Source organism: Elaeis guineensis, chromosome 7 (genome assembly GCF_000442705.2).
Source record: "Elaeis guineensis isolate ETL-2024a chromosome 7, EG11, whole genome shotgun sequence".
NCBI classification, from domain to species: domain Eukaryota; kingdom Viridiplantae; phylum Streptophyta; class Magnoliopsida; order Arecales; family Arecaceae; genus Elaeis; species Elaeis guineensis.
Window position 1 is genome coordinate 796369 of NC_025999.2, and position 72089 is coordinate 868457.

Consider the following 72089-nt stretch of genomic DNA (forward strand, 5'->3'; position numbering starts at 1 on the left):
GACAAACTGGCAAAAGTATTAAAGCTCTTCAATCTAATCGAGGAGGAAAATACTTAACTAGTGAGTTTCTCAATCATTTAAAAAAAAATGATATTCTCTCTTAGTGGACATCTCCTTACACTCCATAATTAAATAATATTGTGGAAAGGAGGGATCGTACCTTATTAAATATGGTGCAGTCCATGATGTGCTTTAGGGATCTTTCGATCTTCTTTTAAGAATTTACTCTCGAGACCGCGGTATATATTTTGAATAAAGTACCATCAAAATCTATTTCTAGCACTCTATATGAGATATGAAAAGAGAAGAAGCCCAGTCTTAAACATCTTAAGATTTGGGATTGCCCTGCTTATGTGAAAAATATTGATGGATATAAGCTTAGTGCTAGATTAGAAAAATATAGATTTGTAGATTATCCCAAGAAGAGTATATGGTACTACTTCTACCTATTCAATAAAAGATATTTGTTAGAAGACATGCCATTTTCTTAAAAAAATAGTTCATCCAAGAAAGAACTAGTGGGAGAACAGTTGAACTTGAGAAAATTCTAGACCTACAGTTTATCTAGAATCAGTATGTGGAGAATTCACAAGCTGATGCTCAATCAGAAGTGTTCATTATTGAGGCACAGTCACTATACACACGTCCTCTTTGAAAGTCAAGTAGAGTGTGTAATGTACCATTCAGATATGGGTTTGTAATTGAGAATAACAACACATCACACATCATTGAAAATGATGCTCCAACGACCTATTCGAAAGCTGTCATAAGTAGTGACTCTGACAAATGGCTTGAAGCCATAAAATTCAAAATGGACTCCATGTATACCAACCAAGATTGAACTTTGATTGATGCGCTTGAGGGTATAACCCTAATAGGCTGTAAATAGATCTTCAAGAAGAAGATTGAAGTAGATGGCCAGGTAGAGACCTGTAAGGCCAGGCTGGTGGCAAAAGGTTTCAGATAAAGGTAAGATGTTGATTATGAAGAAATCTTTTTATCTGTAGTCATGCTCAAGTCTATTTGAATCATGCTTGCTATTACTGCATACCATGATTATGAGATCTGGCAGATGGATGTCAAGACTACCTTCCTCAATGAAAATCTTGAGGAGAAAGTCTATATGACTCAGTCAGAGGGATTTATCTCTAGTGAGAGAGCAAATCAAGTATGTAAGCTAAAAAAATTCATTTATGGATTAAAGCAAGCATCGAGAAATTGAAATGACATTCCTATATGGATGAACCTTGTGTATATAAGAAGATTAGTGGGAGTGCTGTTGTCTTCTTGATCTTGTATGTAGATGATATACTGCTCATTAGGAATGACATCCCTATGTTGCAATCGGTCAAAATATGACTATCACAAAAATTTTTTATAAAAGATTTGGATGAAGCATCCTATGTACTTGGTATAAAGATCTATAGGGATAGATCGAAAAGGATGTTTGGCTTGTCCCAATCAAGGTACATAGATCTTATGTTGAAGAGGTTCAACATAAAGAAAAATAAAAGATGTTACTTGCCCATGAGTTATGGCATACAACTCTCTAAGAAGATATCTCCTAAGATACCTGAAGAAAGAAATAGAGTGAGTTCTATTTCTTATGTTTCGACTGTAGGATCGATTATGTATACTATGCTGTATACCAAGCCTGATATGGCTTATACTTTGGGCATTGTAAGTAGATTTCAGACAGATCCAGAAGAGGATCATTGAAAAGCTGTGAAAAATATACTCAAATACTTGAGAAGGACTAGAGATATTTTTCTTATATATAGAGGATCTGATTTGAAACTGAAAAGTTATACTGATTTTAGTTTTCAATCTGATCGATGATAGTAAATTCATATCTAGATATGTGTTCACATTGTATAGTGGGACATTAAGTTGAAAAAATTTCAAATAGCAAATCGTTGCTGACTCAGTCACTGAGGCTGAGTACATTGCTGCTAGGGAGGTTGCTAAGAAGATCGTTTGGATGAAGAAGTTCATCTCAGAATTGGGTGTGGTTCTAAAAATTAAACAACCAGTGCTTCTTTATTGTAACAATATTGGGACAGTTGCTTAAGCCAAAGAACTGAAGTTTCATCATAAATTCAATCACATCCTAAGATTGTTCTACCTCATTCGGGAGATAGTCAAAAGGTGCGATGTGTTCGTGGAGTGAGTTGATACTAAGAATAATATAGTGGATCCGTTCACTAAGGCCTTGTCATTGCAGTAGTTTAACCGCCATCTAGATAGTATGGGCATCAAATATATATAGGGGCGATTGATTTTAGTGCAAGTGGGAGATTGAAAGAATTATGTCCTATAAACCAATCGCATATGAGATATAATGAGATATTTTTCTATATTTTATCTTTCAAACTCATATACTCGATATTGTTAATTAATAAAATAGATATTTCGATTCATTATATGCTGCATCTTATTATTGTTTTAAGATTATAATGAACCCCATAGGTCTGGATAATGATTTTAGGATCGTGATGAGATCACGTCAGTGAGATCTAAATCTTTGATAGCTCTGATCTAAATATTTTTACTCATTGATTTATTGAGTCAAGAATCAATGATACCAGTAAGGCTGGCACATCTTATGTATGCTCAGTGATGAGGATGGTTGATTTCATAACTACTTGCATAGTGACACTAATACAAGGATGTGGGTGCTTATTAGAGAATGAGTTTACTGAATTAACCTATGAGAGAATATCTGATGGAGTCTTATTTATATGTCAGTTGGTTGTTCTCTAGTGGAAGTTGTGCAAGTGATCCTTTGACCTGAGATCACTATGATACCTTGTGTATATAAATCTATATTTTGGTTCACTTCCTAACTTGATTTTCTGATCCTTATGTGGGGTATTTTGGATATGGTGAAGTGTGTATGGAGGTTATGAGTGGTCAATAAAGAATCGGTCACTCCTAATAAAGGGAGTGAACATCATATGTGATCTTATAGGTTGATAATTCTGAAAGTCTTTGACCAAAGTAGGATGATAATTAAATTTTTTTTTTTAATGTATCATCAACTGAATCATCACCTTCTAATTTAGATATATTTAGATAAGTAATTGGGCTTGATATAATTCTATACCCATAGCTCATCTGGGGTGTTGTATGACTGAAAGATTGAATTACACGGTAACTTATCACTGAAGGATATTTTTGGTATTTCTACCAAATTCTATCTCTTTCAGGTAGTCATGACACATTGCTAGATGTCAATCTTGATTTGTGGACTCATAAGAATTAAAAGAGTTTAATTCTAGAATTAACTAGAAAGAGTCCTAGTTAATTGGTGCAATTGAGCTGATCTAGTCTAATTGGATTAAAATTAGGTCAAGAGTCTGAGTCCACTGCTGGTTAGATTTGGATCCCAATGGGTCACACACTTTGAAATTTAATCTTGATCTAATTTAATTAGGGTTTAATACAAAGTCTATGGGTTAAATTGATATGCTAGCGCATTGTATTAACCTAAATTCCCAATTAGGTTAGTTCAAATGAATTTGAGCTAGTCTTAACCTATTGCCTTTGATCTAATGAGATTAGGTCCAATTTATTTGATTTATTTTCTTATCTTAAAAATATTTTAGATAGGAAAGGAGTCCTCCATGCTAGCAGGTATACACCATTTATTTATTGCCACCCCATATTTTTTGGTGCTTAAGAGAAGGAAGAGTCCTTTTGCATTAAGGCACCTAACCACCTCCTATTTATCCACTCATTTTTTAATTGTCACATGCTAAATTAATCCAGAGAATTTATGGAGTATAGAAGAGGAGGAGTCCTTCTATATGAAGGCTCTTGTACATCAATTAATTCATCGAAGATTTAATTCTCCATATAGTAAGGTGGAGTGCCAACCCCTTGGGACTCCCTATCGTTCCTTCATCCCATATTTATATGGGACATCCCACATGGGTTAAAATTTAAAAAAAATTAATTCTTAGGCATGTGATAAGAGAGAAAAAAGTTAAAAAAAATTAAAGCAAAAAGATAAAAAAATTGAGTGGAAAAAATAGAAAGAAGAGAGGTGAGAAAAAAAGGCAAGTGTAGTGTGCTTGTCCTAGGGTTTGATTTTTTCATGTGTTGGAGTACAAAATTAAATCTTATGTTGTGAGATTTCTAGAGAGAACACTCTTGGCGTGGTCTTAGTAGAAGAATTGAAGGCAAACAGGTGTTGGTGCGATTGTTCTTCGAGAAGGAAGCCGGCAGCACACTTGTGAAGAAAAGGCTGTGGCACTGCATCGTTGGAGGGCTTCTACTTTAGAGTCTTGTGGAGATCGTCATTTTACCATATTACTTATTTTTGAAAATATAAGTTTCTAACTCTTTGCATGCTTGATTTTGGTTTGCTCGACATCTATAAGGTGATTTTAGGATTTGAGTTCCGATCGGCTAGTTTTAATTGTTAAAGCTTTCGATATGTACGTTAAATTTTTTTTTTAAAATTTATATTCCATTGCATGATCGAAACCCCACATCTTGGAGTAGCATGAGAGCCTTGTAGCTTTCAAGGAGATCGAGTGGGTCGGTGGAGCCATCATACGGCTCAATTTGCAGCATCTTGAACCGTATAGGAATCAACTCGTCCAGAATTCATTGGGAGAGCGGAGGATGAGTATTGATACCAAGAATGTCGGTAGAATCTCGATTATTAAGCTGAAGTCGATTGAGTCATTAGTCAAGCTTCCATAATTTACGGTCATAGTCATCCAACCGTCATTAGGATTTGTTGGGTATAAAATATACCCCCAGCTGAAGTTCATGACAGGAGTGACCCTCCAGAGATTCTACCGACTTCTGATCTTTGGCGACATCTTTCCGAACCTCTCCGACGGTCGAGCCTCCGCAACATTCTCAAGTTCTGCCAACGGATAAACCCCCACCAGCATCGACCGGATTCTTCACGACGGACGGACTCCACCCAAGTTTCCACGATGACCGACCACCTTCTAGACTTCATCCGGACTCCTACGGGAGCCGGACCTCGTCCCCGACTCCAACTGCAGGAAGACTTCATCCGGACTCCTACGGGAGCCGGACTTCGTCCCCGACTCCGACTGCAGGAAGACTTCATCCGGACTCCTACGGGAGCCGGACTTCGTCCCCGACTCCGACTGCAGGAAAACTTCATCCGGACTCCTACGGGAGCCGGACTTCGTCTCCGACTCCGGCCGCAGGAAGACTTCATCCAGACTCCTACGGGAGTCGGACTTCGTCCCCGACTCCGACTGCAGGAAGACTTCATCCGAACTCCTACGGGAGCCGGACTTCGTCCCCGACTCCGACTGTAGGAAGACTTCATCCGGACTCCTACGGGAGCCGGATTTCATCCCCGACTCCGACTGCAGGAAGACTTCATCCAGACTCCTACGGGAGTCGGACTTCGTCCCCGACTCCAACTGCAGGAAGACTTCATCCGGACTCCTACGGAAGCCGGACTTCGTCCCCGACTCCAACTGCAAGAAGACTTCATCCGGACTCCTACGGGAGCCGGACTTCATCTCCGACTCCAACTATAAGAAGACTTCATCCGGACTCCTACGGGAGCCGGACTTCGTCCCTGACTCCAACTGCAGGAAGATTTCATCCGGACTCCTATGGGAGCCGGACTTCGTTTCCGACTCTGGCCGCAGGATGACTTCATCCGGACTCCTACGGGAGCCGGACTTCATCCCCGACTCCAACTGTAGGAAGACTTCATCCGGACTCCTACGGGAGCCGGACTTCATCCCCGACTCCGGCTGTAGGAAGACTTCATCCGGACTCCTACGGGAGTCGGACTTCATCCCCGACTCCAACTGCAGGAAGACTTCATCCGGACCCCTACGGGAGCCGGACTTCATTTTCGACTCCGACCGCAGGAAGACTTCATTCAGACTCCTACGGGAGCCAGACTTCGTCCCTGACTCCGATTGTAGGAAGACTTCATCTAGACTCCTACGGGAGCCAAACTTCGTCTCCGACTCCAACTGCAGGAAGACTTCATCCGGACTCCTACGGGAGCCGGACTTCATCCCCGACTCCGACCGTAGGAAGACCTCATCCGGACACCTACGGGAGCCGGACTTCGTCCAAAACTCCTATTGCAGGTAGATCTCATCCGAACTCCTACAAAGGCCGAACTCCAAACTTCTACTGCAAGCGGTCTACTTCAAATTTCTACTACGAGTGGTCCGCACTGGATTTTCACTGTAAGCCTTCACCCGAGCTCCCATTGTGGATGCATTCCTTCTGGATCTCCATTGCAGGTAGGCCTCGACCGAGTTTCCTCGACAAATGATCTCCATTCGGGCTTCAACGGAGATCGGACTCCGATCAAACTCCTACAGTGGATAGACTCCGAACGAACTCCTACAGCACACGGATTCCAGCAGCTGGACCCCTCCAGCGGATGAACCTCTCCAGTGCTATCCGACATCCGCTGCCGGTCGACCCTTTACCTCTGACTGAGCTCCTACAGCGGATGGCCCTCGCCTATAGTATTAACACCCAACAGCACCCAACAATAGAAGGCTCGCCCGCAACATCCGAGCTCCTCTCAGATGGATAGCTACCTCTCTCCGTCAGACGCTTCAACCGAGCTTCGGCCGACAGGTCTGGACTCCCTGACAGGCCACAGTAATGGCCACAACTCTGCTCCACTTCCTGCGATGGATACCGCACGGCTCCACCACTCCCTGGCAGGCCACAGTAATGGCCACGACTCTGCTCCACTTCCTACGGCGGATTCCGCGCGGCTCCTCCACTCTCTGGCAAGTCGCGACAACGGATGCCGCTCCACTCCCCTCGACAGGCTCCGCATGGCAGGCCACGATGATGGCCACGATTTCACTCCACTACTCTTCATAACAAACTCCTTCTGACCCCGAGCGGCCCACTGCCAGGCGGTTACAAACGTCGCTATCAGTCTGTTGCACCCTCCGCCTATAAAAGGGAGACCCCAGATACGTTATTCTTTAAGCTCTAATTTCTATCTCAAAACTCTGCTAAAATTTTCGTTTGAGCACTCCATTCTTGTTGAGGCAGAGAATTGACTTGAGCATTGGAGGGTCTTGCCGGAGCACCCCCAACTCCGGTTTAGACTTCCTTTGCAGGTCCCGACGGTAACCGCGACTCACTCGACTCCAGCTTCTCCGACGCAGGCGAATTTTTGCACCAACAGGATTGGCGCTAGAGGAAAGAGGGTCCTGTGTCTTCGCAGTACTCTTATTCTTAAAGGAGCGCTCAACGAGACCACCTCCGACCATCTTCTCCGACATCCTCTTCTCCTTCCTCAGCTAGATCTTCGCCCGATGCCCCCCCGCAAAGTGTCCACTCGATGATCCACGCCTCCGCGGCCAGATCTCAGGCTCCGGCCTCACCTTCAGTTTTTCAGGCTCCTCCTCCTCCTCTGGCAACGGTGGTTGGTGTGGAGCAATTCGACCTACTGGTTCAGCAGGTCAGAGGCCTCACTGAAGTGGTGCAGGCCATACAGCAGCAGCAGCAGCCGCAGGCATCGGTGCGACTGAAGAGAGCATCGCCAGAACTCTAAAATCTAGCAGTAGGACGGGCCACTTGGGCCAGTCGCCCCATCTTTTCCAGAAAGATGAATCTGAGGGTGGAGAGCCCTCAGTTGGATCACGATTCTACTCCTGGAAGATCTCTACCTCCATTCTGCCAGAAGACCCTCGAGACCCGCAGTCGAGAGGATTTCCTGGATCAAAGGCTCTGGGAGATGAACCCGCGGATCGAGGAACTCCGCCACGCACCCCCACTTATGGTGAAGACATTTGTACTGACCCTCCCTTCTCTCAAATGATCATGCAGGAACCGATCCCGCCAAACTTCAAGCTCCCTCAATTTGAAAGCTACGACGGGACTTCGGACCCAGTTGACCACCTAGAGGCCTTCCGGACAATGATGCTGCTCCGTGGCGCACCTGACGCCATCCTTTGCCGAGCTTTTCCATCCACCTTGAAGGGAGCGGCGAGAAACTGGTACTCGATGCTGAAGCCGGGTACCATCTTTTCCTTTGATCAGATGAGCCACCAGTTTGTGGCTCATTTTGTTAGTAGCCGGCGTCCCTGAAAGGGTTCGGAGTCCCTCATCAACATCAAGCAAAGGGAGGGGGAGTCCATTCGGGCTTACGTCAACCATTTCAATATCGCCGCATTGGAGGTCCGGAACTTGGACCAATCGGTCGCGATGGCTGCTCTGAAAGGCGGCCTTCAGAAGAACGACTTTTTATTCTTCTGGAAAAGAAGTACCCCAGGAATTTTGCTGATCTGTTGGCTCAGATCGAAGGGTATGCCCGAGCAGAAGAAGCCTTCAAAATGAAGGATGAGGAGACCATGAGAGAGCGGCAGGCGGGAGACTCGAGTAAGCCCACAGTCGAAAAAGGGTCGAGAGAAGCTCGACCACGTTCTCGAACTTCTCCCGGGCACAAGCGCACCCAGACTCCTCCCCGAGCACGCAGGAAGAGAAGCCCAGAGCGCCGGGTTCGGCGGGGCTCTCCCCCAGGAAGATTCCGCAGCTATGCCTCCCTCAACGCTTCGAAAATCCAGGTGCTGATGGAAGTCAGAGAGCAGCTCCCAAGGCCGGAAAGGATGCGCACGCACCCCGGGAAGCGCAATCCTAATAAGTTCTGCCTCTACCATCGTGACCACGGCCACGCCACGGAGGAATGCATTCAGCTCCGAGATGAGATCGAGGAGCTCATCAGACGAGGTCGGCTCGACAGGTTCATTCGACGTCGGTCTGAGGGTAGAGAGGATCGACCAAGGGCCCTGCCGCAGCCTGAGCCGTCGAGAAGGGAAGAGCAGCCCGGAGATCGGCCTCCAATTGAGATCATCAACTCCATCTCTGGAGGACCTTGACAGGAAGCAGACCTTCTACAGCCATGGGATTTGAAAACTTATAAATGTATTATGAACGACCCCGCTTTAAATCAAGATTCCTTTCAGATCTGCACATCTTTCCCTTTTTAGCATGGACTTGTAACGACAGGGGATGACCCCTTCAGACAACGAAAACAAACTCTAATGCGGGAAAAGTTGAAAGTCCGATTATTTTTAGACCGAATGGGGGGAGAGGCCATACAGCGCCCATATGCGCCCCCACAGTCATGTTAGGGACAGGAGGAGAACCTCGCCCTAACATAAGCAAGATCGAAGGTCCGATTATTTATAGATCGGACAGGAGGAGAGGCCATACAGTGCCCATATGCACCCCCATAACCATGTTAGGGACAGGAGGAGAACCTCGCCCTAACATGAGCAAGGTCAAAGGCCCGATTATTTGTAGACCGGATGGGGGGAGAGGCCATTCAGCGCCCATATGCACCTTCACAGCCATGTTAGGGACAGGAGGAGAACCTCGCCCTAACATGAGCAAGATCGAAGGCCCGATTATTTGTAGACTGGATGGGAGGAGAGGCCACACAGCACCCATATGCGCCCCCACAACCATGTTAGGGATAGGAGGAGAACCTCGTCCTAACATGAGCAAGGTCGAAGGCCCGTTATTTGGAGACCGGATGGGAGGAGAGGCCATGCAGCGCCCATATACGCCCCCACAGCCATGTTAGGAACAGGAGGAGAACCTCACCCTAACATGAGCAAGATCGAAGGCCCGGTTATTTGTAGATCGGATGGGAGGAGAGGCCATACAGTGCCCTTATGTGCCCCCGCAGCCCCGTTAGGAACAGAAGGAGAACCTCATCCTAACCTAAGCTGAAACCGATCACATCAAAAATGGGGAAAGAATCTCGTCTTGACACCAATTAAGGTTCCACCATTCGAGACCTGACAAGAAAGAAGAAAACCTTCTCGACGGCCCTCTGTGCTACCGCGACTCCGTAAAAGGCTAGAGAGAACCCTTGCTTAAAAGGAGGAGGGAGATGTGAGGGAACAGCGGTGGGCTACCCCAGTGAAAAATGGAGGCCGAACTACACCAAAGACACAAAAGACCTCGTCTCCGTGAAGGAGGAAGAGAAAGAGAGATCTACGGGCACGAGCGAAAAGATGAATCGACACGGCAATGGCTAGGAACCCTCAAATGGTGTCGACGTCGAACAAATCAGAAAATAACAAGAAATTCGGTAATGACGACCTAATACGAAGATGAACAAGGAACTCTCGGACAACATCGACATCGCATGGGACAAAAAATAAAAGAAGTCCGACGGACGATAATTCAACACGACGCACGGGCAAGGTAACGAAGATCTTCTTTTCATTTCAAAATGTGCGTTACAGAGCTCAGAAGGAAAAAAAAAAAAAACAACAACAACAACAAACAAACAGACGGCAAAAGAAGACACATAGAAGGACGAAAGGCAAAAAGAGCCCTATGGGGGCCCGACTTCCTCCGACTTCGAACTTTCGGCTTCAATCCTCATCAAGGAGCACCTTAAGCTCTCGACTTCTTCTTCCAATTCTTTCACCCTCATTAGCATCTCCACATACCTCCGATGAAGCCGCTGGCTTTCGTTCTCCGCCTCTCGGCACCTCTTTCTCAGGACCTCGGATTCCGCCTCCGCATCCTTGACTGCCTGCTGCTCGTATACCAGCTGGATCTTCAATTGCTGTAGCTCGGCCTTCCCCTCCCCAAGGGTGACAGATAGCTCTTCTACGGTTCTTCTCAGGAATTGGAGTTCGTCGAGATCCCGAACAGGAGCAAACTGAGCTCCTTCAGCTAGCTGCCTTTGAAGGCGGGCAACCTCGTTGGTCGTCATCCTAGGCTTCCCCCTATAGTCGTCCACCTGCTTGCGCCAGCTAGTCTGGTATGCGTTATAGTTCGCCTCGGTATCCTGGAGCTGTTGCTGAAGGTCGGAGAACTTCCTCGACCATTCTCGATCGCAGTCGGCCCGAGTCGAAAGCCAGGACGAGCTTCCTTCCAACTGGCTGATCCTCTCCTGTGCAGCCGATAGCTCCGCTCTGAGAGAGCTGATCTTGGCAGCTTGAGCCCAAGACCGGTCGCTGGCGCGCTTCTTGTGTCCCTCTAGCTCCTTCTCGAAGTTCACTTTCCTCGACTGTACTCCATGATCCCCTTCACGTGGAGGTTTCGAAAGTAGGTGGCCTCTGCGGTGGCCTCAGAGTGAATCTCCCTCAACCTGCGAAGTTCGCCATCCATCTCCTTCGACCTTTCTGTTAAATGATAAATTTTCTTCTTCAAACATTGGATCGTGGACTTCAGCGAAATTTTCTGTGGCAAGGAAAGTGCTTCGGTAGGACACTGCCATCGGGAGACAAAAGCGTCAAGACGCGTCTCATTGCAGAGAGAAAAAAAAAAGAGGGGGCAAAAAGAGTGGAGAAGCCCTCCATAAGGAGAAACCCAATTTTATTGATTGAATGTTTCTTAAAGACAAAAGGGAAAAGAAAAATTACAATAAAAGAAAAATACAAAGTCAGAGGTCTCAGACCTTTGAAATAAGAGTTGGGGAGCTCGGTATTCTCGGAAGGGGGGTTGCGGTGGCAGTGGCAGTGGGAGAGGGCCCGCTTCGTCTTCAGACGCCTCGTCCAAGAAGCTGAGGTCGAGCTCGAAAAATTTCTTGACCACCTTCTCTTAACAGAGCTCGAATCCTTTGATGAATGCTTCTTGGCCGAACTTGACATTCAGGTCCCTCATCTCCGCAGAGGCCTTGAATTCCTCCACCGCTAGAACCCTGGCCTCCGAGATCAGAACCAAAATCTGCTCCGTCAGATTTACGACCTCGGCCTCCGCCTTCCTCACCATCTCCTCCGAGGTCTGCTTTTCTTTCTCAAGGGTCTCTTGGAGGTTGGCTACCTCGGCAGCCTTTTCTTTGAGGCGAGCGACTTCGGCCCGGCAACCCTCCTCCGCCTGGATAGCATCCCTTCTCGCCCGGTTCGTCACCTCGATATTGGCAAGGAGCTGGTGCCCGATCTGCAAGGGCGGCCAGGAGGTCAGAATGAAAGTTGAAGAATTAATTAAATGAAGGAGCAAGGAGGAGGAAAGTGAACCTGTTTACCTCGAGAAAGGACCCTAGAGAGTCCCAAACCCGCTGTTCGGGATCGACGTGAACGATCCTCTGGATGACTTCAGGCAGGATGCAGTCGTCGACCAGTCGCTTTATCAGGTCCCTGTCATTAAAGGAATTCTCCCCCGACTCTTCTTCGGAACCGTGGGACTCTTCGATGGTGGCTCGGTGACTACTCACCCTGCGGGCCACCGACTTCCTTCTCCTCCCCCTCTCAACTCCTGGCACCTCCTCGAAGCGGGTCCCCGAAGCGGGAACCTCAGCGGGAGAACTCCTTGAAGAGGCCCGGGGAGCCGGAGGTTCGGCGTCTGAAGGAACGTCGACCGCGAGAGCTGCTTGGGCAGGCATGGTCGAGCTCGTTTCCTCCGTTCTAGCCTTCTTTGCCGACCCGGAGGCCGCAGCGCCTTTCCTTTTGTGAACCTTGAGGCCCCTGGCAAGCATCCGTGCTGCTTCGGCATCCATTCCTGAAAAAAAAAAAGAGGAAAGATCAGCAATGGGATGAAAAAGGAAGAGGCGACGCGCAAAAAAAAAAAAAAGGGGGGGGGAAGAAAGAAGAAAGAAAAAGAAAAAGAGAAAGGAGAGAAGAAAAGAAGAAGAGAAGAAGAAGGAAAAGATGGAACACTCGCAGGATCTAGGGGACTCAAGCCGGTGTTGAACAAAAACTGCTCCTTCAGAAGGTTGGGAAGGGAAGGAGTCGAATAACTAAGAAGCTTTCGGGCGGCCTGAAGGTCGTCCTCCCCCAGGCTGGGGGCCCGACGGACAGAGTCCCTCAGGGAGCCCCAAGGGGGCAGTCCCAGCTTCAAGGTCGGGCACTGGACGTAGAGGTACTTTTCCTTCCAATTATGGATTGAAGCGGGAGCACCCTTCAGTAACCCCTTCTTGCCGAACTGGAGGGAGAAGTATCATCAGTCCTTTGCCGAGGGGTGGCGCTTGAAGGTGTAAAAATACCTAAACAAAGAAAGAGATGGCTGAACTTCGACTACGTGGCAAAGGGAGAGGAACCCTATCAGAAACCTAAAGGAATTCGGTGTGACTGAAGCTAAAGAAATGTCTAAAAAATGAAAAAGAGCGATGACGAAGGGCGGAAGCGGAAGACGGAGCCCGACACGGAAGGCCTCCTGGTACAGGCAGAAACGGCCAGGTGGGGGGGTGCTAGCCCGGTCGGCGGGACCAGGAAGCTCCAGATCATACTCCGGAGAAACTCTATACTGAACTCTTATCAGTAAAAGTTCATCCGGAGTCAGAGAATAAGGAATGACGCCCGACACAAAAATCGGGCGAGACCCAGCCCTAGATGAAGGTTCGTCTACAGTATGAGGGTTCTGGGGGGCTGAGGTGGACGAACTCCTAGAACCACTAGAGGTGGAGGTGCCAGAAGATATTTCAAATAAGGACCCTAAAAATTCCGGAGAAATCAGGCGAAATAAGAGGTAAAAGGTTCGCGGGGGACCAAACCAGGGGAATGCGGCGGAAGAAAAATGGATGAGAAAGGGCACCTAGATGGCAAGAAGAGAAACGAAAGTTTCGAGACTAACCTAAGTCGCTCCGAAAGATTCAGAGGTGCGAGGACAGGGATGACTCAAAGAACGCTTAGGGCCAAGGTGGACGCCAAGGAGGGTCAGAGCTCTCGGAGAGAAGACGGACACCGATAGAACTTTCAGACGGAATGAGACTTCTGAAGGTGGAAAGGCGGGTTTAAATAGACCCTGGGATCCGGCGCTATAATGATCGCGGATCTCTCCAGGCCGACCCACGCTCGCCACGTGTCCCACTCACTATAGCAGGCGGCTAAAAGCGACTGACAACTGACAAAGCCATTACTGCACCGTACCTGGGCCAACGCTCCAGCGGAAATTCTAAAAGGTTCCTTTGGATCACCCCGATTTGAAAAGACTCCAGCATGCGCACATTAAATGCCAGAATATCTGAGGAAGATCGTGCACAAGATTTCAAAGGGACAACTTCGGCTGTGAAAATTTTTCTGTATTTTCTTCATTCGAAACTCGAACTCAGAAGTAGGAAGACTGGTGTTGGGTATAAAATACCCCCCCAGCCGAAATTCGTGATAGGAGTGACCCTTCAGGTATTCTACCGACTTTCGATCTTCGACGACATCTTTCCGAACCTCTACGGCGGCTGAGCCTCTGCAACATTCTCAAGTTCTGCCGACGGATAAACCCCCACCAGCGTCGACCGGATTCTTCACGACGGACGGACTCCACCCAAGTTTTCACGATGATCGACCACCTTTTAGACTTCATCCGGACTCCTACGGGAGCCGGACTTCGCCCCCGACTCCAACTGCAGGAAGACTTCATCCGGACTCCTACGGGAGCCGGACTTCGTCCCCGACTCCGACTGCAGGAAGACTTCATCCGGACTCCTACAGGAGCCGGACTTCGTCCCCGACTCTGACTACAGGAAGACTTCATCCGGACTCCTACGGGAGCCGGACTTCGTCCCCGACTCCGACTGCAGGAAGACTTCATCCGGACTCCTACGGGAGCCGGACTTCGTCCCCGACTCCGACTGCAGGAAGACTTCATCCGGACTCCTACGGGAGCCGGACTTTGTTTCCGACTCCGACCGCAGGAAGACTTCATCCGGACTCCTACGGGAGCCGGACTTCATCCCCGACTCCAACTGTAGGAAGACTTTATTCGGACTCCTATGGGAGCTGGACTTCGTCCCCGACTTCGGCTGTAGGAAGACTTCATCCAGACTCCTACGGGAGTCGGACTTCGTCCCCGACTCCAACTGCAGGAAGACTTCATCCAGACCCCTACGGGAGTCGGACTTCGTTTCCGACTCCGGCCGCAGGAAGACTTCATCCGGACTCCTACGGGAGTCGGACTTCATCCCCGACTCTGACTGCAGGAAGACTTCATCCGGACTCCTATGGGAGCCGGACTTCGTTCTCGACTCCGACCGCAGGAAGACCTCATCCGGACTCCTACGAGAGCCGGACTTCGTCCAGAACTCCTGTTGCAGGTAGATCTCATCCGAACTCCTACAAAGGCCGAACTTCAAACTTCTATCGCAAGCGGTCTACTTCAAATTTCTACTACGAGTGGTCCGCACCGGATTTTCACTGTAAGCCTTCACCCAAGCTCCCATTGTGGACGCATTCCTTCCGGATCTCCAATTACAGGCAGGCCTCGACCGAGTTCCCTCGACAAAGGATCCCCATCCGGGCTTCTACGGAGATCGGACTCCGACCGAACTCCTGCAGTGGATAGACTCCGGACGAACTCCTACAGCACACGGATTCCAGCAGCTGGACCCCTCCAGCGGATGAACCTCTCCAGCGCTATCCGACATCCGCTGCCGGTCGACCCTTTGCCTCTGACTGAGCTCCTACAGCGGATGGCCCTCACCTATAGTATTAACGTCCAACAACACCCAACGATAGAAGGCTCGCCCGTAACATCCGAGCTCCTCTCAGATGGATAGCTACCTCTCTCCGCCAGACGCTTCAATCGAGCTTCAGCCGACAGGCCTGGACTCCCTGACAGGCCACAGTAATGGCCACAACTCTGCTCCACTTCCTGCGACGGATACCGCGCGGCTCCACCACTCCCTGGCAGGCCACAGTAATGGCCACGACTCTGCTCCACTTCCTACGGTGGATTCTGCGCAGCTCCTCTACTCTCTGGCAAGTCGCGATAATGGACGCTGCTCCACTCCCCTCGACAGGCTCCGCGTGGCAGGCCACGGTGATGGCCATGATTTCACTCCACTACTCTTCATAACAAACTCCTCCTGACCCTGAGCGGCCCACTGCCAGGCGGTTACAAACGTCGCTATCAGTCTGTTGCACCCTCCGCCTATAAAAAGGAGACCCCAGATACGTTATTTTCTAAGTTCTAATTTCTATCTCAAAACTCTGCTAAAATTTCCGTTTGAGCACTCCATTCTTGTTGAGGCAGAGAACTGACTTGAGCGTCGGAGGGTCTTGCCGGAGCACCCCCAACTCCGGTTTAGACTTCCTTTGCAGATCCCGACGGCGACCGCGACTCCCTCGACTCCAGCTTCTCCGACGCAGGCGAATTTTTGCACCAACAGCATTCATCAAGATGTCAAGAATATTCTAGGATAGAGCCTTTTCCAAAAGAATTTGAAGGAGACTACGGTCACTTTCTCTTTTACGAGATTCATCGAGGGGAAGGAGATCGATGATCCTTTGAATTTGCACATTGAACATATCAGAAATCAGCACGATGTGAATGCCGTATGGTGAGAGTGTCGAGTCTGCTGATGGGGTGGAGAAAGGGGCCATCGATTGTGCCTAGACGGCATAGCCTGTGGCACTGATTCCTCCGGCTGTTGTTGCTGCTATCATTGCTCCATAGTCTGTTGCAGACTGTGAACAGCTTTTGTGAGGATTTTCACCTGCTGCACCAGGATAGCAAATTATTGCTGGTCTGCTGTGATCACTGGATGCAAAGCACTAGGTTCCGCATTGGTTGTTGGAAGTGTGTCACACCGGGATGAACATCAAGTGGAACTGATAGAAGCATTTTGTACCCTCATTTTGGCCATAGTGTCTGTAGAGAAGCGTCACAAATCACTTCCCCTACTTGGCATGCCAATCTATTACTGTGAATCTCTGGTGAGATGGTCGGCTGGGAGCCAAAGTTGACTGGTAGGAAACCTGCAAAATCAAGTCCACTTATCGAAAGTCAACCGGCGGGGGATCCTCTGATATTTAGTCAATCAGAAAAAGAGAACAGTTGAAAGAACCAAAATACGTGAGCAAAATATTTGATAGCCAGCCAAAACTTACCCAGTCCTCCTTGCTTACCGCTTTATATAGGACAGAGAGTACCATTACCGTATAACTTTTATCCTTTAAAATCTGAGATGTGAACATTATTGTCTTTAGTGGACGGTTAGCTCCTTAACTGCAATAAGACCAAATAATGAGCGACCAATGGGAAGTTGTTATGCCCCACAATTTTCTGAATGTGGAGAATTAACGCCCACATTGGGTAACTGTCGTTCAGCCCCTATTTTTTTGAAATCGAGATAGTTGGAAAAAATCCATGTTAGTGTTTGGCTGGATATTGGCAACATATTGGACTTAGTCAGAACTTATAGGGTGTTTGGTTTGTAACCTAAATCGAAATGGGAATGGGAATGGGAATCGGAATGGTTTGGAATCAGAATCGGAATAGCCAAATCCTCCGAAGCGTTTGGTTTATGACCGAAATCGGAATAAAATTTGAATCCATAGAGGAGAGTAGGGATTGAATTCTATATAGATTGAGCCATTCTCATTCCACCATGAAATCAGAATCGAAATGAGAATCTTCCCAACCAAATAGTTGAAATGAGAGTTATCCATTTCGATTCCGATTTCAGACCCCCACTCTTCTTAACCAAACACCCCCTTGGTGTAATCAGCTATCGTCGATTGAATCTCAAATTAAATCGTTGGTGGATAACATAGTCGGTATGATCCTTGTAATCGATTGTGCGTTCAGTCGGTGGGAAGACGAGGATTGCACTGAGTGAGATAAAAGTTTACCCTAATAATATATATTTTATTTATATATATATAATATTTTTATTTGGAAAAAAAATGTAAGATAATGGTCTTGCTAAAGATGATGATGAAGAGCACAGTGTCAATGATTCGTGTTCTCTTCCATGTTCTCTATGGCAATCTGTGACTCGCGCTATGCAGAGGATAGGATAGGTGAGGACGTCACAAGGGTGGGATCGCCTGCTACGGGCCAGCAAACAGGACAAGAAACGGAATAGTATGTTTTGACGTTTTTTCGGCTAAATAACGGTAGCCAAGCACGCGAACAGTAGTACTTTTCGGTGGCGCTAAGATGACCGCGTTAAAAGTTAAAACTGCGGTGACGGGCTTTTTGGACGCATCGCCGTTTTTACTTGTGGTTGATAAAATTATCGGCCATGATCGAGCCTTGTTATAGTAATAATGGCTTAATTACAGGAACCATATCCCTTGCGGAATCCGTATAGCCACATGACCATTATGGCCTTTTTTTCTTTTTTTTTTTTTTTCCTCCTTATAATTTGACCTGGTAAAGACGTACATATATCTATATTATATTTCCTGCTCTCCAAGGAAGGCATCCATGAGACCGTCTCTTCGTCGCTTCCTCTGTGTCGTTTTACCCTTCTCCTCTGTGTCTTCGCCTCAACACCAGGTAGGAAGAAAGAAAGAATAGATGGCTAAAACCCGTTTCTTCTCTCCGAATCCGGGGGTAATATCCCTAGATTCGAACGATTTCTGGCGGGAAAACGGTGGCGGGGGGTGGGCGACGGCGATCGTCGTGGTCCTCCTCCTCTCCTGGCAGCTCCTGCGCGCCTTCTCGCGGCGTCGCGCGCCCCTCTCCGGAGATCCCAAGTCGATGCCGACCCCGACGACGCCTTCCTCGACCGGGAATCCTTCTCTAGGGTTCGATTCCTTCCTCTTCCTCTTCTTCCTGGTCTTTTCATCTCCCTGTAGTCGCCTTGTTTCTTTCTTGTAGTTATCGACTTCGTTTCCGCTTTTTTGTTTTTGTTTTTCTTTTTTGCTTGCCTGATTTGTTCTGAATTGGGTGATGATGGTTTGTTCTGATTTGGATCGGTGCTGCCTGATTTAATCACTTGGCAACTCAATAACTTGCTGGATACTGACCGCTTAATTGATTTGCTCGACCTTCTTCTAATTTCTTTCTCTCCTTCATGTTTTTCGAACCTCTATAATTTGGGTTTCTGGATGATGGTTGATCAGCATGGAATATATTACAGCGTGAATTTTATGTTATCTTTTGTTTTCGAGACTTACCAGCGTTCCTATGCATTATTGGGATTTGATTAGTACTTAATATTTGCTAGGTTATTGTCACAGATAGTAATCTCATCATCATCCAGTTTGTTTTACTGATCTTTAAAAGTACTGGCTGCTTCCTGCTCCTTCAATCTATATCATATAGCATCCGACCCTTCCACTCTAACACGAGATTAACAGGGAAACATAAACATCTTAGTAATCTTATGTTCTCATGTGCAGGATATCGAATATCATATCTGACGCTGATTTGAAGGACTTGATAACCAGTTTGGAAGGGAAGCTCAAAGATAAAGAGAGATGGAAAGATGTAATTGATAAAAAGAATGACCATATATCATACAATGCAAAGTGTTGCAGGCCAAAGGTAATTCTTCTTTAATTGTTTTGGTGCCAACTCTTTGTTATGTCGATGTTCTTGGGTTATGCTGGAGAAGCATAACACAGTTGATTGATGATCTGGTAATCGAGATTTTTGAATCCACAAAGCTAAACATATAAGCCAGATATAAATGAATTCCATCTATGCAAATCATTATGCATGGATTAAATCAGGTTTGTAATATATTATATGGTCAAAATTTCATCATTGCATGATTTTCCTGGACATCATGTCATCAAATATGAAAAATTATTTTTTATTCTGCTAATGCCATTAATGGGTAATGCCATTAATGAGTTAATAACAAAAATGGAAAGTCTGTTATATATCCAGGAAGGCTAACTTTTTTTTACTAGATGAACCAGCAAGAACTGTAGCCTGCACTAGTAAAGTTGTTACATTTATTACTAGATTGCATCTAATTAATTCTTGCTAAAAAGTTCTTGAAATTGCTAAAACATCTCGATTTTCAGAAGTTGATTGAACTTTTTTATATATATTTTTTTTTCAGGTTATAAGCTCTTAATTACCTCATATATCTCCAAATGTCCATAATCTGTTGCAGCAGCTAAAGAGCACTGAATGTATTGCTGCCAAACTTTCCTCCTCAACTTGGATTTGCTAGGTAGAACTCATTCTAAATAATAATACCTTCTTAAATCTCTTTCTGAGATACTGAACTTCCTACTTATGGTTTGACTTAAGAGATGAGATGAAATTGGAACTTTTTACCAAATACTTTTATTTGTTGTGTTTATTCTTGGATGGCAAGAATCTTTTGCCTATGCTCGAACTCTGCTTGATCATTATCTATAAAATTCTACAATGTTTTTGACATACAAAAAGAGACATTATTCTGGTAACTGCTATGCTCCATTCTCCTAAATTTAAGGTGATCAATATCATGTAACATAAATTCATTGATGTAAGTCAGTTTAGCAATGAGGAGGTAAGTTTAGAAGCCATAAACTAATTTACATGTCTGCCAATGGTTTTCTCAAAAATAATTTATTACTAGTTATGTAAATAAGTTTGTGTCTTCTCAACACATCTCATCATGACTTGACTGGCTTTTCTCAGATGAAGTCAACTTCATTTGCTAAAATTTGTGATACCTGAATGCTTATCATGAACGTGATGGTATCAACTGTATATGTATTTATGCACGGCAAATTTCTGTGATTGCTACATCAGTTTTTTAACTTCATTTCTGATGTTTTAGGCATTTACACAGAATTTGTCTTCATGATACTTTTGCACCTTGATATCTCAGAATTTGTCTACATTATATTTTCTTGGTTGGCAGTAATCCAAACTTTGTGAGAAGTTGCTACCAGATTGAATATGATTTAGATCTTCAGAGTTTGAGATTAACTGAAGCTTTATACACTTTGCTTATCATCTACTGTAGCAAGCTCTGGAACAATAGTTTAAGAAATGCTTCCGACTGACACATTTACCTGTGTTGTTCAGGATGGTCCCTTGAAATACCTTAGTGTCACAACATTTGAGAGATGCTCCACTGAACTATTAAGGGACTTCTACATGGACAATGAATACAGGAAAGTGTGGGACAAGACCTTGATCAAACATGATCAGCTGCAGGTTGATGAAACCAGTGGGACAGAATTTGGGCGTATGATAAAAAAATTCCCTCTCCTGACACCAAGAGAGTATTTGCTGGCATGGCGTGTGTGGGAAGGAAAAGATAAAGCCTTCTACTGCTATGTAAGGGTGAGTTATAATTGTTATCGTCTCAGTCTTAGAATTTGGTAAGCACAATTGCATGCTACACATGGGGGTAAGGCTGCATACATCCGATCCTCAACAAACCCTGCAGTGGTGGGAGCTCCGTGCACTGGGTCACACTCTTTTGATTGCATGCTGCAAGAATGCCTGATATCTTGTATTTTTAATGTTTGATTCACTGCATCTGTTTTCTTTGTGATATGGTATAATGGAGTTATCTGCTGTATGCAATATAATTGAAATGATTTTTGCTTTTTTTTTTTTTTTTAATGAAAGTGTATTCCAAGCTGTGCTGTTTTGGAAACAGAAAGCGATATGATAGTTGGATTTTAGTGGAAGATCTGCGTGACGTCCAATGCAATTCTTGAATAATCCCTTGTAAAACCAACCAATGAAGCATTTTGACATCAGTATGTGATGTGGTTTTGCAGAGTTCTGAAGGATTGATGGATTGTACTTTGCAAGCCCATCTCATTTAATTGATATTACTCTTTCAGATTAAGATGTTAGATGCTATCCTTTCCTCCAGGCTGTTCAGTAGTTGTGCTGGGGTTAACATTTGGAACTAATTTCTAAGTGAATGCTATTGTTGGCACTAAGGTTCGCCATCTCCGTACTGAACTCCATTTCAGTACCATTCTATTGTGATGTCAGTATGCCTGGTATAGGGGCCAGTTTAGGGTACTGAGTATGGGCATGCCCCCCATACTGCATGCTGGTTTGAATCGGTACGTATCAGCACCGGTCCATATAGCAAACCTTGGTTGGCACCAACATTCTTGTTGTTTCTATACAATTGTTGTTGATGCTGTCACTCGTCACTATTTGGGTTGTATCAGGGATCTGTTCAATAATTTTGGATGACTTTTTAGTGGTCAAGAACCAAGTATTAATCATCAAGAAATTCTTAACACTTGAAAACATGAATAAGATTTCAAATTAATGGTTATAGCTAAGAGGCATAAATATGTCTTGTAATTGCAATCTTTTAGGTTTATCTCTCATATTGTCTTGTCACTGTCAAAGTGTGTTCTCACTTATTCTTGTTATTTCTGTGGTAGGACTATGAACATCCGTTGGTACCACGACAGAGGAAATATGTTCGAGTTGGTTTTTTCAGATCAGGTTGGCACATTAGGAAAAGTAAGTTAGCTTGTCATATCAGAGCTTATTGCATTGACATCAAGTTGAATGGTATGCCTAGTACAAGAGAATTAAGCTATCTGTTTTCCCCTATGCTATATACTACTTGACATTATGATCTTCACTAAGTTGACTAAATCTTTATTGGCATCTTTCTCTTCACCTGATCTGCATTTCAAGCCCATTCTATAACTCTTAGCTTATAAAACATCATTTTAGCTACTCTGGTTCATTTCATCTCTGGCTTGGGAGTTGGGGTGAGGTTTACAGATTGAACCTTATTTCAGTCGTACAAAGCCAATCTACCTATTGATGTTGACTTGGTTTAAATTTGAAGAACATCAAAATTTTATTTGGTCAGCTGGATGCACTTGAGTCTATGTTTTAAGCCTGGAGCTTAGATTGGAGCAGTCTGTCTTCAGCTATTAGAATGTATCACTTTGTCTCCTTGCTTGTCTACTGATGAAGATAAGGATGGTACAAAATAAACCAATGATGTTTGTTCATGGGTGTATCATTTGCACCAGCATTGAAGAATAGTGAGGTTTGGTTGATTTACTGGTTGAATGTTAAAACATGAATTCAATATTATCGGTCCCAAGTTGATTTTTGGATGTCGGCTTTCTTCTGTTTCCTTGTTATGATTTTCCTGAGTGTAATGGTTGTAGCTGTGATGTATAACTCTTCATTACCTATTTGTTGCCTCTTCATATCTCTTGCTCTGTTTGTGCTCTCGTTGTTGACCTATGCTGATTTGTTAATAATTGTGGGTGCAGTTCCTGGTAGGGATGCATGTGAGATCACAATGGTTCATCAGGAAGATGCTGGCCTAAATGCGGAGATGGCAAAACTAGCTTTTGCCAAGGGGATTTGGAATTATGTGTGCAAGATGAATAATGCACTGCGCGAATACACTCCTCCCATCCGCAGTCGCTCAATCTCTGTTGCAACTCTGCTCAGACTTATCCAAAAGGTCAGTGCTCCTTTAAGCCACCAACCTATCCAATGTTTTCTTTTATTATAAGGGGTGTGAAGAGAAAAAAGACTGAAACCCAGCTTGTGTTTTCCTTCCATCTGAAAACACCACACCAAGGTTATAGAAGAGTGGAAGAGATAGATATAATGCTTTCATACATCTTGCTTTGGCTTTGACTTTTATAAGATATATGCTGGGGACGTAATCAGCTTTTCATGGTTAATCTTTTCTCCAAATTTTGTTTTGAAGCATAAACTATCGCTGGTGTTGGATGGCCAGATGAATTGTCTGATAACCATCGAGTCTGGCATTTGCTATCCTCATGTGTCCCATTGATGAGATACTCTCTCCATTTGGAGCCAAAAAGGATAACCACTGAAAAATGACGTGATTGCAGAAACCTTATCAACTAGTGTCCTCAAAATGTTATATGTATTTTTTGACTTGTCATATTCCTCCTCCCATGTGTTTCAGTAAGACTAAGATGGCAAATTACAGTTTGGTTCCATGTGGTGCGATCCAGCTCTCTTCAAATTTCCACATGAAACATGTCACATGTTGCATGTGGTGGAGTCTCCATCCTAGTTATTATCTTTAGTACAGTTATATAGCAAGTACACAGCTGTGGAGATTTCTCTGCAACTCTGTGTCGGTTTATCTCCATCAATGGACTCCCTAGTGAGTTTGTTTCATTGGCTAAGAAAGAACAAGCAGAGTAGGGTTTTGTCAAATCGAAGTGTAACCATGCCGCTTTCTTTTTAATTTTGATTAGTTTCAGTTATCAAAAAGATTATGTTATTAAAGGTGATTCATAAAACGAAATCAGCTTGTTTTCTTTCTCAGGTTCCACCAATGTTGGAGGCTGATGCTGAGGTAAGTCAGCAAGGACTCTCCGAGAGCCCAGGTGGCAGAACCTATGGCAGGCAGGCTGTCAGGAATGTATCAGGGAAGGAACTATCAAGGAGGCCCTCAAAGAAGTGGATAGCAAACGGATTGTTGCTTCTTGGAGGCATTGTCTGTCTGTCTCGTGGTCGCTCCAGTCTTGGCACTCAGCTGGCCGTGGCATGCATATTGAAGAAACTTATGAAGCATGGAGCGGCATCAGGACAAGTCGAGACAAACCGTGTTGTAAAGGCTAGACATGAGCCAAGGCACCATGTCTGATCTCAACTTTTGAACCTTCTTTGATCTACTCAAGCTTAGCCTTGAAAGACATGTCTGTGGATTGCAGAATTCTTCAGTAATCTTACCCTCTCTTTTTTTTCAACTTGTACAAAGGCATTATGAGAGAAACGATGATTGCTTGCTAGATACTCTCGGGCATATAATGGTAGAGCATCCAGTTCTAATATATGGTCCTGTGATTGCTGGGTAATTATCCTCTTGTATATATTCCCGTTGTCCGTTTTATTCATAAATTAACGACAGTCAATTAAGGCTGCACGGCATGTATTCAACGCTCTGGGAGGGAAGCAGCGCCATTGTTAATGATTCCCCAACTGGTGGCGACCGTTGTTGTAATTATCCCTTCGTCCGTGCGCCTACCGGCGATGCTCCGGTGCTGGGATGACGTACACCACCAACGTAAATAATAAATATTATTTATTTTAATATAAAATGAGTCAATCAGATCCTTCTATTGTAAATACATTCAAAATAGTCAGACCTCAAAATATTTTGAAGGGGATTGGAGGTCTCTTGAAGGTTAGCCCAAAGATACGATTCAGAGTGCTTCACAACAAATGTCATCCAGTCAGCTGCTGTGCTTGTCTCTCAATAAAAATGCTCGATGGTGAGATCTACATGATTTGATGACATAGCCGTAATATCCTGCAGAAGGGGGTGATTGGCAAAGATATGATTGCCCCTGATCACTACAAATGGATCACAAAACTAGTTCCATCACTCCCGCCTCCGACATTGCCGTTGAAGTTGATCTTGAGAAATCTCGTAGGAGGAGGCTTCCAGATAATGAATCCCCCGCAGACCATTGCATAAGCCAGTAGAGAGTCCCAGGTCTCCAAAAGTCTTGAGGTTACATCCATCACCTCAACAGCCAAAGTCAGGACTCTCTCCAAAATAAATCTCGTGGGGTACCTTCTAGCCTTAAACACCAAGCTATTCCTGGATAGCCAAATTTGATGAGCAATATAAGTAAAATGAATGTTAACTGGCATTTGTGCTCCAACACTGATGCTCCATCTCACCAGCTCCAAGAACTCCCGGTCCGAGGTCCCCTTTTGGGAGGAGAAGCTGTACACGCTTACCAAATGCCACACTTGTGCCACTCTCGGACATAGGAAAAGAACATGCACAATAATTTCGTCCTCCCTATAGCAAAATGAGTAGACAGACTGAATATCCATACCTATCACCCTCATGATACATCTCATCAGAAGTTGCCTCCAAGCAACTTTCTAAAGGAAAAGACTCACCCGCAAGTACACTCCAATCCTCTAGATCCATCCAATATCCATCTATATTGATGGTCCCTCTAGAACTGATGATAAAGGTCCGCCATTACCACTCTCGATAAATATGATGACCTTCAAACTCTATCATCCTGAATACTATGGGCCGGAATCGCTAAGGACTGCACACACTCAGTCTGCCATTACCACTCTCATAGAGTCCTCAATCTCCATACTGATGAAAGTCGGCTAGCAACTGAATGACACCTCAGCCACCAATGGATCCAGCAGGACATGCACAGACTACCTATCCCCCACTACCCACTTAGTCTATGAAATGACCTCAGGGGCCCACACGCAAATCTCCTAAAAGAAGGAGCACTTCCAACTCATCTGGATCTCCACTCCAACATCCCACGAGCCATACCTGGCCCTCATCACTGAGCTCCACCAACTGTCGAGGTCAAGCAGGAATCGAGCAATATGTCAGGCAATAAGAGCCTCCCACCTAGCAATTAGTGACTAGATCCCTAGATTGCTATCCGTCAGCAATTGGCACGCAACATCTTAGGCTAGCAAGTACACACCACCAACTCCAAACCTTGAGCTCCACAGAAATCTCCAAAAATGCTACTCAAAAATCTTCCCTACCTGGGTCTTTGGGAGGATAGTGTTGGATAAGAGATACATAGGTATAGCACTTAGGATTGACCTCACTAGTTTAAGTCTGCCTATTATGAAGAGAGCTCTAGCCTGCCATGCCTCTAGCAACTCCTGGATTGATCGCTCCACCTTTGCACACTCAATCCTTCTGAGCCGATAACCAATCATAAGAACCCTCAAGTAGAGCAAAATTTCGTTGTGCTCCGCAACACCAAGAATGCCCCTGATCATATGCCGAAGCTAGATCGGTGTCATCGGACTAAAATAAACTGTCAAATTGTGGAGGTTCACTTTTTGCCCCAAAGATAGGCAGTACTTCTCTAGGTCCTTCTTAAAACTAGTAGCATTCCGGATTGAGACCCGACTCACCAATAAGCAATCGTCTGTAAAAAGTAAGTGTGAGATCGACTGGCTCCCCGAAGCCAGAAGGCAAGGGTTAGTTCCGATCCAACACGAAAAGCTGGCAAGAAGGCATTAGCATTAAGAATGAAAAGGTATGGGCATAATGGACCACCTTACCGCAACCCAGTCATCGAACAGAAGTAATTTGAGGGTGTGCCATTAATCAAAATGGCAAAGGTAAGACTGCAGATGCACGTCATAATCTAGTCGATCCAGCATGGGTGGAAACCAAACTCCTCCAAAGGCCGCTCCAAAAACCACCAACTCATACAATCGTATGCTTACTCCATGTTTAGCTTGATTACCATGACGCTGCAGCGAGTAGAAGCTTGATGGAAGTCATGCATAAACTCCTGAACAATAAGGACATTGTCAAAGATGCTCCGACCACCAACAAATACCTCCTGCTCTAAGTAAATCAACCGTAGGAGGATCGGCTTCATCTTACCAACCATCAGCTTGGCACAAATCTTATATAGGGTTATGCAGAGGCTGATAGATCTGAAGTGTCCAGGCTCTGACACATCCTATCTCTTCGATAAAAAGACAATGAAGATTTGCTTCCAATCTACCAGTACATGATCTATAGCAAAGAACTCCTGTACAGCAGCCACCACCTTTGACTGAATAATCGATCAATATCATCGGAAGAAAGGTGGTTGAAAGCCATCGGACAGAGGGCTTTATCCTCCACCATCAACCATAGTGCCTTTCGCACCTCATTAACTGTCACCATGCTAATCAGCGCCCTATTCATCTACTCCAAAACCACCTCACTAAGGGGGAACCGAAAGGCACCATCCTCTCCTAAAGACATCATCCATCTCGATCTGAAGAATTGTACTAGCTTTTATCTAACCTCCTCCACCTCGATCTTTCACTGTTCATCAGGCCCCTTGATCATCCATATCTGATTTTGGTATCTCCAAATTATGGTGATTGAATGACTCTTTAGTCTTTCGTTGTTCATGAGCCTCCGATCGCTCAGACTTGATTTTGGTGTCTCTGAATGATAATGGTCTAATGAAAAAAATCTCATATTCTAATATCTTTCTCTGATTCACTGAATCCTTAAATTCTATCTCTGGAGGATCTTCTATTGTCTCAAAAGAAAATAGTGCTCTAAGAGGTATTGCCTTTTTTTTTTTTTTTGTTGAGCGATGCGTGCAAAGTTCCTTGAGTATATAATGATTTGTCTCCGACGGAACACTGAAATATAATATATATATAAATAAACGGAGGCCTCTCAATGGAGAAGCCTCCGTTTGATATGTGTCTGTTTTTCCTCACGCACCACACGCCACGTGTAAGCCTAGAAAAAAAAAAAAAGGAAAAATGAAGATGGGAAAGGAATCGACGAGGAATCCACCCCGCCTCTGCCCGCTGGCGCCTCGGTCCTCCCTTCCCCTGCCCTCACCGCTGGTGCGCCACCGGAGCCACCGCCTGGGTTGTCTATCTCGCCAGCGGTGGGGGCCTCAAGTCAGGATGTTGCTTTTGTTGCTGCTGCTGACGACAGTCAGCTCCATGCCATGCGACTCTAGAGGAGGACGAGAAGGAGTGCACGGACCAACTGCAGAATGTGGCATCGTGCGTGCCGTACGCCAGCGGAAGGGCGCCGAAGCCCACACCGGAGTGCTGCGCGGACACGGAGAAGCTGTGGGCCAGCCAGCCCAAGTGCCTGTGCATGCTCATTGTGGAGATCACTGATCCCCCCCTCGCCCTCCCCATCAACACCACCTTAGCTCCCCACATGCTCGCCGCCTGAAACAGCGACATCAAAGTCTCCAACTGCCCCAGTACTTAAATAGCAACATCCTCTGTGTATTGGTTGTTTTATTAAACAGTTAAAAGCATGAACTCCTCTCTTTTGTTTACGTGTATGGATTATACGGTGGTTTGGCAGGTATTCTAAAGCTGAATCCGAACTCACTGGAAGCCTGGATATTTAAGGATGCGAGTGGGGATGCGACGGCCTCGACGAGTCCTCCATCCGCTGCTTCCTCGTCTACTCCGAACTCTTCTTCGGGTTCTTATGATGCGGGCCCAGCTTCTGGTGGGGAGTCAGTCTAAAACGGCACCTACTAATGGGGGAGGGGGATTGGAGAGCTTTGCAGGTGGAGGTAAGGCCGGAGATGGGCTCGGACCGGCCCGATGGGTTTTGGGCCAGCCCAACTGTGGGCCGGGCTTGAGATTAGGTCCGAATAAAATTAGATCAGGTCTGGACTCAGAAATATAGTCCATTTTATTTTCGCGCTGGGTTCGGATTTACTATTAGCCCAGCCCGGTCCGGGTCCGAACCCGAGCTCGACTGCAGCCCGACTACAAGATATAGTTTCTTCCATTCTTCATTTCTCCAGAGGAAGCGCATCGTCGGGTTGGCTTTGTCCGATGGTGAAGCTCTGTTAGGGAACCAAAAAAGGTACAGTGGGCCGGAGAAAGGCACCCATGGGTGGTGATTTTTCTTCGAGAGACTTCACTGGAAGAGAGGAAAAAAAATCAAAAAAAACAAGGAACCAAGATGGGATTGGATCTGAAGGGTCGGTAGGGAGAGAAAGGATTGATTTCTTGCTTGCCTTGAGGTCGACTTTGCCGAAGGGTTTGCAGGGCAGATGGGATTGGCCGTTCTTGCTGCGGTACAAGTGGCGCATCAACTCTTCCCCGATGACCTTGGACCCCTTCTCAGTCTCACAATTGACCTCGATCCGATTGGACCCATGAATCTTATAATAGGAGAGGACGCTATCCTGGAGGACGAACCACCAGGTCCACCACCTCTTGCCGTAATTGACCCATTTATGGAGGATCTCGATGATCCTGTTGCCGACGATATCCTTAATCTTCACCTCTCAATGGTCCCTGTCGCAAAGGAGGCCGGCCTCGCATAGCGATGGTGGTGGAGCCATCATGGACTGGGAGGGAGTGGAGTTGGCAGAGAAGGCGGTCTCAACAGTGGCAGTGGAGGACGAGGTGAAGGAGAGAGAGCAGGCGAGCGTGGGCTCGGGCCAAGCAATACTCAGGCTAGCCCAAATGGCTTCAGGTCGGGCTCGGGCCTGGGCTCAAGTCGAGCTTGGGCTGAGATTTTTATGGATTTATCAGGCTTAAGCTCGGCCCAAAGTTTGAAAATAATTTTTGAGCCGGGCTTGAGCAAAGGTAGCGCCCAGCCCAACCCAGTTCCACCCCTAGGTGGAGGTGTTGCTTTTTTTTTCTTAAAGATATGCGATTTTGTGCAACTTGTGGCAGTGTCCATTGGAGATTTAAGAGCTTAATTTAATTTAATTTAATATATTTAATCTAATATATATATATATATATATATATATATATATATATATATATATATATATATATTGTTGCGGCCTTTCTCTGGTGAGGTAATTGATCGAGGTCCAATATGTCATGTAGCGAGGTGCTGGAAAAGGGGTGGTTGGTCATCGGAGAAGGTGCATGGTTAAGAAGCCCGAGAGTAAGAGCGAGGGTAGCAGTGAGTGTCAGCGATGATCTCCACCTGACGTCGGAGAGGAGGGACCTGCAAAGGAAGCCCTACCGAAGGTTGCTCCAGTGAGGACTCTCCGATGCTCAAGTCAGTAAGATAACTCAATAGAGAGGAAAGAGCAATAGAATTTCAGCATCTATATTGGCCAACCTACCTGGAGGGATCTCCGCTTATCTCTATTTATAGAGAGAGCAAAGTAGAGGTGAAAGGATGAATGATCATGTCAATCATGTCCTGTTGCATGGTGCCGCATGTGTTACATGTATGTTCTAGAAGCCAATACGGCTGACACATTGTAATAAATCTAGAATATAATTTTATACTTAATACATTGATTTGATCAATAAAAGAATAAGTTTTATTTTTATTCAAGTGTGATGTGTCCTTGAATCATCTATGGAATTAATACTTTGATATATATTCTTAAAGTATTGAGAATTAGAGGTATGTATAATTAATTCCTAAATACTTTCGATCATAGTATCATCATGAGAACAGTGATCGATCTGGATAGATTGATACATAGATTGCTTTCTTCGGAGTAGATGAGTCTTTGATATATAGTGTAGAAATACTGAGCGATAAGTGTGGATAGTTGTTAGAGAACAACTAGTATTGAGCGTGACCATACGAGAGATTACTTGGATTTCTACTTGATCGTCAGTGATCATTTTGATACTGTAGTTGCGTGAATGATCCTTTGATCTATGATGGTACGATTGCTCACAGTGAGACTGCTGGAGTTTGACTGACACATAAATATAACTTAATGAGACCTTATAGTGGATGTTAGCGATAGTTGGTCTACTGTAAGAGTAAGGTGCGCATCTAGAAGAAATCTATCGATCTTGATAGAGATGAGTAATCTTATGAGATTTGAGAGGCTAAGTCCGAGAGTCTATGGTTACAGCAGTGTGATTAATGAAAAAATTTTATGAGGATCACAATTAGACTTGAGCTAATCAAATTTATCATATGACTGATGATAAGATTTGATGATTTATCTTTGACCTGTCATTTAGTCGGGACTCACGAGAAAGGGACTGAATCACATGTGAACTACACCTTGAGGTTCTATTTCAGTTCTATTGGGTTGTCACTACATATTGCTAGGTGTCACTGATAGATTGTGATAGCTTACTAAAATTATTCAAGATCGATAATCTTTGATAAGTTTGAGTAGAATTATTTCGATCTATTGAAAAGAGTTTCAATGATACTATGATAGAGATTATAGTATATCTCATTATCAGATAGAATTGAACCTATGAGATCACACAACAAAGGGATTAAATTTGAAATAAACAATTGGACTTATGAAGTCTCAATTGGATTTAGAGAAACTCTATTGGGTTCAGGATAACCTTACTAGCACATGGTTGAATCTAATTTTCTCTTTGCACTTGAATTATTTATTTAATAAGATTAATTCAAGTTAATTATCCGCTAATAACCTAAATGAGTTAGATTCGTTGGGCTCCAATTGTTGGGTGCCTAGGATTTTGGATCATATATATTAAGGGTTTAAACCCTTAATCAAATTTTTTGATTGTTTGCATTGGGACGTCACTTGATTTGATTAAGTTGGGCATGGCCACATGATAGAGGGCATGTAGGATCAGCATGGGGTGTCCCCTAGGCCCTATGTGGAATGTGAAAAAGTGAGCGAAAAAGCTCCAATAGTTGGCGTCTTCTGGATTTTCTAAAGGGGGTCAAATATCCAAGGCTACAAAGATTCCTAATGCAAGTAGGACTTGTGTTAAGAGGCTATTTGGTTTTGAATAGGATTCAAATATTTTACCTATTTAAATAGACCTTCTCTAATGCTCTTATCATTAGATTTTCAGCAGCTCTCACACCTTCTAAGAGTTCTCCACTCCTCCCTCTCTTCTCCCCTTTGGTTCCAACGCCACCCAAAAGATGTTTGGGCATCCCTCTTTGCTTGCTGATTTTTAGACCTTGGTTGCTTCATAATTAAGAAAAAGAGAGTAAGAAAAGAAGAGAAAAAAAAGATCAAGAAAAAGATCGAAGAGTTGATCGTGATCCAAGCTTCGTTCAGATTTGCAAGGTGATCATTCTTGAAGAAGAAAGATCAACATCATAGAGGACTGTTTAAGACAGATCCTAAATAGATATCTGTAGAGGTCGAAAATTTTTACAGCTAAGGAAGAGCCTATCTTCTTCCAGATCTAGATTCAAAAAAAAAATTACAAAATATGTATGTGATTCAATCATATATTTAATTTTAGCATAAAATTTAGTATATGTTTAATTTTAGCATATAAACTAGATTTTTGTGTTCTATATTTTATGCATATATGATTAGATTAAAAGATATTTTAATCTTCTATTCTACTATGTTGTTTAGAAAAAAAAATTGAAAGATACATGCATGCCCCTACACGAAATTTCAAGTGGTATCAGAGCCATGGGTTTCATATGCATGAAATTGACATACATATTTTGAAAAAAATTTCAAAATTTAATTTTTTTTATACATGAGATGTATAGATGATTGCTTTGAATCTGAAATTTATTTCAGATTTAATTTTTAGTCATATATTTGATATGTGAAGGTATGCGTAGATCTGAAATTTATTCTAGATAGGATTCTAATTCATGTATATATGATATATAGATGCATACATAAAATTAAAAATTAATTTGATCTGATTTATGATTCACATATGAGATGTATGATTACATATTTAGGTCTAAAAATTAGTTTCAATATGATTCATGATTTGTATATGAGATATATGATATCACGTTATGATCTGAATTTTACATACATATATAAGATATATGTTTGTATGTTAAATCTGAAAATTAGTTTCATGATTTAAAATTTATTTTTTATACAAAAAATTTAGACCTAAAATTTAATTTTAGAATCTAAAATTTGTATTTGTGCATGAGGATTTTGATCATGGGTAAATAAAAAATTAGGTCATGTAATCAGATTGTATCTAAGATTTTTTATTTGAACATAATGGATCTAATTCGATTAAGTAATTAATCAAACTGAATCAAGTATTGATTATGATTAGATCAATTATATTTTAAAATTATACAATTATTGTTGATCAAATCGATTAAATCTTATATGTAGAATCGATTAACCTAAAGATCTAATTCAGCTCGATGGCTTGAGCCTGATTCGCTTAAGCTAACCTATTTGGACCAATTAACCTATTGATGTCTAAAATAAATAATTGAGAGATGATTATTTAATTAATTTTATTTATTAATTTAATTAATTTATTGGTGTCTAAAAAAAATAACAAAGGGACCTCCACCAATCTCCACTTATTTGGTTATTTGAAAAATTGAGTTACGAATAAGGTTGCTTGACGGTTTGGTTTAGTCCATGCTAGTTAGATTGGTCATATCATGACTGATCAGATGAGATCTAAATCCAAAATCTTTTCATAAATATTAAGTCCATAGATCTCCCACTATTGTACATGTACGGGCATGGTACTAGTGTTTATTGTTTTTGACTGGTTACAGTGATTCAGTTATCCCAGGAACACGCAACCACTCTATTAGTAAAGAGTTATTTCAGGGTGAGGATGGGGTTGGACCTAATAATTATTAGATGAGGGATCCAATGATGGCTTTGCACCTACTTGTAAACAGTGGATCGGATTTAACTAAGAAGTATGATCAATAACTATTAGGTGAGCTCACATAACTTAGAGACTAAATCGCTGTAACATACTTAAAGAAGTATCTGGATAAAAAGTTATCCATACATCGATGTGCATATTATCAATAACTATTAGATGAGGTGCATGGTATCGGTGGGACCGCAACATCCATTAAAAATTTAGTCATCGCGTTAGAATTTTTGCTTTCCATCCGAAGAGTGGAGGGATCCAAAAAATAGTGGGAGTCATTATTTGCTTCTTAAAGTCTCTAGAACAAATATAAATTTAAAGTACAAAAGTCTCACTTAAATCTCTACTCTCGTAATTAAACTATGTCAGCTCAAACCCTCTAGCCTGCATCCTTAAGTTCAATCATTTGATCGGAACTAATTTTAAAGACTGGTTAAGAAACTTTAGAATTATCCTGACTTCTGAAAAATAGACCATGTACTTGATTAGAAACCCCTAGTGTTACCAAACCGTCCTACTACTGAGCAAAAAATAGCATATGAAAAGTAAATGGATGAAGAAGTCGGGTTAAGTGCTATGTGCTGGCTTTCCTGTCAAATGAGTTGCAAAGCCAGCATGAGTATATGCCCACTATCAGGGCTATAATCACTCACCTATAAGAGTTATATGGTGAACAGAGCTGCACAGTGCACTTCGAAGTATCCCAGAGACTCTTCAATCTCAAGATACGCGAAGGACAATTAGTCCATGAGCACTGTATAATAGTGATCAAGGACTTTGAGAAACTTGAGAAGCTCATGCTTGATATGCAAAAAGAATTGGAGATGAATTTGATCCTTCAATCTCTTACGAGTTCATATAGTCAATTTATTATAAATTTTTATATGAACAAACTGGATTGCACTATACCCGAACTGGTCAACATATTAGTCACTACTGAGAAAACTTTGAAAGAGGTACTATTCTTGCTGTAGAGCGAACCTCTTCATCCAAGAGAAAGTCTGGCTGGAAGAAGAAGAATAAATCCATGAAGAAGCGGAAGAAAAAGAGCAAGCCAAAGAAGGACGTTTCGAAGAAGGTTGAAGCAAAAAGAAAGTATTTTCAATGTGATGCTGAAGGCCACTGGAAGAGGAACTGTCCACTCTACCTAAAGAGTCTGAAGATCAAAAAGGATGACAAATCTTCAGAAGATATGCTCGTAATTGAATCTAACATTATGGTTTATTCTACTTCTAGTTGGGTATTAGACTCTGGTTCAAGTACTCATATTTGTACTTCAATACAGAGTCTAATAGAAAGTAGGAGGTTGAGAGAAGGTGATATGATCTTTCGGATTAGCAATGGAACAAAAGTTACTGCAGAAGCTATTGGCACTTATCCTCTTTGATTATCATCAGGATTTAGCTTAGTTTTGAAATATTATTATTTTGTTCCTATAGCTAGTCAGAATTTGATTTTCATGTCTGTACTAGCACAGAATGATTTTGATTTTAATTTTAATAAAAAAATTTATTTTATTTAATTACGAAATAAATTGATTGCATGTAGTCTTTTAATTGACAGTCTTTATCACTTGCATATTGATGTGAATGTGAATTTAAATGAGTAAGTAAGAAGTGCCGTAAGTTAAAAGAGATCGAAAGATGATATTAACCAAAAGTACCTATGGCATCATAGACTAGGCCATATTGGAGAGTACAGGATAAATAAACTAAAAAAGGATGAGATCTTTGACTCTTTTGATTCATAGTCGTATCCAGCTTATGAATCTTGTCTTCAAAAAAAATAATCAAGTTATCCTTTATGGGATATGGAGAAGGGCCACCGAGTTACTCGTCCTAGTACACACTGATGTATATGGGCCATTTGATGTACAGGTCAAGGGTGGTTATATCTACTTCATCATCTTTATCGATGATCTATCATGATACGGATATGTGTATCTGATGAAATACAAGTCTGAAGTATTTGAAAAGTTCAAAAAATTTAGAAATGAAGTAGAGAAACAAACAGGCAAATCTATTAAAGTTCTTCGATTTGATCGAGGAGGTGAATACCTTAGTCAAAATTTTTTAGGATATCTTAAGAACAATGGCATAGTCTCTCAATGGACTCCTCTTAAAACACCTCAGCTTAACGGGATATCCGAAAGAAGGAATAGGATCCTATTAGATATGGTCAGATCCATGATGAGCTTCACTAATTTATCCTTATATCTGTGGGCACATACCTTATTAACTGTAATTCACTTATTGAATAGGATTTTATTAAAATCTATTTCTACCACATCATATGAGATATGGTACGGTAAGAAGTCGAGTCTAGATTATCTTAAGACTTGGAGATGTTCGACCTATGTCAAAAGTTAGATGACTAATAAATTGGAGGATAGAACTATAATAGCTCGTTTTATTGGGTATTTAAAAGAATCAATGAGATATTACTTTTACTTTCCACAAGATCACAATGTGATTGAGAATCGAAATATCATATTCTTAAAAAAATAGTTTATCTAGGATAGTGGCAGTAGGAGGTTAGTTGAGCTTGATGAGAAGGTCTCTGAAAAGCAAAGAGCTGTGGATCCTCAGAAATCCATTATTCATGAGCCAGTAGTTGATATTCCTCCACCACCTCGTAGATCTAGCAGGATCTCACGATCTCCTGAAAGGTACATAGATATGCTTACGAAAGAAGTAAAGAAAATATTCTTTATGGGAGATAAGGGTCATAGTAATGATCCTAATATTTTTGATAAGATGATGTCTAACATTGATTTCGAAAAATGGTTAGATGCAATGAAGTTAGAAATTGACTCAATACACTCGAACCAAGTATGGACCTTAATGGATCCACCCGAAGGTATAGTATCCATTGGGTGTAAATAGATCTATAAAATAAAAATATATGCAAATAGTAAGGTAGAGACCTATAAAGCTAGGCTCGTGGTAAAAGGTTATAGTCAATGCGAAGGCATTGACTATCAAAAAATCTTCTCGTCCGTAGTCATACTGAAATCCATCCACACTCTGCTTACTGTTACAGCTTATTATGATTATGAAATCTGACAGATGGATGTGAAAACTATCTTCCTAAATGGATATCTTGAGGACGATATTTATATGGAGCGGTCTTTGGATTTTACATCTGGTGATGGTGATCACCGAGTCTGCAAGCTATAAAGATCCATATACGGATTAAAGCAAGCTTCTCAAAGTTAGAATTTTTATTTTGATGAAGTAATCAAATCATTTGATTTCGTTAAAAGTGAAGAGAAATCTTGTGTATACAAGAGGGTCAGTGGGAGCATAATAATATTTCTTGTATTGTACGTGGATGATATTCTCCTCATTGGGAATGATATTTTCATACTGTCCTCAATCAAAAGATAGTTATCCAAAGAATCTCTATGAAAGATCTAGGAGAAACATCATATATTCTTAGAATAAAGACCTATGAGAATAGATCTAAAAGGATGCTAGGCCTGTCACAAAAGCTGTACATAGAGAAAGTACTAAAGAGATTCAATATGAAAAATTTTAAAAGAGGACTCTTACCTCTTAGGTATGGTATTCGTCTTTTCAAGATGATGTGTCTGACCACATCTGAGAAAGTTCAACGCATGAGTAGGATTCCTTATTTCTCGATCATAGGGAGCCTCATGTATGCCATACTGTGTATTCGACCTGATATTATCCTTGTTGTGAGTGTCACGAGCAGATATCAGTCGAATCCAGATGAGAAGTATCGAATAGTTGTGAAGAACATCATTAAGTACTTGAGAAGAACTAAGAATTTATTCTTGATCTTTGGAGGAGCTTCTGAGTAGTTGTGAGTCGAGGGGTATACTGATTTAGACTTTATATCTAATCCTGATTATAGAAAGTCTACGTCAAAATATGTATTCGCATGCAATGGTGACGCAATCAGCTAGAAGAGTTTCAAGCAACCCATCATAGCAGATTCGATCAGAGAAGCTAAATATGTCGCTACTTCGAATATCGCAAAAAAAGGCTTCTGGTTCAAAAAGTTCGTCACGAAGCTTGAAACAATGACATCAGATGCCATACTACTTTATTGCGACAATAATAGAGCCATAGCACTTGCTAAGAAGTCGAGATCTTATCAAATATCAAAGTACATCAAGCGGTGGCTCCATATCATACATGACTATCTTGAAAAGAAATATATCAAGATGTAAAAAGTAGACTCTACGAATAACATGGCAGATCCACTGATAAAGCAATTAAGCTAGCCAAAGATGGAAGTCCACCTTGAGAAGATGGGACTAAGATTAGTGATCAATTAGCTTTAGTCTAAGTGGGAGATTGTTAGACGTATATCCTAGAAGTCAATACGACTGACATATTGTAATAAATCTAAGATATAATTTTATATTTAATACATTGATTTGATCAATAAAAGGATAAATTTTATTTTCATTCAAATGTAATGTGTCATTGAATCATTTATGAAATTAATACTTCGATACATATTCTCAAAGTATTGAGAATTAGAGGTATATATAATTACTTCCTAAATGCTCCTGGAGATAATATCATTATAAAGATGATGATCGATTCAGATAGACTAACGCACAGATCACTTCCTTTAGGATAGATAAGTCTCTGATCTACAGTATAGAGATATTGAGCGACGAGTGTGAGTAGTTGTTAGAGAATAACTAGTACTGAGCATGATCTACGAGAGATCATTTAAATTTCTACTCGATTATCAGTGATCATTTCGATGCTGTAGTTGTGTGAATGATCCTTTGACTTATGATGGCACAATTGCTCGTAGTGAGACTGCTGGAGTTTGACTGACACATAAACATAGGCTCAATAAGATCTTATAATAGATGTTGGCGATAGTTGATCCACTGTAGGAGTAGGATGTGCATCTAGAAGGAATCTATCGATCTTGATGGAGAGAAGCAATTCTATGAGATTTAAGAGGCTAAGTTCGAGAGTCTGTGGCCATAGCAGTGTAATTAATAGAAAATTTTTTTTATGACAATCACAATTGGACTTGAGCTAATCGAATATATCATATGACTGATAATGAGGTTTGACGATTTATCCATGACCTGCCATCTAGTCGGAACTCATGATAGAGGGATTGAATTATATGTGACTACACTTTGAGGTTCTATTTTGGTTTTATTAGATTGCCACTACATACTGCTAGATGTCACTGATCGATTGTGAGGGCTCACTGGGGTTGCTCAGGATCGACAATCCTTGATGAGTTAGAGTGAAATTATTTCGACCCATTGAAAATAGTTTCAATGATACTATGATAGAAATCATGGTATATCTCACTATCAGATAGAATTAAACCTATGGGATCACACAATAAAGAGATTAGACCTAAAATAAGTAATTGAACTTATGAAGTCTCAATTGGATTTAGAAAAATCTTATTGGATTCAGGATAACCTTGCTAGCACATGGTTGAATCTATTTTTTTTTTGTACTTGAATTACTTATTTGATAAGATTAATTCAAGTTAATTATCTATTAATAATCTAAATGAATTAGATTCATTGAACTCCAATTATTGGATGCCTAGAGTTTTGGATCATATATATTAAGGGTTCAAACTCTTAATTAAATTTCTTGATTGTTTGCATTGGGGCGCCACTTGATTTGGTCAAGTTGGATGTAACCACATGATAGAGGCCGTGTAGCACCAGCATGGGGCATCCGCTAGGCCCTATGTGGCATGTGAAAAAGTGGATAAAAAGGCTTCAATAGTTGGAGCCTTATAGATCTCCTAAAGGGGGTCAAATATCTAAAGCTACAAGGATTTTTAATACAAATAGGACTTGTATTAAGAGGCTATTTGGTTTGGAATAGGATTCAAACTTTTTACCTATTTAAATAGATCTTCTCTAAGAATCTTATCATCTGATTTGCAGCAGCTTCCATGCCTCCTAAGGGCTCCCCACACCTCCCTCTCTTCTCCCCTTTGGTTCCAACACCCAAAGGTATTGGGCATCCTCCATCTCCATGCCCAAAAGGTGTTTGGACATCCCTCCTTGATTGCTGATTTTTAGACCTTGGTTGTTTCATAATCAAAAAAAAGAGAGCAAGAAAAGAAGAAAAAAAAAGATCAAGAAAAGGATCAAAGAGTTGACCGTGATCCAGACTTTATAGAGGACTGTTTCAGACTAATCCTGAGTGAATACCTATAGAGATCTAGTACTTATATGGCTAAAGAAGAGCCTACCTTCTTTTAGATCTAGATTCGAAGAAAAAAATTATAAATCAGTATGTGATTCGATCACATATTTAATTTCAGTATAAAATTCAACATGTGTTCAATTTTAGCATATGAAATAGATCCTTATGTTCTATATTTTATGCATATATGATTTAAATTAAAAAATATTTTAATCTTCTATTCTATTATGTTTTTTAAAAAAAAAATTAAAACATACGTGCATGCCTCTACATGAAAATCCAACAGTATGAGCATCTTTAAACAGCTCTGATGGTAGGCGTGCCTTCTGTTCGGCACACACGTGGTCGTGACGGTGGATGCTACCACACATGGGATGCACTAAATGATCTCGTGGGTGCAATTAATGAATTTGTAGCATCCCATCACGGTGCGTAATGAGCTAGCTAGAGAATGGCATCTGAATGATGTGACTTGATATAGTCGACAGGTTGGCATGACGGCCACATTTGGCATTCGACTATTCAACTGAGACCCGCACTGTGGGGGTTGGTAGAATAGGCCCATCAAGGGGTGGCACCCTATCATCAATTGGCATAGTCGGTTGAACACCGAGCAAGCACTCGACTACATGTTGAGTGTCATTCACCGTAGGCGGCATGTCGAACCTAGTCGACTTGATACCGACTCGGTTAACCATGTAGGTCCTAATTGGCCAACTATCATCGATACTAGTCGGTGAAGAGCTAATTGGATGAGACTCGTTGATCTAAGCCAAGTTGAATCGTAGTAGCCTAGTTGGTGTAGCTCCCTTAGTCAGCTGAGAGTCGAGGAAGTAGGGTAGTTAGTTAAGTGACGAGGATCAACCCCAACACCTGCCCCCCGACTCCCGAGTTTGATTGCGTAGTTTTATCGAGTGAAGGGAGTTTATCATCGTAGATCCAAGTCACTTTTTTCGACTATCCTTCATTTAATACTGCAGCGCTCGTAGACAGTGTTCGACTGTCTTATTGCTTCATGGAGTGAACCATCACTTTATCATTTTGTAGAACGTGCGACAATACTTTCACATCATAGGTCGTGCAGCAATAAATACTGCGGAGCTCGAGATAATCCACCATATTGATCGTAGAAGATTAACTGATAGAGTAATGATTGTCGGAGGTACCTAAGTCGACCATGTGTCAGCCGTCCACTGGTGCAACTTGCGATCACGCAGATTCGGCTGACTCGACAAAATCTCAATGGCGGTGTGCACTAAGATAGTCGGCTATGATTGCCGCCACGCATTGAAATCTCTGAGGAAGGTGTGATCCTCGGCATCAATCCTGAGTGTCGAAGGGACTTATAAATAGGGGTCAGCCCCTTAGTCCTACCTCTGGTTCCGGTGCTTTCATCCCCCATCTCTGGTCCTTTGCCCCCCATTAGAGAGGTTAGGTTTCCTTGCAGGCAAGTCATCTTCTCCATTATCGGGTCCTTGTCGCTGTCGACCTTCATCGTTGTTGTCGTCGGGTCATCCTTGTCGGTCCCTTCCTTTCAAGGTTTTTCCTTCATCTTCTCTCCTTTTTGAGCTTTGGCCTTTGAGTTTCTACTTCTTTTTCTATGGCTTCTTTCGGTAGAGAGTCTGAAGATGAGAATTTGGTTGGAGACCAGAGTTTTCGAACTCCAATCGCTCAGAGGGAGACCAAGAAAGTTCCTCGAGATGAACCCAAAAATGCATCCTCTCGATAAGGTCATCGGGATCCTGAAGAGTCGGATGACCAGCCGACTGTCAAGGACCTCCCCGGGCCTCTCGTTGAGAGGTCCGAGTTAACAAAGGCTACTGTCGACCGGCTGAGGAGTTATTATCATATTTCTAGTCGGTATCGATTGATGGCGCCCGATGAAGAAGGTTGGATTGTTCGTCCTCTCGATGGCTACATCATCATCTATGAGGAGTTTCTTCATTCGGGACTCCGATTTTTCCTTCACCCCTTTTTCACCAATATTCTCGACCTGTATGAGGTTGTTCCTACCCATCTTGCCTTCAATTTTTTCAGAATCTTGTCTTCCTTTGTCATTCTTTGTAGTCTTCTTTGGGCTGAGCACCAAATCTCTCTTTTTCAGGCTCTTTTTGGTTTGAAGAAACATCCTCAAAAATAGAGATGGTGGTTCTTCGATCTTTGGCCCCATCATTAGTTATAAAGGGGCTTCCTTCTTCCATCCACGGGTGGAAGAATAAATTCTTTTACATTGCTACCGATCACCCGTGGGGCTTCAATTGGACTTGGGCCACTCCCAATTTATCTCCGAACAGAAATGATGTAGTCCTAGAGGAGATCAGGAGCTGTACGACAAGCTGTTCAGAGTCCTGATTCTTCTGCAGTAGGAGCTGCTCAAGGAGCAGTCCCTTTATAACACCGAGATAAGTCTGACGAGCTTTCTAGGTAGTCTTTTTTTCCATAGATTTTTGTAGCTCTTGCTTTGCTTGCAAACTAACTCTTTTGTTGTCATGATTGTACAGGCATGCGGGTCTCGACAGAAACTCTCTGGAGCATCGTCAAGAAGAAACCAACATCCAGATCCAGGGGACCTTCTCGGTAATCAAAGAAGTCAAGAGAAGGGTCACCACCTTGGGTGCCAAGGAGTATGCAGCTGCCGTTGCCGTCCCGACCTCCATCAGAGTGATCTTCACCACCACCCCCAGCCGAAGTCATCACTGTTGCGACTGCTCCTGCTGACGATGACGTAGTTGTCATCGAGGCTCTAGTTAGACCGGTTGAAGCAGTCCAAGCTCTGTCGGTCCAAGCCAGATTAGGCGAAGATCGGGCAACTAGTCGGGACAGTGCCGATAAGGAGAAGGCCCCAATGCCCCCCACCTTTACCATAGACTACGGTCCTGATATGCCTTCTGAGGAGGCCACCATCACAGTCGGGATGCGCTTCAAGGCCATCGATCAGGTGCTCCAAGACCGCCGACTTGCCAAATAATTAGCAAAAATGGTAATGCTGCCTGCAGACTGAGAAGTCAGGAAGGCTCGCCCAGTCTCAAAAATTTTGACGGGCTCCTACTTGTCGTTGATCGCGATAAGTCTTCGATCTTTTCTTCTCCGGTTTGTTTCTTAAGTTATTATTGGTCTAATAGATGATTTAACCAATTTTTTTCTTTTACAGATGATACACGACGTAACTGTTCTGTACGAGAGGTTGAACAGATTTGCATGGCTCAACTCCAAGCTTGAAGATCAGATCCAGACCGCTCATGCTCAGGCCGAGATCACTGAAGAACTTCTTCACACTGCTGAAGAGTGGGAGAGGAAGAATAGAGAGAAGATTGCTCTACTGGAGATCGAACTGGTGTCTTCGGAGACCCAGCAGAGGAAAGACAAAAAGGAGTCTGAGAGGTTGTAGGCTGACTACCAGAAGAAAATAGAGTCAACCGAAAGCACCTTCATCGAGGAGAGGGAGAAGAGGCAGAAGGCTGAGGAGGCCGCCAAGGAGGTCGAGAAGACCGCCATGGAGCTGAAGGAGAAACTATCGACAAGCAAAACTTAGGCTTAGAAGGCAGCTTCTCGGGCTTTGATCGAGTTTTGAGGGTCAAAAGAGTACGAGGTGGTGTTGAGGTGATGTACTCATACGTTGGGTTCACCCATATGGTGGGGAGGGGATGCCCTTCTTTAAACTCACTCTCTGAATCAAACATTTTCAATGGGGTTGGGACCCTATAGTTACACCCAGGAGAGGTAGCCATGCTAGGACGCCCCCCTCTAACCCCTTCTTACTTTATCAAAAAAAAAAAAGAGTACAAAGTGGAGCTTGCTGAAGCTTCTATGGATGCATACCGGCTCGAGTTCGAGGACTGCAAAAAAGAGATCCACTGACTATACGAAAAGCTGGACTTGAGTAGGATACAAGTCGACAGGGTCCCAGATGAAGAAGCTTCGAGGAGCGAGGAAGAAGTCGAGGCTGAAGAAGGCCATCCTCCATCCTCTTAAACTCCTTTGTATTCCCTTGCTTTTTGTCTTCTGCCTCATAGCTTTTTACTTTCTTTTCATTTTGTAACAGAACTCCTCTTAGTAATGAACTCCTTTTAGAGAAATGAAATGATCTTCTTTTCGATCTTGACTTGCCCGACTCCAACTTGTCTTTTTACATGCTTTCCTTTTTCGCTAGCTTACTTGTCTTTCTGCAAAACCGACTAAGTAATGAAGTCAGCAAGACCAAGTAGTCAGTAGGAAATAGCAAACTGAGAAGATCATAACCGAACTTGTAGACTTAAGAAAATTTCAAAGTCATGTAATCGATTTTTATAAATGAATTTAGTCAGATCTGAGGCATAGTCGTAGATCATCTGTCGTAGATTATTCTGTTGAGTAAAAACTTAGAAAAAATTTCTCATTTTTATTTCGAATCAATTGATCCTTGGTCAATCAGTAGCAAACCGACTAACCATAATTTATTTTCATCAGATCTTACGACGAACCATAGTTTATATACTCACGGCCCTTGGGCCATTGCAAGTATGCTAGCGGTTGCTGGACCATACGGCTCTGATGATCAGTTGTTAGCCGAACACTACTTCTGTTTCATCGGGTCTTATGGCTCCGTGGCTTATGGATCCTGTCGGGTCTGTAGGCACTCGAACAGGTACATCTTTGGCTATCGGACCTTACAGCTCTGTTAATCGAATATTAGCCAAATAATGCTATGGTTTCGCCTAGGTCTCATGTGCAACCTGGCACTGCGGCCCTTGAGCCTTAGCAGGAGTGCTTACGGTTGACGAACCCATCCCGACTTCGTCAATCGGGTTTCAGCTGACTAATGCTCCGTCGGATACTAGCCAACGAGAGAGTAGTTGTCTTATAGATTTTTTAGTACTTGAATTGTTAGGCACAGAATTGTAGAGAAGAAGACCTTTTTATTGATTAAGACATTCTTATTGGTAGTACATCTATAAATTCTCAACATTTCAAATCCAAAAAATTTTCGTATGGTCCAAGTTCTCATTTTTGTAGGCCCCCGACTGCAAAACTACTGAGATCCTGTAGGGACCTTCCCAATTTGGAGACAGCTTTCCTTGCTTGATCGGTTTGGAGATTTTGACTCTTCTGAGGACTAAGTCTCCTACTCGAAAAGTTTTGGATTTGACTCAAAAGTTGTAGTACTGAGCTATCCTTTGTCGGTAGGAGGCCATCCACAGTTGAACTTGTCTTTGAATTTTTTCAAGCAAGTCTAGATCAGCTCGTCTCTCATCGAAATTGATTGATTTGTCGTAGTATTCTATCCGAATCGATGGTAAGCCGATTTCCACTGAGATCATGGCTTCTGTCCTGAATGCCAACTTGAAAGGAGTCTCTCCGATTGGGATCTGAGGAGTTGTTCCATGAGATCATAGGACATTGTAGAGTTCGTCGGCCCAGCTCCCTTTGGCTTGATCGATTCTCATTTTTAGGCCTTGTAGGATTATCCTATTGATCACCTCAGCTTCCTTATTAGATTGCAGATGTTCGACTGAAGTGAGTTTGTAGATGATATGATACTTTGCACAGAACTCTTCAAACTTGACATTGTTGAATTGTTGGCCGTTGTCGGTGATGATTACTCGGGGTAGAAGACTGAATCGATAGATAATCGATTTTTATAAAAAGTCGGTAGTCCTTCGCTCCGTTATTTATGCCAGTGATTCAGTCTTAACCCACTTAGTGAAATAGTCAATGGCTACAATGAGGAATCTTCTTTATCCACTGACAGATGGGAACGGATCGAGTATGCCGACTCCCCATTGCTCAAGCGGTCAAGGTGCCGAAATGATTATAAGATGACTAGACAAAAGTCTTTGGATATTGACAAACCTTTGACATTGGTCATACTTCTACACTAAGTCGTAGGCATCCTTCTGTATGGTTGGCCAATAGTATCTTTACTGGAGGAACTTGCAGGATAGTGACTTATCCCACAAGTGGTTGCTACAAATGCCGTCATGTAATTGGATTTGGAAGGTCAAAAATCCTTGAGTATGGATAGAAATGCTGACCTCCTATAGAGTTGGTTGTCAATGATTACATGCCGAGTCGTCAATCTCTTCAATCGGCATACCTCAGTAGGATCAGTCGGCAGGATTCTATCAGTCAATTAGTCGACAAATGGATTGATCCAACTCAGTTCATGACTGGCTTGGACTTGATAAACTTCCTCCTCTGAGGTGATGCTCAGGCTCTCGAGATGCTTGATAAAGATTTTTTCCAGCTCGCTGCAACCAGAGGTAGCGAGACGAGATAAAGAGTCGACTCGAGCATTCTTCGAGTGAGGGATGTGGAAGATCTCGAAATAGTCAAAGTGCAATTGCAGAGGCTTGAGCTTTTGTAGATATCTGAAAAGAACAGGATCTCGGACTGCATATTCTCCTTGAAACTGTTCGACGATAAGCTGCGAATCGATGAATACCTGTAGGTACTTCACATCGAGGTCTTTGGTGATCTTCAGTCTGACTATCAAAGCTTCATATTCTATTTAATTGTTTGAAGCTTTGAAACCAAACCAAAAAGTATACTCGGTCACCATCCCATCGATGTTGGTTAGAATCAGATCCGTACCATATTTTTGGGCGTTTGAAGCTCCACCTATATATAGAATCCATGCAAGTTCTGAGGTCTCTTTTGGGGACTGATTTTTAACTTGACTGTCATCGATTGGAGTACACTCGATGATGAAGTCGGTAAGAATCTGAGCCTTCATCGAAGATCATGGAACATAAAAAAAGTCAAACTCAATGAGTTCAACCATCCACTTAGCCATTCTCTTCGAGGTATCTAACCATTAAAGTAAAGTCTTTAGGGGGAGATCAATCAAGATTTTCACTGAATGGGTCTGAAAGTAAGGTCGTAGTCACTGAATAGTCGTTATAATTGTGAGGATGACCTTTTCGATCTGAGAATATCTTGTTTCGACGTCGTGCAGCATCCAACTTATGTAGTAAATGAGCCTCTGCATTTTGTCTTCTTCTCGAACTAGCACCGAGTTGACAGCTTCAGAAGTTGTCGCTACGTACGTGAGTAGTTCGTCGTTGGTGCTTGGCTTCATCAGAAGTGGAAGAGAGCTGAGGTATTGCTTCAAGTCATCAAAAGTTTTTTGGCACTCCTCCATTCAGGTGAAGTCTTTCATCCGTCTGAGAGTTTTGAAGAAAGGAAGATATCATTCTGTGGACTTGAAGATGAACTAGCTCAAGGACGTGATGCACTCCGCCAACTTTCAAATGTCCCATCAAGAAGTTGGAGGCTTCATGTCGAGAACCGCCTTGATCTTCTCGAGGTTGGCTTCGATGCCTTGTTTCGTCACCATTAAGTCAAGAAACTTCTCCGACGTGACATCGAAGGCATACTTAGTCGGGTTCAGTTTCATTTGATGTCTTCTCAGGACATCGAAAGTTTCGATCAAGTCATCGATATGGAAGATAGCCTCACTACTTTTTACGAGCATATCATCGACATAGACCTCCATATTGCATCTAATCTGATCCTTGAAAATTTTGTTGACCAGTCTCTGAAATATAGCTATGGTATTTTTGAGATTGAAATGTATGACTTTGTAACAGTACAGGCCTTTGTCGGTGATAAATACTGTCTTTTCCTCATCTTCGGGTGCCATCCAGATCTGATTGAAATCGAAGAAGGTGTCCATGAAGCTAAATAATTGGTGGCCTGACGTAGCATCGACGAGTTGATCAATCCATGAAAGTGAAAAGCTATCCTTGGGACAGACTTTATTGAAGTTGGTATAGTCGATGCATATCCACCATTTGCCATTCATTTTCTTAACCATCACGATGTTTACGAGCCAATCCAGATATGTTGCCTCGTAGATGAAGTCGACTGCCAGCAGTTTGTCAACCTCTTCATCGATGGCCTTCGTCACTCAAGAGTGAAACTTTTTTTCTTTTATCTCATTGATTTGTAGTCGGGATCAATGTTTAGTCGGTGGATAATTACTTTTGGAGAGATGCCCGATATGTCTAAGACAGATCAGGCGAAGACATCAGTATTCTTCTTCAAAAAGTCGACAAGCTTCTTCCGTAGTTTGCCATTTAACGAAGATCCGATCTGAATGGTTTTAGTCAGGTCCTCATCATTGAGGGGCATTGAGATGAGCTATTTTGCAAGTTCTCCATAGTTTTCTTTCTCCCTCTAATCTAATCCATCATCGATGGAGAGAGCTTTAGCTGACCTCATTCCTTTGAGAATGGTTAAGTAACATTATCGGATCAACTGTTGGTCTCTCTTTATTTTATCAGTTTCTTTTTTTGTTAAGAAACATACGAGCAGGTGATATATTGAAACAATTGCTTGGAGTGCATTTAGTCTGGATCATCCCAAGATGACGTTGTAGGCAGAGGGGACTCGAACCACAAGGAAGTTCAAGCACACAGTCGATTATGGAGGTGGTTGTCTAGCAGTGACAGGGAGTTCAATTTCTCCTTCTACTTTCATCAAGTCGCCAGTGAACCTGACTAGAGAAATGTTGACTGATTTGAGAAGGCTAGTAGAAAGTTACATTCAGAAAAAACAGTCATAAAAAATTACATCAGTAAAACTTTCATTATCAACAAGACATCGTTTTACATCATAATTAGCTACTATCATTGATATAACAACAGCATCATTATAGGAGTCTGAACTCCTCATAGATCTTCCTTAGTGAAAATGATGTCGTTGTTTGCCCACTGGCACTTGGAGGTGCTTTCGAAGTCGTCTGCCCTCTGGAGTCATGGGCCCAATGAAATCATATTGATCACGCCCGCCGTAGGTTGAGCGTGATTTTTCTCCTCAGAACGTGGCCATGGTGGCGGATCGAAAGGTAGCTGCACAAGTCACTCCTGCACATATTTTTTGAGATATCTCTGCCTTATCAGATCCTCGATCTCATTCTTCAACTGGATGCACTATTCAGTATCGTGATCATGGTCGTGATGGAATTGATAGTAGCGCTTTCGATTGCAAGACGTTGGCTTTATCTTCATTGGCCTGGGGTCGTCTGAGGTAGCTCTCCCCCTCTATCTCCATGAAAATCTACGCATGAGGAGTGGTTAGAGGAGTGTAAGAGTCGTACCTATTGTCAGAGTTTTTGGATTTCAGATTTTGTCGGGAAGGTGGAGCCTTTTTCTCGGTGTGGATCCGATTGGGTGCCATAGAGATTCCTTCCTTCCTCATCTTCTTCTTCCAACCTTTGCCCTCAAATTGGTATTGGTCAGTCGCATCTTCCTCAGTGTGGATGTATTTCTACATGCGCTCGAGGAGTTCAACATAGGATCGGAGAAGCGTTTTATCCAAGGAGTAAGTGAACTTGAAACTTTGCAGTTTTCGTTTCATGGCCGCGATGGCCGTTGATTCATCGAGGTCCTTGACCTCCAAGATGGTGGTGTTGAAACATGCCACGAAGTCCCGTAGAGATTCTCCATTCTATTGTCTGACAAAAAAAAGACTGTCGATGATTCGCAGCACTCTTCGATTGCTGCAGAAGTGCACCACAAAAAGTTGCTCGAATGACTCAAACGAGTTGATACTCCCCGATTGAAGTTTGGAGTACCATGCTTGCATAAGTTTTCAGAGAGTAACCGGAAAGGTGATGCAGAGGAGGGCGTCGGATGCCTCTTGCAGAAGCATGAGAGCTTTGTAGCACTCGAGATGGTTGAGTGGGTCGGTGGAGCCATCGTATGGCTCCATCCATGGCATTTTGAATCAACTAAAAATCGGCTCGTCGATGATCCGTCGAGAGAAAGGTGGACTGGTGCTGATGCCGAACTCATTGGTGGGATCCCGATGGTTTGTTTGGAGCTGATTCAGATGGTGATTTAGCTCCTTCAGCTTAAAGTCATACTCATCCAACCGCTGCTGGGACTCGTTGGGATGTCATGAGTATCCTAGGGTAGAGCCTTCCTTAGAGAAACTTGACAGAGACCGCAGCCTCTTCCCCTTATACGGAGCTCGTCGAGGAGAAAGGGACCGGCGATCGCCGAAGTTGGCACGAGGAGTGTGCCGAGAGTCAAGATGTGGTGATCGTCGGACGGGTCGAGAAATCACTCAACGGGATTGTCGATTCGAGTGGCGGGTCTGAGATTGAGGCCGGCAACTGTGCTAGGAAGGCACGTCACGCGGTGCCATTTCTTCCAACCGCTGCTGCTGTTACTGTTGCTGGAGACCATGGACGGCCTCCGTCAGTATTTTCACCTACTGCACAAGGATAGTGAATTGCTGATGGTCCACCATCACCACTGGCCGTGAAATGCTCGGTTCTGCGAGAGTCGCCGAAGGCACGTCACACCGCGATGAGCGTCGAGTGGAGCCTGCAGAAGTGTTTTACACTCTCGTCTTGGCTATGGAGGTTCTTGAGAGAATATTTTTTTTCTGCTCGTCCCCCCTTCCTGATGCGCCAAACTGTTGCAGCTTTTCTTCGATGAGGTAGTCAGTCGAGGGCCAAGCTGCTGCGCCTATACGTTGCACGATGAGGTGCTGGAAAAGGATAGTTGATCGTCGGAGAAGGTACACAGTCAAGAAGCCCAAGAGCGAGAGCAAGGGTGGCGGCAGGTGTCGACGATGATCTCCATCTGGTGCCGGAGAGGAGGGACCTGCAAAGAAAGCCCCACCGGAAGTTGCTCCGATGAAGACTCTCTGACGCTCAATTTAGCAAGATAGCTTAATAGAGAGGAAAAAGCAATAGAGTTTCGACATCTATGTTGGCCAACCTACCTGGAAAGACCTCTGCTTACCTCTATTTATAGAGGGAGCAAAGTAGAGGTGAAAGGACAGATGATCATATCAATTGTGTCCTACTGCATGATGTTGTGTAGGCATCTTTAAATGGCTCTGATGGCGGGCGTGCCTTCTATTCGGCGCGTATATCGCCGTGATGGCGGATGCCACCGTACGTGGGATGCAATAAATGACCTCATGGGTGCAATTAATGAATTCGTAGCATCTCATCATACAGCGTAGTGAGCCAGCCAAGGAATAGCATCTGAGTGATGTGAGCTAATGTAGCCTGACAGGTTAGCGTGGCAACCACATTTGACGTTCGGCTATTCGACTGGGACCCATGCTGTGGGGGTTGGTAGAATAGGCCCGTCGAGGGGTGGCTCCCCATCATCGATTGGTGTAGTCGGTTAAACACCGAGCAAAAACTCGGCTACATGTCGAGTGTCATTCACTGTAGATGGCATGTCAAACTTAGTCGGCTTGTTTGTTGACTCAATTAACCATGTAGATTTTAATCGGCCAACTGTCACCGATACTAATCGATGAAGAGCCGATTAGACGAGACTCGCTGATTTAAGTCGGATTGAACCATAATAGCCTAATCGATGTAGCTCCCTTAATCGATTGAGAACCGAAGAAGTAGGATGATCGATTAAGCGACGAAGATCAACCTCAATATATATATATATATATATATACCCGTCTTGAGCTTTTCTCCCTAATCTTCCGTAGATCGGATCTTTACAGGTAGATAAAATTAAATATTAATTTAATAAAATTACATTCCATGCCGCATGGGGATTATAAATTAGTTTTCATTAAAAATGGCGATTCCGTGCTGTAAAATGGTCACTATAATAGGTTAACGGTCGCACGACGTACCAGCTATTGTCTGTCTATTTTAATACGATACAAAGCGAAAGATTCATGCGAATTTGCGTGGTGGCCCGGCTCCCGTTGCGTTTCCTCGGGTTCTTGCACCAGGGAGAACCCTAAGCCCAGGGTTCGATCCTCGCCCCCACCCACGGTAAGGAATATTACAATTTCCTATGAACCTAGGGTTATCACTGGACCTTCTATTATTATCGATCTCTCCCTATCTCTGAGAAAATCAGGCGGGACTTTACGCAATTTCTAGGGCTGCCTTGCGGCGTTCTCCGCTTGCTGAATCCATGGCGTCCACCGAGCCGGAATCCTCCCAAACGCCTCCTTCCGCCGCCGAGAACGGCTCCGAGCCGCCGAATCTCAGCAAGAAGCAGGCGAAGAAGGAGGCCCAGAAGGCCGAGAGGCTCCGTAAGCAGCAAGAGGCCGCCGCCACCGCGGTGGAGTCGGCGGAAGTCGACCCCTTCTCTGGGAACTATGGCGACGTCCCGACGGAGGAGATCCAGTCGAAGGCGATCAGCGGTCGCCGGTGGACGGAGATCGGATCGCTGGACGCCGAGCTGGCGGGTAGTACGGTGCTGATCCGGGGCGCCGCCCAGGCAATCAGGCCGGTCAGCAAGAAGATGGTGTTCCTGGTGGTGAGGCACTACGTGAGCACGGTTCAGTGCGTGCTGGTCGTCAACAAGGAGTGCGTGAGCCCTCAGATGGTCAAGTTCGCCACGGGGCTCAGCAAGGAATCCGTCGTCGACATCGAAGGGGTCGTCTCCATTCCCAAGGATCCCATCAAGGGCACCACCCAGCAGGTAGACCGTCTTCGTCCCAAATGTCGTAGGCTTTGCTTTAATAATTTACTAATTCTTAGCTGCGATCGAATGGTTAGATGTTAGGCGCTGCCAATTGTAAGTTCGGAATGATCCAGTTAACCAATTTGGCAGCTTAATTCTCAGTTAACCAGAAACAGAAAATCAGAACTAGATCTTAGCTCAAGGCTTTTTATCGGGAGATGAGGAAAATCATGGGGACCTTGCTGAGGTCTCTACTCATTCTTAATATTTGTTGACAGTTTGCTTGAGGCCAGGTTTTGTGATTGGTTGAGTTTCCTGAATGCTGAGTTTTTAAAATAATTTTTATAGTTCCACTGCCACTGCCATTATCCTTCGCCCTCTGGCCCTCCATTTTATTCTTGATGGGGTCTAGTACATGTGATATACAAAAAAATAACTCTAAATCCAAGCCTTTATCCCTGTTTGGGCCCCTTAGATGAAACAATAAGCTGTCGATCTCTTATTCAAGTGAAGAAAAAATGAAACCAGTTACTTCTTTCTTTATTTGGCTCTTGTAGGTAATATTCGAAATTGTTGTTAATTTTGAGGCTTCATGCTTATCAGTTTTATGCATTGATGGAAAAGCATCCCATTGTTTTAGTAGGAAAGTGGGAATATGTTGGTACCTGCCAGTTGCTGAACGCATGAACTTGATCTTTTATCTCTATCTCTCTTTCACCCCCTTCTCCCTCTCCTTCTTTTTCCTCCCTCAAAAATAAAAAAATAAAAAAAAAGAAAAGTCTTTTCTATTAGCTTCCTACAAGTGGTTACACTACCTTGATAAATTGTATATGTATTTCTCCACAGATATTAGTGGTCTTTTGCTATGGAAACTCCAGTTTGGTTTATCTTTTTCTGAGTAACAGCAATCTCAGCTGCTGACGGTCTTTTTGTAGGTGGAAGTTCAAGTAACGAAGCTTTTCTGTGTCAATAGAGCTGTGCCGAATTTGCCTATCAACATTGAGGATGCAGCACGAAGTGAGATGGAATTCAAAAAAGCTGAACAGGTAAGTTTTATAACTTAAAAAATTTAAGCAACAGATCTGGTGGCATTTTTTGCTTGCATGTTGAAGTAACACACGATGACAAATTGATTTGATGGAAGCTGTGTTTTCCACATAACAGTTATGAGTTCTACAATTTGGGAAAACAGATTTATATTCTAGTCACTCATCTTTTTCATTGTAAACTTTGCTTAACGATCAAGTTTCTAATGCAACAATTGGAGTGACACAGACTGGAGAGCAGCTTGTTCGTGTTGGCCAGGACACACGCTTGAATTATAGAGTTCTCGACATACGCACACCTGCAAACCAAGCAACTTTCCGTATTCAATGTCATGTTGAAGATGTAAGTGCACAATCTTTTTAACTGACATCAAACTTTGCATGTATCTGCAGTCTTATGAAAACAAACGTCCTTGTAAATAGAGATACTTAGATTTTGTGAGTCCTATTTAAAGGCACAATTGGTTGTTAGGTTATGCAGAAATATATTTGGTGCCTAACCTGAGTTCTTCTTTTTCTTGTGTGTGCGTGCGCGCGCGCGCATGTGTGTGTGTGTGTGAGAGAGAGAGAGAGAGAGGCAGATCCCAACTTACTTTCTTCAAGATAGCGAAAAAGGATTCAACCACAATGCATGCTTTCTCATCATCTGGTCTTGATCAAACTGACAAACAACAGGAACTGCCTTGAATTTCCTTTCTAGATGAGCATCTCTTCCTTGCATTGTTGGAATTTTTTTGTTCTATTTATCATATTTTTTCAAAATATAAAGAAATAATGTCGTTATAATCATAAAAATGGAGTTTGGATTGGGAATTAACCGGTGCACTGGTGCAGATATTTAGACGATCTCTGCTGTCCGAGGGATTTGTCGGGATCCATACTCCCAAGCTGGTATCTGGATCAAGCGAAGGTGGTGCAGCTGTATTTAAACTGGACTACAAGGGTCAACCTGCTTGCTTGGCACAATCACCTCAGGTTCATAAGCAAATGGCAATATGTGGTGGTTTTGGACGTGTATTCGAAGTTGGTTCTGTATTCAGAGCAGAAGACTCCTATACACATAGGCATTTGTGTGAATTTGTAGGCCTTGATGTTGAAATGGAGATCAAGGAACATTATTTTGAGGTAGAATAAATTGATGTGCATCTCTGAGTTCAGTTCATTTATCAGCTTAACCATCAAAGCTTGTGATTGTTTATGCAGGTTTGTGATATCGTGGACTGTTTGTTTGTTGCAATGTTTGACTATTTGCATGAAAACTGCCAGAAAGAATTGGATGCAATCAACAGACAATATCCCTTTGAGCCTTTAAAGGTGAAGGACATTATTTTTATATCCTTTAAAAAGAAAAATTGCTAAATAATTGAATCTTAACCACTGGATATCTGTCTATCCCTGTCGATGAATGTCACACAAAACTCTTTTATTTTCCTGACTTGTGCCTGCCTATCTCTGTTTTTGATTGTGCTTAGTCTGTATGCATTGCAGTACTTGCGGAAGACCTTGCGACTCACTTTTCTGGAGGGTGTTAAAATGCTTAAGGTGCTTGCCCTCTGCCTGGCCTTAGATTATCATTATTGATATATTCTCTATATCATTTGTGTGCAATTTTGAGTTTCTCCTCTGCCAATTGTCATTTTTGTGTTTTTTCATTTACTCTTGTCATATACCTCCCTAGAATCTTACATACTAGAAAAGGAATTATGGGGCTGATGTTTTATTCTTGGATACAAGAATTGGATATGAGATTGAAGTAGGACATAAGTTTGTTGAGTAATTATCCTTGGGTATTGGCAGCAGTTGTTGGCTGAATATAGAAGATGGTTGCTAAATATACGAGGATTACTAATTTACAGTGAATTACCCATTATCTTTGAATCAAATGGATTGAATAGCAAATTTCCAGTCTAAGTTCATGGGCATGCAACTACCGAACTTAATTGTGACAATATGCAAGATTTTTTTTTCCTTTTTTTTTTTTTGAGTAATGATATTATTTTGAAACTTGATGCATATAACTTTTTGTAACAGTTTTAACTTCACATATTATCATATCCTGGAACATTAAATTTATTAGCTCAGCAAAGAGACGCAAAAACCAAGAAGTGGATGATTTAGGGGATGGATTTATTGAATTTTCTTATGATCGAAATTGCATCGAGTGAGTTGAATAAGGCTGACTGGCTGTATAGCTATGAATTTGTAAGAAGTTATGCTGCAAAAAACAATGGACCTGTAAAGCTATTTTTAAGTTCTTAGTCAACTAGCAGTATATCCAAATAAAATTGTGGTTGGAGTGATGTGGCTTTTCTTTCAATGACAAGATCAGTTTGACTGATTTTAACAGGAAGCTGGAATAGAAGTCAATCCTTTTGGGGACTTAAGTACGGAGGCAGAGAAAAAATTGGGTCAGCTTGTTCGTGAGAAGTGAGTTTATAATATTGCTATTAACTTTTTTCATTCTCCTTTCTTACAAGAGCTGTTGACTAAGCTCATGATCTTCTTACATGCCAACACAGATATGACACTGATTTTTATATTCTTTATCGGTATCCTTTGGCCGTGAGACCATTCTACACCATGCCCTGTTATGATGATCCAGCATATAGTAATTCATTTGATGTCTTCATTCGAGGTGAGAAGTAAATTCTTTTTGTTGATTACTGAAAATTCTATTGATGGTAGTTTATAGTCTCAGTGATTTTTATGGTGACAAGCTAATGAAAATTGTATACTCTGATAACATTTTAAGTTCTAGTGGTACCATATACATATGATGAATTTCTTCAAATTACAAAGTCTTCTTTTATGTGACATGCATGCCTTTTTTCCTGCCTAAAATGAGGTCAACCAGGCATGTGATTACAAGTATTGTTGTAATTCAATTTTTGGACATTATATAGAAAATCATGCAACTCTTCCATGCTCTGATTCGATAACGTGAGTCAAAAGTGTTAATTAAATTGCACATGGATTTTATGTTGTCTGTAGTGTTCTTTGCCATTAAATATGTAGTCTGACACACGGTTGTTGGATGGTATGAAGAGCATGTATTCGACTAGTCATATGGGTACAGCGCGACCTGTGCAAAGCTAATTATAAGTGTATGATATATTGCAGGCTTACATGGGTTCTTTATTTAGTCAGATTGTACATATGTATGACCAGATCTACTTGTGTTTAATATTGTAATCTAATGATTTTAGTGTCTTAATTTGTTCCTTCCAAACTGCTATAATTTTTTTGGGCTTCTTCGTACATATTTTTAAGACCTACATATGAGAAGCAAGAAAGACATGTCTTAGTATATTTTTCATGAAAAAAATTGGTTTAGGTTGGTCAAGAATCACGTTTGAACGATCAGAGCATGCCTACCATCCACTAGAAAGCAATTAAGAGTAGCCTACTCATAGAAAGCTAAAATGAAGGTTCTACTGTATCTTCACCGGCTTTTTTATCAGTCCTTATTGGTGTATATCCAATGCAGGTGTATTGCCGTACATATGCAACGTTAGCCAAGCGTGTTCTAGCCATTTGCCTGCACATCAGCAGCATGTTATTTCTTATTTTTGCTGTTGATGTTGAAATGCCATACCTTGTCAGTGCCAATTCTATATTTCAAAATTCTCCTTAGGAATCTTGACATAATTTTCATTTTTTCCTTTTATGTTTTTTTGACCTTAGTCTAGTCTATTCATCGTCAACTATGGAGCAGGCAAATTTATAATGCATTTAAATTGGTATCTAAGAACAGTTTTTAATGATAATTCCTATGTTTATCCTTTAATCGTAATTCTTTTGGCAAAGGATGGTCACATTCAGGAGTTAGAGCTGAGAATGAGTCAATCTTCTCCTCAGACAAGGCTTCTCTAATCTATATATAGTTTCTGATTCTGAGGTTTTATCAGGTGCTTAGTTCCGATAAATTTTGTAAGTTAGTAGCTTTTTGCATCCCTTAAACTTTGCTGATTAGTGGCTTGTATATGTTGGAGAACAACATATTCAAATGTAGCAAATGCCCTTGGCAGGACTGAACGCCATTAATTGGTTAATATTTTAAGTCAAGTCAAAAATACCATGTTTACATGGCTTCCTAAAGCTCTCTGTTTTCAGATTAGGCCATGTACAATCAGAACAAATAATATCTGAATAAATAATAACACATAAATGTTGTACATCCATTAGTATCATACTTTTTCTGGAATATACAAGATTACCATGCTCTTCGGTTTCCTACCATCATATCTGGACTATATATGATGATTATAGAATCTGAGAATTTGCTAAAAGAAAATGACATTACCACTTATATTTGAAAAAATATAATTTTATTCAAGAGATGCTGTGCCAAGTATTAGATGCCCATCCATGTCTGAGTCCTGTTACTTTAGTTGTCATGATTTTGAGTCACATAGGATAGTTTAGAACTTGGGTATGTGTAGAAAGTTGATTCCAATAACATTGTAAAATATGCTGGAAATATACAATGTTCTACTGTGCTCTAATCGGTTTTGACATTTCTTCCAGGCGAGGAGATAATTTCAGGGGCTCAAAGAATACACTTACCTGAGTTATTGACTAAACGTGCAGAGGCATGTGGAATTGATGTCAAGACTATATCAACGTATATTGACTCTTTCCGGTATGAAGTCACATTTTTTATTTATTTTTCTTCCACATTTTTTGTGCATTTTCTTTTCTTTTCGTGTTTTTCCAGTAAAAGTGACAGTTTTTTTTGTGAATATGCATGCATCAATATGAAAAGCTGAAACCCTGTGTTGTCTGTGGTGCTCGTGTCAGAGGAATGGTTTGGTAGCTGAAGCTTCATAATTGTTAACCCATGTAAACTTGTACTAAAATTGGTTAGAAATGGGTAAAATGTTGTCAGATTTAGAAATTTTAATGATTGGCTTCCAGATTAGGTGTTATAATTTCTCACCTTCACCATAGAAAACCTAAAAACAGGCTGGCTCTCTCATGCTTTATCTTTCTCGTCTCATGCATCGTTTGGTTGCCATATTGATAGCTGCATCCCAACGGACTAATAGGGTCTGTTTGTTCCAGTTGCATGCGTGTAGGATCTTTCTTAGTTGTCAGCAGAAGACCTGTATTAATACCCAGGATGCCAATTTCTCCAATTTGCAACTTGAAGGTCATAGCCAATGTGCATCTTGTAATCTATTCTTCTGTGGGTTTTTCATCTGTGGTCCACCTGGTCATGTATGACTGTAGCACTTTTGATAATTTATTTAACTAGCTTATTCATTGTAAAAATCAGGAAAAACAGGGGAGAAAAAAAAAAAGAAGAAAGAAAGCAATTTTACGGGAATGAAGTGTTAGTGCCTTAAAGTTGCTTATTTCTGAAGTTGTCAGATGTTGATTAGCACAGCTCCTCCTTGGTCCTTGCACTGTATCGAGAGGAATGGTGTCGTAAATGATCATTTTTATGCCATGCTTGATTTTAAAATGGATGCTTGGTTCATATGTGAATCATGAATTTTGCTTTATGGTGATCTGCTTCACTTTATTGCAGGTATGGTGCACCTCCGCATGGTGGGTTTGGTGTGGGCCTGGAGCGAGTTGTTATGCTTTTCTGTGCGCTCAACAACATACGCAAAACATCACTGTTCCCTCGTGATCCACAGCGGCTGGTTCCGTGACAGTATTGTTCTTCAATAATTCCACTTTAATAAAGTATTATTGGCTATGTTGACGCAAAATCACACAAGCTTTTTGACATATCCAACAAATGGAATGCATTCTGTTGACATCTATGTTAATTGAATTAAAAGCATAACATTTTGGCCTTTTGATTGGTTAAGTTACCTGGCCTTTATTTCCTTGTGCACCTGTTGGAGGGGATTTTTTTTCCTTTGTTATGCTTCCGATGGGCTTTCTATGACAACACTAAAAATCCATGGTGTTTTTTCCTGCTGTTCAACTATGTTGAATCTCATCCTGTGCAGCAGACAATTTAGAGACATCTTCTTTGCTGGAAGAATTGTCATCATTTTATGAAGTAATAATTCAGGAAACCATATATCAAGGTGGAAGGAAACCATAAATTGGGAGCCGAAGGTGACAAAAATGCTTCTCTCATCTATTTGGGTTCTGCTTCACAGATTCGTGTGTCCTACATTTTCTTTCAGCATTTGCTTCGCAGGTTTGTATTTTGCACATATTCTGTTGGTGCCTGCAACTTGGATTTCTTATGCTGCATTCTGTTGTTATCCATTGTTGGTTTTCTGCTTGAGGTGGAGTAATGAGTCCATTGTTTTTCTGGTTCTCTTCGAGCAAAGGAAAGGAAATCATCGTTTTTCATTTTGTACCTTGCGTTCTCAATTTCTCGTGCTGGTTCGTTGCTTGCACTTTAGGATAGATGCATGGTTAACCAAACCAGGTTGACCATAATCGTCCATGGAAGGGGGGCTGTGACATGTTATGCTACTGCTACCCTGCTAGCGTACAAGTGATTAGATGTTGAATAAAGCTTCAGTAAGTACTAAATTTGGAGACACACAGCAGGGGGGACCTGAAAGCATACACTCTGTGTCTCATCAGGCTGTGGAGAGTCGTGAAAGCATACAGGTATCAAACCAGACGAGACATGAAATGGAAGACTGGATGCTGTCAAACCAGGGAGAAGAGAAGAAAAAGAATTAGCATTTGAAAATGTCACGATTTTTGATTCAAACGTGTACTCATATGATACATGGGGAACTTTGCTTTTTGGAGTTATAGCGAAGAAGACCTACAAATATTATCATAACACATACAAAGTCCCATGCAACCACTGGAGCCCTGCTTGCTACCTCCCTCCCATTGACCTACCGTTTTTGCAGGCTACGCCTACAGCCACAGGGAGGCCAAACCGGTGAGTACCATCATGGTTCACCCTCAATGACCAACTCGTGCTTGTTTGGTTATGCCAGGGGATAGGGTAAACATAGGACGATATAACCTTGATCTACCAAGAGTTTAGAAGACGGAAGAAGTCGCTATCTTACGTCCTCGCTGTTTAAACTGGTGGAACAACGATGCTTTTGGCTTTGGAGGAATGGTAACAACAGAAGCATTTTGCAAAATGCCAACTACAAGATGCAAACACTTTGGACTCCTCTTTCACCTAGCATAGATAAGGAAAACCAGCTCGAAGAGAGGACTAATGCTCTAGAAATGATCGAGATACAATGTGGGTTGTTACCGGCAGAAATTTTGGAGAAAATGTGAATGGCAAAAATTCTGGAGAAAATGTGAAAGGCAAAAAAAAAAAAAAAAAATCTTATACTCTGCGTTTTTAATTCTTCCATACCCAGTAAACAAATTACAAATCTATTTTGAATAATGAAGAGAAGTGGGATAATGTGACTCCACATGCAGAGGATATATTCTGAAATGGAACGTTAGATGAGTTGTTTGAGCCTAGCAAAATGCGGCTGCCGCAAAAGAATTGTGCTAAAGTTTGACGGAAAATATATCAAAGGATGCAACGAGTAAGTTCCTTATTAGGAAATTTAATACTTTGGCTGTTGATAAATCTGTTATAGAACACCTGCATGAGATGATATGTATTTTTAATAGTTATAAACTACACAACATGTATATGAATGAAACCAAAATTATATCCTTTACTATTGATAAACTTGCTCGATCATGGAAAGATTTTAAAAGCTTGAAACATGAGATGATATTCCTTTTAAGGATTCGATTAACCATTTTCATATTAAGGAGCAATACTGTTGGGGGATACCCACCGACCGTCTGTCGGAGGGCCCGACCGTCTGGCAGCCCGACCGACCGTCTGTCGGAGGGCCCGACCTGGCAGCCCGGCCGACTAACCGACGACCCGACGGACGACTCTGCCTGGCCGATCATAAGTCGGGCGACAGGCCGACGGACGCCATCAGCGGCTAACTGCGGCCATCCCACGGTCCATTCCCGACCGACTAAACCCAGAGGTCCGTTAGCCGACCCACATGAAGCTCGCCGACCGACGGAGGAGTCCGACGCAACTCTGCTGGCCACCGACCCTGGGTCGGCCGACTCCACCAACCGCCGTACGGCCGCCAGACGTTGTCAGCTCTGACACGGACATGCGGCACGGTCACCTAGGGGCGTTGTCCCGCCGAGAACCGGGTCAACCCTGGTGATTAGACGGCTACACGGCGACGTGACAGCCTACAGTGAGTTGACAGTTCCTCACTTGTCCGCGCCATTAATGATGGCGCCATACCGTGCTCCACTATATATACCGGGGAAGGCAACAGTGCAAGGGATCGATCCGCCCGTCTCTCCCACATACGCAGGCTCGCCCCTCTCTCTCTCTCTCTCTCCCTCTCCGAGCTCTCTGTCTGCATTTCACTGTTGCCCAGTCACCTCTCTGACTTGACCGTCGGAGGGTCCCCACCGGAGCCGCCTCCGGTCAGTGCGGACTTCCTTTTGCAGGTGCACGCTTCCCGGCGATCGGGCGACGAGGCGATTGGCCGCAACAGATTGGCGCGCCAGGTAGGGGACAGCATGACAAAGACAAGAGCTCAACGATCGAGAATCACTGGGTCGGCAAGGCGTTCTTCCCGCCGGGAAGAAGCCTCCCCGCCCCCATCGGCGGCGGAGCCTAGCTCTCCGCACCCCGCAGTAACCACGGAGGCCCAGATTGCGGCCATCGTGCGGCAGATTACCGTGCTGACCGACGCAGTCAAAAGCCTCCAGCAACAACCGGCGGCCCGACCTATGCCTTCCAGGAGCAGCCGCCGACGGTCGCGCCGACCCCCGCCGCCTCCAGGCGAGCACTCCCAACAGCGCTCCCACGGGGAGGAGGAGGGTCGACCTCGGCGCGACGACCGACGGTCCCAGCGGCCCTCTCCTTCCCCGTTGGAACGGGCGAGAAAGGAAAAGCGGCCGCGCACACCGTCGGCCTCTCCTTCAGAGTCTTCCGGAGGCTCCACTCCTGGGGTCTCCCAGCATCGACGAGCGGACGACTACGAGCGACGGTTCGAGGAGATCGACCGCCGACTCGCCCAATTGCAGATGGACGGCCAGAAGTCTTCGAATGACGTCGACTTCCAGACCGCCCAACCTCTCTCCCGACTGGTCCTCGACGAGCCGATTCCCAGTCGGTTCAAGATGCCGCACGTGGAGCCCTACGACGGCTCCACCGACCCAGTCGACCACCTCGAGAGCTATAAAGCTCTCATGACAATTCAAGGGGCAACCGACGCTCTTTTTTGCATCGGTTTTCCCGCCACACTTCGCAAGGCTGCCAGGGCTTGATACTCCGGTCTTCGATCGGGCAGTATCCATTCCTTCGCGCAGCTCGAGCACTCGTTCGTGGCCCATTTCAGCACCAGCCGAAAGCCGCCGCGAACGTCGGATAGCCTTTTCTCCCTCAAGCAGGGGGAAAACGAGACGCTCCGACACTTCGTGGCGCGATTCAACGCTGCCACGCTCGAGGTCCGGGACCTCAACGAAGACATGGCGGTTTCAGCCATGAAGAGGGGCCTGAGGTCGTCCCGATTTACCTATTCTCTGGACAAGACCCTCCCCCGAACATACGCCGAGCTATTGGAGCGCGCATACAAGTATATGCGCGCGGACGAAGGAGCGTCCGACCGACGCTTGGTCGAGCCCAGGGGTCCGAAGGAGAAACGAAGAAAAGGTCGGGAGCCCGCCGAACCAAGCCGGCCCCCGGCCGGTAGTCGGCTTTCTCCACCCCGACAGATCCAAAAATCACCCCGCCGACAGACTCCAAGGTCGGTGCGTCCCAGGTATGACTCCTACACTCCTCTCTCCGCTCCCCGTGCGCAGATCTTGATGGAGATCGAGGGGAAGGAATACCTGCGACGGCCTCCGCCTCTGAAGGCAAAGGGCCTCGACCATCGGAAGTACTGCCGGTTCCATCGGAGCCACGGCCACGACACCGAGCGATGCATCCAGTTGAAGGACGAGATCGAAAATCTCATCCGCCGAGGGTATCTCGGCAAGTTTCGAAAGGGTCCGCCGACCCGACCGGACTGCCGATCGATGCCCCCAGCCGACTGAAGAGGCACCGACTAACCAGCCGACGGCCGGAGTCATCAACATGATTTCCAAGCGGCTGGGATCGGGGACGTCTACAGGGGGGGAGCCGACCAAAAAGCCACGACCGAACGACGTAATCACCTTCGCGGAAGACGATGTTCGGGGCATCCAGACTCCCCACGACGATGCTGTTGTTGTGTCGGCGACAATAGCCAATTACGATGTAAAACGAATTTTTGTTGATAATGGAAGTTCGACAAATGTTTTGTTTTACTCGACCTTCTCCCGAATGCGACTACCGACGGATCGACTTAGTGGGGTCTCCACGCCCTTGATCGGTTTTGCCGGAGACACCGTCACGACAGAAGGAGAAATCACCCTGCCCGTGACGGTCGGTACCGAACCACGGCAAAGCACGGTCTCCCTCATCTTCGCGGTCGTCCAAGTCCCTTCGGCCTACAATGCCATACTCGGGCGACCCGGACTGAACGCTCTCAGGGCGATCGTCTCGACGTACCATCTCCTTGTTCGATTCCCGACCAGAAACGGAGTCGGGGAGATGCGCGGAGATCAACAGCTCGCCCGACGATGCTTTCAAATCTCCGCCCAAAGCAACGAGACAAAGGATCCCCTGACAATCGACAAACTGGATCAACGGGAGGAGGAAGAGCGGGGTTCGCCGGCCGAGCAGCTCGAGGCGATCCCGATAGGAGAAAATCCCGACAGAAAAGTTTGGGTCGGGTCTCAATTGCCCGACGCCGAACGCCACCGACTGGCGGAGCTTCTGACGGCCAACGCCGACATATTCGCATGGTCGGCAGCTGATATGTCGGGCATCCCTCCGGAAACAATGACTCACCGACTCAACATCGATCCGACGATGAAACCGGTGAGGCAGAAGAAAAGGTCCTTCGCCCAGAAAGGCAGAAGGCCATCGACGAGGAAGTGGACAAGCTGCTCGAAGCGGGCTTCATTCGCGAATCCACGTATCCCGATTGGCTCGCCAATGTCGTCATGGTCAAGAAAGCCAACGGGAAGTGGAGGATCTGTATCGACTACACCGACCTCAACCGAGCATGCCCGAAGGATAGCTTTCCACTCCCAAAATCGACCAGCTGGTGGATGCGACGTCCGGATTTCGACTGCTCAGCTTCATGGACGCCTTCGCCGGGTACAATCAGATCCGGATGGCGCCTGAAGACGAGGAGCACACCGCGTTCGTGACCCCCAAGGGCCTCTACTGCTACAGGGTGATGCCCTTCGGATTGAAGAACGCCGGTGCCACCTACCAGCGACTCGTCAATAAGGTCTTCAAAGACCAGATCGGCCGCAACATGGAAGTGTATGTGGACGACATGCTGGTGAAGAGCACGCAGATCCCGGACCATGTTCAGGATCTCGAGGAGACCTTCCGCACCCTTCGACGACACCGAATGAAGCTCAATCCGACCAAATGCGCCTTCGGGGTAACCTCGGGGAAGTTCCTCGGATTCCTCGTTTCTCGGAGAGGGATCGAGGCCAACCCTGAGAAGATAGAGGCGATCCTCGCCATGCGTCATCCAAACACCAAGAAGGAGGTCCAACAACTGAACGGGAGAATCGTCGCTCTTAGCCGATTCATTTCCCGATCAGCTGAAAGGTGCCTCCCGTTCTTCAAAACCTTGCGCCAGACGAATGGTTTTTCTTGGTCGGATGAGTGCGAACAGGCCTTTGAAGACCTGAAGAGGTACTTGGCTTCCCCGCCGCTGCTCGTAAAGCCGCAGATCGGGGAGACCTTGTATCTCTACTTGGCTACATCTTCTGAGGCGATCAGTTCGGTGCTCGTTCGGGAAAACGAATGCCGAACCCATCAGCCCATCTACTACATCAGCAAAGTGCTCCACGGCGCCGAAGCCAGATACTCGGAGACGGAAAAGATGGTCTTCGCCCTGACCGTCTCCGCGCAACGGCTCCGCCCATACTTCCAAGCCCACGCCATCGTGGTACTCACCAACCAGCCCCTGAGGGCCGTACTGCGCCGACCCGACACATCCGGACGACTCGCTAAGTGGGCAATGAAGCTCAGCGAGTTCGACATTCAGTACCGACCGAGGCCTGCCTTGAAGGCTCAGGTCTTGGCCGACTTCATCGCCGAATGCCCGACGACCGACAAAAGGTCGGGAGCGGAAGGCCCGGGACGAGATTCGATCTCTGAGCGGGACCCGATCTCCACCTGGGTACTTCACATCGACGGAGCCTCCAACGCTCAGGGAAGCGGGGTCGGGCTCCTGCTCACGAACTCGGACGGGGTAGTCACCGAATACGCCCTCCGGTTCGACTTCAAGGCCTCCAACAATCAAGCCGAATACGAGGCACTCCTCGCGGGCTTGAGGATGGCGAAGGAATTGGGCGTCGACAGCCTCCGGACATTCTCCGACTCTCAGCTGATCGTGGGGCAGGTCAAGGGCGACTTCGAGGCGCGAGATCCGACCATGATCCAGTATCTTCAGAAGGTAAAGGATCTCGTGGCCCGCCTCGGGTATTTCGAGATCTCCCACATCCCCAGGACGGAGAACGCTCGTGCCGATGCTCTCTCAAGATTGGCAACGTCGGCCTATGATTCTTTGGGTCGGACGTTTGTCGAAAACCTCCAACAGCCGAGCATTGATCGGGTCGAAGAAGTGCAGCAGCTAACGTCCGAACCAAGTTGGATGGACCCGATCGTCCGGTACTTGTCCGACGGGACCAGTCCCAAAGATCCTGCGGAGGCCAAGCGACTCCGATGGTCGGCGTCACAATATGTGATCATGGACGGCCGACTCTACAAGAGGTCGTTCTCCCTCCCTCTGCTCAGGTGTTTGGGACCGACCGACGCCGACTACGCTCTCCGAGAGGTTCACGAAGGAATTTGTGGGAATCACTTGGGGGGCAAGTCCTTAGCCTTCAAGGTCTTGCGACGGGGCTACTACTGGCCGACCATGCGAAAGGATGCGGCAGAGTTGGTCCGAAGGTGCGAGCCATGCCAGAAGTATGCCAATATTCAGCGCCAACCGGCCAGCCAAATCGCTCCCCTTGTCGCTCCGTGGCCCTTCGCTCAGTGGGGAGTCGATATTCTCGGCCCCTTCCCGCCGGCGTCGGGCCAAAGGAAGTTCATCGTTGTCGCCATCGACTACTTCACGAAGTGAGTCGAGGCTGAGCCCTTGGCGCAGATCACCGAGCGGAAGATAGAGGACTTCGTCCAAAAGTCCATCATCTTCAGGTTCGGATTGCCGCACACCATCATCACCGACAACGGGCGGCAATTCGACAACCAAGACTTCAAGGACTTCTGCGCCAGGTTCCACATCCGTCATCGACTAACTTCAGTCGGGCACCCACAGTCCAATGGCGAGGTCGAGGTGATGAACCGAACCTTGCTCCATGGACTCAAGACCCGACTGAACGAAGCCAAAGGTCTCTGGGTCGACGAGCTGGGCTCCGTCCTATGGGCTTACCGAACGACCCCCCGTATCCCGACCGGGGAGTCGCCGTTCAGTTTGGCCTACGGGACAGAAGCTATGATCCCGCTCGAGATTGGCCTGCCATCTTCAAGGGTCGAGCAGTACCGCGAGCCGGACAACTCCGAAAGCCGGAGGGCCGACCTAGACCTCCTCCCCGAACTGCGAGATGAGGCTCAAATCCGAATGGCCTCATACCGACAGAGGGTCGCCCGGTACTACAACGCCAAGGTCAGACCAAAGCTCTTTAAACCTGGCGACCTAGTCTTGAGGAAGGCGGAGGTGTCGAAGCCCTTGGACCAAGGGAAGATGGCTCCCAACTGGGAAGGACCCTACAAGGTTGCTGACACCTTCGGGCCGAGAGCCTATCGGCTGGAAACCCTTGAGGGAAAAACCATTCCCCGGACTTGGAACGCCGACAACTTGAAGCTGTATTACCAGTGAATTCTGTAATTCAATCATCGGAATACAAGTTCAGTTTGAAAAATCGGAGTTGTAACTCTTCGACTACTGATCGGCGCTCAGCCCCGACGCATCGACGCGGACCTGGAACCGACGACACATCGGCCCCTTACTCGGACCGATGCATCTACGATGACGGGAGTTTGTACTCCTTCTACGGTCGAATTTTCGGGCAGAATCCATCGGCCGACTGATCGATCGGGCCCCGACCGAAGAAAGGCTAAAAGCCCACGCGGCTGTTGCCGCGACATTCCGACCGGGCTACGGCCGGTCGAGGGATATTCGGCTTACCACCGTCTATCACATGACACGACCTGCGGCCGGCTGAACGACACTCGGTTTGCCACCGTCTGTCGAAGGACATGAGAACCCGACGCAAATGCCTGGGGATCCGACTTACTATCGCTCCCCCGACACTGCGCCGGTCGATGTTCGAGTGAACGCATCTACGGAAGTCCGACTACCGAACCTTACCAGGTTCGATCGGATCCCGACTTAACAGATGCGCCCGAATAGCGACTACAATTATTGAAAACCGACCTAAAGTCGGGACACAAGCTACTTCGGAGCTGTGCAAGCCGGTTGAGTCCTACCGACTTACCCGAGTTGGCGACTTCTCTAAGTTGGCGACTAGGGTTCGACATTACAGCGATAAGAAACATTACAAACAAGAAGCAAAAGAGAATACAATTTCATTCATTGATTAAAAGAGATTACAAAGTCGGGCCGAAGCCGATTACATATGTTTTCAAAAAGAAACAAAAGGAAGACAGTCGGCTGGACCGATCATTCGTCCTGGATAATCTCTTCGACCGATGGAGGATCGGGAAGAATCGGCGTCTCGACCATAAGCGGCGCTGGGTCGGCGGCGGAAGGATGTCCTTCAGTCGGCAAGGGACCTCCGGTCGGCTCCTGCTCCGGGACGGCTTCCTCCGTTGGGATGATGTCTCCCGACTGATGGTCGGCCTCCTCTTCGGTTCCGTCCTCTTCGGCGAGTAGCGGCGCGACTCGACTGACGTCCACCTCCGGGTACAAGGCATGGACGGCATCCCGACCATCTTCGAACCCGACCCGGTAGGAGGCGAAGCCCGATTCGAGCATCTCCTCCTTGAACCGGTCGGAGGCCCGGAAGTCCTCAACCGCACGATCGGCCGACTCCCTCGCCGACCGTGCCTCGTCCTCAACGTGGGCCAGCTCCTCCTTCGCCAACTCCGCCTCGGCCCTGGCAATTTCGGCGTCGATTTGGGCGATGGACAAGTCCTCTTCGGTTTCCGCGAGCTTCCCCAGGCTGACCCGAAGTTGCTCGCGTTCCCCTTGGAGTTCGGAGGTGGCACTGTCCCGTTCGCGTCGAAGACGACGCACGACCCGGCCTTTGTGCTTGGCCTCCTTCTTGGCCGACTTCAGTTCGGCCATAAGCCGGGAGACCTCGTCCGTCAACTTGGCCTCCCGGTCGACCGACTCCTGTAGCTGGTCGACTAGCATCGTTCTTTCGGCCTCGGCCGCCGCCGACCTTTCCTTGAAGGCTGCCCGAACGTCGCCGAACCTTCGGTATCCGGCCTCCAACTCGGACATGGTGAAGATCAGCTGCCGACGGAAAAAAGCTTTGTCAGAATTATGTGGCAAGCAAAAATTTTTAAGGGAAAAGGGGACGCGAAGCTTACCTCCACCATCGACGGGTAGAACCGCGACAGCATCTCGGTCACCTGCCGAGATCGCAACGACTGAACGTCAGTAGGGAGGAGGATCCCCTGGCACAACCTCCTCGCAAGGTTGTGATCGGCCAAGGCCGATGCACCCTCGGGGTAGTATGCGCTTTGGGGCATTGATCTCTCCTCCTCCGAGGGCTCCATCGGGGCTTTCCCCCGATCAGCTGCCCCGACCGACGGGGCTGGCAGCGATGGGACGCTGGAGTTCGACCCGGCGCCCCCCGTTGCGCCAGCGGACGCCTCCGGACGATGTTCGGCTTCCCGAACGACATCCGGCTCCACCCGCGGCGGCGAAACCGCCGACACTCCTTCGGCCACTTCCTCGGTCGGCCTCTCCTCGACTCGGACGGTCGGAGCCGCGAGGGCTATAATCGGCTCCGACCTCTCGGTCGCCGACGCTTCCACGGTTGGCGGGACTGGGGCTGGTCTCTTGGAAGGGCGCGAAGGGCCTGCCCCCGACGCTGGCCTCTTCCTCGCGGCGGCAAACTGACGAATTTCGGCGTCGGTCGGCCTCATCCTCGGCGGTGTCCCTGCAAAACCGACCACTGTTAAAGGCCGGACCGGAACTACCCTAAAGCCGAACAAAAAGAAAAGCTGAGGAATCGGGCGATACCTATTCGGGGGACCAGACTCAGGCCGGCATCATAGAGAGCTTGCTCGGTAACAAGCTCCCTCTGCTTCGGGACCAACATGTCTTTGAGTCGGTGGAAGTCCTCCCGGTCGTCCACGTCGACCCGACTGTTGTCGTTGGCCTCAGTTCGGGGTACATCCCAGCGAGAAGGAAAGCCCCAAGAGGAGGAAGAGGAAACAAAGAAAAACTGGTTCTTCCATCCATGAATGGACGATGGAAGACCGGTTATGAAGGCAAGACCCTTCCGGGGGTTGAAGAGCCACCACCCTCGGGCCTTAGGGTGGGGTCGGAGCACGAAGAAGGCCCGGAAGAGGGAAACGCGGGGGTTGGTCGGCAAGAGCTGACACAACAGCGCGAAAGAAATGATTAGCCGGACAGAGTTCGGCGCCAGTTGCGCCGGACAGAGTCCGTAGTAATCAAGCAGATTCCGGACGAACTCCGGAATCGGAAGTCGAAGACCCGCACGAAGGTCCTCAACGTACAGCCCCAGGTCGCCGGGCGGAGGGTTGTTGACCCGACCGCCGGCCCCTGGAGCATAGAGCCGAAACTGCTCCGGGATGCGATAGTGCTCCCGAAGCTGATCGACGTTCGGCCCCGAAAGCGAGGAGGCCTCATCTTCCGGAGCCGATCGGGTGTCGTCGGTCGGGTTCCCCGACCGAGCTCCCTGAGTCGGTTTCCTGGTCATTGTGCAGAAACCGAAAGAAAGGAAAGGAGGGAAGAAAGCAAGAAGGGGAAGGAGGACCACGAACCCGATGGACCCTCCGGAAGTAGAGAAGAGCTCTGCCCGCGACGACCGAAAAATCGCCCGGACAGAGTTTCCCCAGCAAATGGCAAATGTGGGTCAGGGTCCGGGAGGTCCTATATATATAGGGCCGACCGACGGCCGAGATGCTCCCGCGCCGACCAAGGTCCCCCAGATGCGCGACGCGTGGCGCCCGCCAGTTGGCTAAGGATTCGGCGCGCTTCGCCCCGGGACGCCCGCACCGCCTGCATTAAATGCCGGAGCGGGCGCCGGCCAACCACCTTGACACGCGGCGCGCGGGGGTTGGCTCCGCCGTCGGCCGCCCGCGCCGGTCCGCGTTCCCGATGGGACGTCTCATCCACGATCGGCGCCGAATATCCGATCGACTGATGCGGTATCGTCCGGCACCCGATCTTCTGGCACCGACGTGACGGCTGACAACGACAAGACGTGGCGTCTGACACCTGATGCCGGCGCGACTTCCGGCATCGACTAGACGTTCGGATCACTGGGATTCGTGAGATGTCTGACAACGGATCAGCCGGCGGTACGGTCGGATCTGCACATGCGACAAATCCACTCCCAGTCGTCCGGCCTTGCTACCCGAATGAAGGCATCGACCAGCTCTCCACCCGACTTGGGAGTGGAGGGGGGCAACTGTTGGGGGATACCCACCGACCGACCGACCGTCTGTCGGAGGGCCCGACCGTCTGGCAGCCCGACCGACCGACTATCGGAGGGCCCGACCTGGCAGCCCGGCCGACTAACCGACGACCCGACGGACGACTCTGCCTGGCCGATCATAAGTCGGGCGACAGGCCGACGGACGCCATCAGCGGCTAACTGCGGCCATTCCACGGTCCATTCCCGACCGACTAAACCCAGAGGTCCGTTAGCCGACCCACATGAAGCTCGCCGACCGACGGAGGAGTCCGACGCCACTCTGCTGGCCACCGACCCTGGGTCGGCCGACTCCACCAACCGCCGTACGGCCGCCAGACGTTGTCAGCTCTGACACGGACATGCGGCACGGTCACCTAGGGGCGTTGTCCCGCCGAGAACCGGGTCAACCCTGGTGATTAGACGGCTACACGGCGACGTGACATTTTCACGGCGGCTCTGACAGCCTACAGTGAGTTGACAGTTCCTCACTTGTCCACGCCATTAATGATGGCGCCATACCGTGCTCCACTATATATACCGGGGAAGGCAACAGTGCAAGGGATCGATCCGCCCGTCTCTCCCACATACGCAGGCTCGCCCCTCTCTCTCTCTCCCTCTCCCTCTCAGAGCTCTCTGTCTGCATTTCACTGTTGCCCAGTCACCTCTCTGACTTGACCGTCGGAGGGTCCCCACCGGAGCCGCCTCCGGTCAGTGCGGACTTCCTTTTGCAGGTGCACGCTTCCCGGCGATCGGGCGACGAGGCGATTGGCCGCAACACTGTATTCACCCTTTTATAATAATTTAATACACAATGGGGTCAGTGACTTACTAACCTCATTTCCTCTCAAAAAAAAAAAAAAACAATCCAACCCTCATGATTCATCAAAATTTTCTCCACCATGGTCGATCCATGTATACATAGCAGTAGCATGTTTAATGACATGCCAAAATTCATTTTGGCTAAAATTGAATGAACATAACAAAATCAACATATGAAAATTAGACTCTTCTTTGAAAGAAGTTTCAGGGAGTCCCTAGATTGGTGCCATGCACGTGTTGTTCAATCATAACCATCTATATAAGCGTCCTTGCCATCACGCTTCACTCACTTGGAGAAATGATCA

The 72089-nt window shown here is 45.0% G+C and overlaps 2 protein-coding genes and 1 pseudogene across 3 annotated transcripts; all 3 read left to right on the plus strand.

The window, feature by feature from the left end:
- The first annotated feature begins 18095 nt into the window (after window positions 1-18095).
- Window positions 18096-24407, plus strand: LOC105049262 (uncharacterized). The gene is made up of 6 exons (XM_010928857.4): window positions 18096-18431; window positions 19029-19173; window positions 20662-20922; window positions 21999-22080; window positions 22857-23053; window positions 23900-24407. Exons 1-6 carry the CDS (start codon window positions 18202-18204, stop codon window positions 24218-24220), a joined length of 1236 nt encoding a protein of 411 aa, XP_010927159.1. The 5' UTR covers window positions 18096-18201; the 3' UTR covers window positions 24221-24407.
- Window positions 24384-29417, plus strand: LOC140859141 (uncharacterized; annotated as a pseudogene).
- Window positions 29418-51428: 22011 nt separating this feature from the next.
- Window positions 51429-59089, plus strand: LOC140859117 (aspartate--tRNA ligase 1, cytoplasmic-like). 2 transcript variants are annotated; one of them, XM_073260654.1, is made up of 11 exons: window positions 51429-51582; window positions 51694-52240; window positions 53158-53268; window positions 53498-53611; window positions 54103-54393; window positions 54472-54582; window positions 54757-54810; window positions 55616-55695; window positions 55788-55903; window positions 57796-57910; window positions 58333-58540. In XM_073260654.1, the coding sequence occupies exons 2-11, from the start codon at window positions 51728-51730 to the stop codon at window positions 58523-58525; spliced, it is 1698 nt and encodes a 565-aa protein (XP_073116755.1). In that variant the 5' UTR covers window positions 51429-51582; window positions 51694-51727; the 3' UTR covers window positions 58526-58540. The 2 variants fall into 2 exon arrangements, with proteins under 2 accessions (XP_073116755.1, XP_073116756.1); XM_073260655.1 differs by lacking the exon at window positions 58333-58540 and adding an exon at window positions 58802-59089 and having other exon boundaries at window positions 51431-51582; window positions 51671-52240.
- The last annotated feature ends 13000 nt before the right edge of the window (window positions 59090-72089 follow it).

What these genes read in the sequence shown, in the direction of transcription:
- LOC105049262 (XM_010928857.4), top strand. Translation starts at nt 18,202, where the DNA reads ATGGCTAAAACCCGTTTCTTCTCTCCGAATCCGGGGGTAATATCCCTA. An exon ending in CCTTCTACTGCTATGTAAGG is followed by an intron (nt 20,923 to 21,998) that starts GTGAGTTATAAT and finishes TTTCTGTGGTAG; the next exon opens with GACTATGAACATCCGTTGGT. An exon ending in TGCTCAGACTTATCCAAAAG is followed by an intron (nt 23,054 to 23,899) that starts GTCAGTGCTCCT and finishes TTTCTTTCTCAG; the next exon opens with GTTCCACCAATGTTGGAGGC.
- LOC140859117 (XM_073260654.1), top strand. Translation starts at nt 51,728, where the DNA reads ATGGCGTCCACCGAGCCGGAATCCTCCCAAACGCCTCCTTCCGCCGCC. An exon ending in AGGGTGTTAAAATGCTTAAG is followed by an intron (nt 54,811 to 55,615) that starts GTGCTTGCCCTC and finishes TGATTTTAACAG; the next exon opens with GAAGCTGGAATAGAAGTCAA. An exon ending in GGTCAGCTTGTTCGTGAGAA is followed by an intron (nt 55,696 to 55,787) that starts GTGAGTTTATAA and finishes ATGCCAACACAG; the next exon opens with ATATGACACTGATTTTTATA.